Here is a 60,948-nt window from a genome sequence, read left to right on the forward strand (position 1 = left end):
GTGACTAGTCAGGACAGGTCAAAAATAAAGGACCCACTAAATAACTATCATACATCTAGATCAAAGGTTTTCAAAGCATTTTTAACCTTAGGCCACTGACAAATAAATTTATGTAACATATTATCAGTTTTGAACTGACCATCACTAAGGTTTATATATATATATATATATAATCTTGACTGTCACAGTTTACCTTCCCTGACACGGGTAAACCACCTCCCACAATTGCTTTGTCGATATCTATCTCGGGGAAGATTTTGGGTTTTTGCTCGGACCACCCGGGAGTCCATGGTCAATAGTGTTATGAGCTTTTGTTCCTGAGCTGGACATCTTACCAGGAACCGGGCGGTAACCGACCCCCACAGACTCGAAAGTTTTGTTTACTTACATTTCACCTCATGTTTAGCCTATTGCTCCTGCACTTTTCAGTCTTACTCAGGTATTCTACATCACGATAGGAGAGGAGTAGCAAACGCAATGTTGGAATGCACAATATATTGACAAGAAACACCAATAATCAAACATTAGCAATCGCCACACTCATACAACAGTTACATAAATATAAAACAATACCCTAACAATAACCCGAATCCTACCACATAGAAATGTACATAAATATTACAAACTTACATTACATCCTAAGCCAGAGTAACACAATTTGCTGTCAACCACAATCGGCTCCATACCCTCGCCCGTCTCAGATGCTATGCCCTCCTCCCAGTGCTGCCGTAATTCCTAATTCCGACTGTGTTTTACCGAACGCTCTAATTGGTTATCTTCCTCACGCTGTGACTGGCTACGAGACCATGACGCCATAAAAACGTTTTCCTTGTTAAATGTGATACATATATAGGATGTCAGTAACAATTCATTTACTTTTTACTATTATTATGTTTATATATAGTTTGAAATACTGCATAATAGATTCTTTAAACAACTTTAAAATCAGGTGGAGCAGTACAGTATTATGTTGAATAAAAGAAATAAACGAGTTCAAGAAGTAGAAAGTGGAGTGATACCACGGGTGAATATCATAGAAAATGCACTGTTAAAAAGGATAACTATTATAAAATATATAATTTTAAAATGTCTGATGAAATAACAAAAAAAAGCTAACAGTAAGGGACTCACCGAAACTCGATGTATAACGGCGTGTTGATGCCTTTGACAAAGGCTCTACACTATAGAGCCTTTGTCAAAGGCTTTCACTTTAGAGTCTACAGTGAAAATCATACGAAAGGCACTGAACTCGAGGCGGATCCAGAGGCCCCCCCCCCTTTTTATCAGAAACTCCAATACTTTTCCTTATTGCAGTATTGTACTCAGGCATTTTTGTATAGTAAACATTAATTACTATTAACCTCAGAATATCCCGTAATATCAAGTGTACATGGCTTCAAATGGCCTCAAAATGCCCATGATATTGGTCAGATTTAAAACAAAAATTCTGGGGTCTTACAGCGACCTCCCCCCAGATGGATGGGCTCGCTTTGCTGGCCAGGTTCCCCCACCCAAACTTCTTGGACCCGCCCCCTTTTGATATTCCTTGATCCGCCCCTAGAACTCAAACATGGAACAGGACGAATTGACTATCTTTGTGTCCCTAGTAGAAGTCATCCTCTCATGCCAACTCATCATAAAGCAGTATTGCTAAACTATCAAATATAGAATGAAGGAAATAAAATAAAATACCTTCATAATTATTTAATATCATTTTTATTTTGCCATTGACCCCAAAAGGCCTAATTAACAATTTCGGTATTTTTCCGAGCAGGCCACCGGGGCTGGTACAGTGACGTCACGGTCGACCAACTACGTAGAACGAATTTTTTGTTACCGTCTAGCAGACGAATTTCCGTCAAATGGCAGCAATGCCTCCTCCCTCGTGCACCACTTCCTTACAACTCCGTTCGAAATCTGAACAACACAGATACGGAGCTCCGGAGAGCCTAACCATGAGCCCAAGCTGTGGGCCATCCAATATATCCATGATCCATGATTCAAGGTCCGGAACCTCGAGTCGGGAGATCGATAACGGGGGTGGAGCAGTGGTCGTGCAAGCAGCCAAACACGGGTCGATGGTCAGGTACCAGTCGGGTTCTCAAGCATATTCTATATCAAGCTTCGTAATAATGGTAATACCAAGGTGCACAACCCTGAGACCCATATAATATGTGTATAAGGTTTCAGGTCTCTAACTGCTTCCATTTTGGAGCTATGACTGACAAACAGACATATCCTTTCATTATTATATATAATACTTAGCTCCTATTGGGAATCACGAAGGGAGAATAACGAGAAGAAGGGGGGAAACAACAGGACACAAAATGGTAAAGCTACTTGCTGTGTACAACATTGTCGATATTAGACTGCTACACATATCAGGCGGCAGTTAACACATACAGTAGATGACCACACCGGGTGAAATAGTTACATACATCTGATTCCCTGGTCGTCAGCAACTGAGTATTATGCCCGAGGCTCGTGACGTGTTGAGTCTGTAGTGGAAACTGTACCGTGGTGGTGTATTACGGTACTGTACTTTGGTGGTGGTGTATTATGGTGCTGTACTGTACCTTGGTGGTATACCATGGTGGTGTACCTTGGTGATATAACATGGTAGTATATCATTGGTGGTGTACCGTTGTGGTGTATCATGGTGGTGTATATTTGTGCTGTACCTTGGAGCTATACCCTGGTGGTGTTCCATGGTGGTGTAACTTAGTAGTCGTGTACCTTGATTGTGTACCTTGGTGGTGTAACTTCGTGTTTGTGAACCTGGGTGGTGTACCTTGGTGGTGGTATACCTTGGTAGTGGTGTACCTTGGGGGTGGTGTACCTTGGTAGTAGTCTACATTAGTTGTGTATCTTGGTAACATACTATGCTGATGTACCATGGTACCTTTGTGGAATACAATGCTGGTCGTATACCTTGGTGATGATATACTGTGGTGGTGTACCTTGCTGATGTACCTTGGTGGTGGTGTAACGTAGTAGGGTGTGTCATAGGAGGGAAGATCAGCTAAAACTAATACCCATCACTTTTTTGGTAGATTTTAGTGTATATAAACAGAAAATAATTTAGAAAATAATTTCAGTTTCAATATTTTTAACCTTTTGCTAGGTAAATTTTAGCGTGAAATTTATCGAAAATCTAACGTACAGCTGCATTAGTGCATTACAGAATTAAATAGTGAACATTGCCTGACTTCATTCTTTAACAACCCAACTAACAATATTTTTTCTGTTTCAGATTCTGATGCATTTTATAAGTTGATAATATTTTGCGATGGCTGCTTGTGTGTCAGGACGAGGAACCAAAAATCAACCATCTCATTCACTATCTTGGGTCTGGGAGAGAGCTCCTCAAGTCAGGTTGCCTGCCTACATTGAGAGATGCTTTGAGATACGGTGTTTTAATCAGAGCAAATCAGTGAAAAAGAACCAAGAGACTTACACAAACAAAGACATTGCCAGTGATATGACCAAAGCTGTCTTGGCACAGTACACTCTAGCTGCTGCTCAGTTCAAGCCTCAGTCATAACAAGTCAGAAAGAAGATTAGTGAAGACTGCTAGCCAGTTGAGGAAAAGAGCCAAGATATCTCTCTTGGGAGAAAACTTGCAGTTAAGGACAGCTTTGCCAAACAACTGGACCAGTTATTTGACATATAATTACTTGCAAGTGCCCAATTGTTCTCTGTGCTGAGTTTGGATGCGATCGTGACTGTAAATCGAGGCCCACATCTCCTGTATTTGCAAGCGTGAACTGAAGATTCCTGTGATCGAACTGGCATTTGTCAAAGCACAGAGAGAAGACTGGCAGTATAAAGGGCTCTCATTATTTCTAGCCAAGATATTCCGGAGTCAAGAGACAGGAGGGAGGCTGCCACAGAGAGACAGAAGAGGAGAAGAGTTGCCGAGGAAAGAGGGCTTGAGAAGGCTCAGGGTGAGGAGTAAAAGGCCGATGATTGGAGTCAAGCTGATTCAGAGAGTTTAATAGCTTCCCATGGCTGATCCGGTACTGACCAGGAGAATGGTGACTTTGTCCTAACCCAGAAAATAATGATCCCAAACAGCCTTCCAGGCACCAAGATTCGAAATAGGAAAAGATATCGGCGAGCATAGCTCTGGCCAGCATGCGACACCACACTGGTCTCAGAGGAAACTGCAGAGATAGCAACTTAGCTGCCTGGGGTTTGACTGTAGTTTGATAACACCTGATGATGATGTTCACCTGGTGATTGTCATAACCAAGTAAGGAGGAAGAGCTCAGGAGAAACTTGTCCAGTAACCTAGAAGGGAGTTTGATAAGGGGATAAGAGAAAATGGAATCAATTGTTTGTTCTTTGATGGGAGAGGATGACACTAAAGTGTTCATGAAAGTTGGAGATTCTGACAAGTTGTTCCTGCCATGGTGAGAAGGAGGAACACTACTCCTGCTGCAGTGAACCAGGAGAGGAAGTATTTGTGGCATTTCACTCCAGAAAAGATGACATCAAGGAAAAACCAGCTGAGATAGTGGCAGATAACATTGTGAACTAGCAGAAACCAGAGAGAGAGAGAGAGCGTAGACCAGACCCTGCAGGCCATTGGAGGACAGCACCAACTCGAACACAGGGTGGCGAGGGGGTCATACAGTGGATAAACTGGCGGAAGATTGGGAGGAAGCTGGCCTGGATTGTTTGTGACCTCCACACCAGCGAGTTGCCACTCAGACATCTGATCAGGAAGGCTGGATGGCAAGACTCTTTCAAAACAACAGATGGTCTGGTCCTCTTGGCAGATGCTGGACTGCCACTGAGTTAGAAATAAATCGAGCTTTGAAAAAATCACAGTTGGCCTCCACTATGGATTTACATGATTTGCAGTGCCATCTAAAGCTGGGGTCATGCCTGATGAACTTGCTTACCTGCAGATAGGTCCAATCTCACATTCTAGGTGGCTCACAACGGCTCTCAGGTTCTGCAGAATTTGGTAGCTCATCATAAACTGAAGGGAACCAGCTTCACAACCTGAGACTTATTGTCCAATTCATCGTGAGTGTCTACTTGCCAAATTGGTTCAACACTAAGGTCAAGTCATCGTTCTCCGAAGGTCCGAGGCATGTTCTCTTCCAGCTTGAGCTCCTGAGGAGTCAGCCAAGGAAGGTTGTTCAGATTGTGAAGCAGACTGTGAGGAGATCTTCCTGGTATACTCATCCCGAGGCAGTTCTGCAGACAATGCTCTGCAGTAAGGATGAGGAGGAGAGAAGAGTGGCAGTCAAAAAGATCTTTGATATCAGACTTATGAGAGGATCTGGGCATGACGAATCAGTTGGTGACGATTCCTTCAGGGCCAGGAAGACTCCTGAAGTCAATCTAGGTGCCAAGACCCTCACTGATCTCATAGATCTGGATAACATCCAGGCTGGCAGTGAGCCCCCTCTTACCTGCAGCCTCACCAATGTTCAAGTCAGAGCTTTCCTGGACAACCCCATGCATGTCCCTGCCTGGCCCTCGCACACCCAGAGTATAGGGCGTTGTGTACAGCAAGTGAGCGAGGCCAGCAGTCACGCGGTACAGCCAGGAGAGAGGGAAGGCTATATCCCGAGCTCAGGTGGTCAGCAGGGAGATGATGAGTAGAAACAGAAGCAAGAAAGACATGTTCTCTATGGTGTGCAGCAACACCGGGTCGTAGTAGTAAAACCGGTTTTTGTATTCGATGATTTTGTTTTCTAAAGGAATATTAAATTTAATAAATGTGTCAAGATCATTCGTTTCACTATTCTGGATCATTTTCATCCTAATAAATTAACCTGATACATTTACTTTACTTTAAATAAGCTATTTAGTGGTGTTGGTAAAAGGGTGGGAATACTGAATTTTCATAAGATTTCAAGTTAAAATTTACCTAGCAAAAAATGAAAACTTTTCAAATCTGAAGATATCACATGATTCTGCACATAGAACTACATCATTAATACCATGGGCCGAGTTTTCAAACTCAAAAAAAAAAAATTCACCTCCGTATGACACACCCTAGTAACGTAGTAGTGTACAGTGCAATAATACTTTTGTGGTGTACCTTGGTAATGTACCTTAGTGGCGTACCTTGTTGGTATACCTAGTTGTGTGTGACTTAGTGGTGTACCTTGGTGATGGCGCAGCAGCGAGATCCCGCGGTATTTGCCAGTCTGACCGGTCTCCTATGTTCTTATAAATATTTACGATGGAGGCCTTCCTGCTTTATACACCTCGGCTGGGATTCCACCAGGCCCTGTTGCAACCTCGTCCAGGGATGGAGGATAGCTGAGGTGGGTCAGCTCTGGGTGCTGAAGAATCTGCTGGGTAGTCAGGACTTCCACATCTGTGTTTCGGTTGAGCAGCGAATGGTAGTGCTTTTTCCAGCACTGAAGGATGCCTTCTTCGTCTATAATTGGGTAGTTACCGTCGGATGAGCGGAAGGGGGCAGTGCCATGAGAAGTTGGCCCATACATTATTTTAGTGGAAATGGAAAATGCACGCATTTTTAGTTGACCAGCAAATTTTTGCGTTTCACACACTTTATTTTTTTACTAATTGTCCTTTAGATAGAGAAGTTTGTACTTGGTCGTTGCATTCTTCTGGCGGAATGTATCAGCTTTGGTCCAAGACTGAGGGCTATTATGCCAGTCAGTGAAAGCAGCACGTTTCTCATTAACGAGTATGTCGATTTCCTGGTTATTTTCATCAAACCAATCCTGGTGTATTCTTTCGATCTGACCGAGGGTCTCGCTGCAGGTTTTTGTGATGACAGCGTCGGAGATACCTCATTCGTCACTCAGATATGGGTTGTTTCTTGTTGGGTTGTTTATCAGCCCATCGTCGAGCTGCTCCCTGAAAGAATGCTTTACCGCTTGATGCTCCAGTCACTTGGTGTGAAACCTCTTCTGGAATCTTGTTACATTCGCCATTTTGGAGCTACGTGAAGAGAGCGTTTGGCTCTGATGAGCCGATGATCAGTATCACAGTGGTCTGAGCCACGCAAAGCTCGGGTAATGAGGACATTTCGACGATATCTTTCTCTCACAATAATGTAGTCAATGAGAGGCCAATGTTTGGATCGTGGATGTTGCCAAGAACTCTTAAACTTGTCGGCTTACCTAGTGAGGTTGTGTTCAGCACACTTGTCGAAGAGGATAAGGCTGTTAGGATTATACTTGCTCACTACGTTTCTCCCCATGGTTCCCTGCCATAAGCCAGCATTTCTGACAACTCTGGCATTAAGTCACCTAGAAGCACAGCCTTATCATTTCTGGGGAAAGAAGTTAGCACTCTTTCAAGGTCAGCATAAAAGGCCTCCTTGAAGTCATCAACTGCATCCAGTGTCAGGGCATATGCCCTGATGTAAAAGGCATGTCTTGAGTAATGCAGTGGGAATCTGGGCAGCATAAGGTGCTTATTGACCCCAACAGGCATTTCAATTTGCATATGTAGGATGGACTCCAAATGGTAAAGCCAACTCTTCATAAATGCGGTTTCTCTCCTCAGCAGGTTTACCCTTCCAAAAGAGGTATAGCCAGACCCTTGTTCTTTGAGTCGACCCTCGTCTGGGACCCGGGACTCACTAACGGCTGCTATGTCGATGTTATAACTAGACAGCTCTTTTGCCACAAGGGCGGTTCTTCTTTCATGACCCTCATTTGTGCCAGTATCCAGAAGGGTTCTGATATTCCATGCAGTGACCATAAGAGGTTGTATAATTTGTTTTTGCTTTGATCTGTGATTATGGTTATGTTTTCCTCAGTAACGTTTTACCAAATCCGGCTTCGAAACACGAGGTTCTATATATATTTCATTAGCCCATAAAGCGCGCAGACTTCTACATATAATCAACAACGTTACTCTGATCACCTAAGAGGCACGGGTAGTCCCCAATTTGAGGTTCACGGCGCCATAAGCTCGATGAACAGACTTTGTGTGAAATATAACAAAGTCTAGGACTGCTTTTAGTGTCCTGGTGGTCTAGAGGTAAAGTTACCTGGTCACACATGTAAGATCGTGGGTTCGACTCCTGGCGGGGTGAGGTTGTTGAATATATATATATATATATATATATATATATATATATATATATATATATATATATATATATATTGTTACGAACCACGCCATCAATTGTCATGATCTACCTATCCAGCACTAGGCACCACGCCAACTATTGTCCTGATCTACCTACCCAGCACCACGAGCAACGCCATCTAGGGACGAAACCCTAGTATGACTAGTCTTAGTTACCACTCCGGGGTTTCCCTTCTCCATATCCTGGTTGTTGCGTCACCTCCTCCAAGTCTTCCTCATCAGCTCCAGATCGAGGAAAGTTCAGTTCACTCTGGGAAGTGACCACACTATCACCTATCCTGGAAACCTACGGCACAGTGACTACCTACCATCATCTTCAATACTCAGCGTTACTCGTCAGACATCTCAGCTCCACACTTAAGTATTTGTTATCCTATATTGCCTCCCCCACCTCCACTTGCTTCAAATTGTTGTATGTTGTATAAATTTGTATATACTGTTAAGCCAATGTTGCGTATGTTTAGGTTAAGTATGGTTAAGGGTAAATTATAGAAAGCTGAATAATTTGTTAAGGAATTTATGGTACTTTATTATACACAACAAAAACTCGCATCCTTTATCTACCCTTTTATAGTCCGATTGTCTTTGTTTTTTTATTGTTGTTGCCTGTTGGGATCTGGGTAGACTTTTAGCTATATTCTAAATCCCCAACTCCTAACAAATGGCGACCGTGACAGGACACGACCTTAAGTGCCATATTTCTTCCCCCCTTGTTACTCCTTGTTAATTATTCCTCCCAGTCACTTCTGTTCACAATTGCTTTACGGTAGTTTAAAGTTTCCTTCATATGTGTGTGCATATATTGGTATTATCGTACAGTAAGAGTGACAGACGTAGGATATTAGGTTCCAAGTGTCATAAGGCTTACCTGTTATTACACGTGGCAGTCGTGTAGTAAGTCTTATCGAGTGTAGGGAAGAATCCGGATCTGTTTAATGCCGTACCCTCCCTCCAGAGTAGGCTGTTCCATAGTCACTAGTTTAGGGTGAAGTGATATCTTAGGACGCCCCGCTCTACCAGGACCCCATAATTATAAAGCCTCAATTATTGTTCTTCTCATTATCTCATTCGGGGTCAATAATAAAGTAACTCAAGGGTTATTAATCAGGATCTTTATATTAATGCCGTAATACGCCCTTCCTGTTTCAAGTATCTAAGGGTTTTTAATCATTATCTTCTTTTAATGCCGTAATACGCCCTTCCTCTTTCAAGTCTCTTATCCTTATTTAAGGATCTTATCAGAAGAACAATATTCATAAGTGTAATTTCCCTAGGTATAACTTGGGTAGTTTCCTGGACTTTCTGGTTATCCACTGCCTTGATATTTTCTAGGGTTATCCACTTATCTTATCTTTTTGACCATTAATTAATTTATCTCGTTTTTCTTAACAATGGCCACCTCAGGTTTTGATCTCCAGGATTTTATTGAAAATCCTCACCTCTTGTGCTATCACGCCAGATGGATACCGGCAGAAGTTTCGTAAACTAACCAAAACATTTTCACACACCTTTGTTGAGTTTGCTCAAGAAAAGCTTAGGTTTTTCAAGACGTGGTTAGAGGCTACAGAGACCTCCACATTTCAGGATTTTTTAAACTTGGTAGTCCTGGAGGAGTGGAAGAGCAAGATACCATTTCACATCTTGAAGCATGTGGAGGAGCGTGGAGAAGTTAATTTAGGGCGTGCGGCTGAGCTGGCTGATGCGTACGCCTTGCTGGTGGAGTCACTGGGCAGTAGGGAACGTGGTACTTTTCGGCATGTTAGGTCCTCCTCTGATGATAACCTTGGGGGCGTGAGTGGTAGGTCGAAAGGTCCCACAACTACCCCCCACCCTGATGCAACCAAGTTTTATTGTTCTTACTGTAAAAAACCAGGTCATACGATCCAGTCTTGTAAACACCCAAAGTGTCGGACTTCTAAATGTAGTTCCCTGGCTCCCAAATTCAAACCAATAGCAACCACCAATGTGGAAAGGCCCCATCAGGATCTCTTCTCTTCATTCACCTATGAGGGAAAAATTTCAATCATAGAGGGGTCTCGTTCTTTCCCTATTCGTATACTACGTGATACGGGCGCAGCACAACCTATCCTCCTGTTTAACGTCATTCCTGATATATCTACCACATTTACTAATGAGTGTTCTAATTTCAGATCTCTCATCCCATTCTTCCTATCCCTTAGCTAAAGTGCACCTGCAATGTCCCTTGATTACTGGGGAAGTGCAAGTAGCCATTAGGAAAGATCCAATGCCTGTAAGCGGCATTCATTTATTATTGGGTAATGACTTGGTAGGAGATCTAGTGGTTCCCAACATAAAGACAGTCGACTCTCCCTTACCTGTCAATTCCACCACTGACCTTGAAGAAACTACTCCTCACTTTTTCCCATCTTGTGCTGTCACCCGGTCACAGAGTGTGCGAAATGGGCTCTCTTTATCTAAAACCACCTCCAATATCTTCCTACCCACAGAAGATCTGTACAATAATAATAATAATAATAATAATTAACGGTTTATTGAAAGAGCTTGGCAGCCAGAAGGCTGAAAATATACAGTTACATATTTGGGGAATGGGTTTCGAATTACAAATAATATACAAGTAACATAAGTGACACAAATAAGACATATAATAACTAGATGGGGAAAAGCTCAAACTACAGTTCATTTCAACATAGTGACAGTGCAAGAGTAGTGTTTACTGGGAGTGAATACACTGGTTTATTACAAGTTATTGATAATTTTTACAATGGTTGGGACTGGGCTGTTCTTATAGCGATCAGTTCGTGCACATATGGGCTGGATGCGCTTGTGGTGTCGAACAGCAATTCTCGGACTAGGGATCTCAGGTGGTAGTAGGAGCCGGTGTCGAGGATGGTGTAGAAGCTTCTTACCAAATTTGCAGATGAGGTCGTGGTGATGGTCAGTGAGAGTTGAAAGGGTCAGTGTGTTGAGCGCTTCTTGATATGTGGAGTAGGAAGGGGAGAGAATAATCTTGCATGCCCTCTTTTGCACTTTTTCTAGGTGTTTACGTTGTGTGGCATTTAGGGAGGAAGACCAGGTGGGGAGGCATAGGTGAGCTTGGGAAGTATGAATGTTGTGTAAACACTGAGGAGCTCGTGTGCAGGAACTCCGAGGGACTTGAGTCGGCGGAGGTGGAGACGGAAACTGGAGGATTTGACAACTTCACTGACGTGTGGTTTCCAATTTAGTTTGTTGTCTATGGTGACGCCGAGGAGCTTCGTGGAATCTACAACCTGGAGTGTGTTCGGACCTAGAGTAATGGAAGGAGGTGGGACAATGTCGGAGGAGAGGTTGATGTGCATAACCATGGTCTTGGTATGGTTGATGGTGACATAGGTTGTTGGTGGCCCAGTTTTGGAGACTGTTCAATAAATCCTGAAGGGCGGTATAGTTGGGAGCAGAATTGTTGACGCTGATCCCAATGGTGGAGTCGTCGACATATTTCCAGCGAGCAGGGGTTTCTCTTAGGGCATCATTGATGAGCATAAGGAAGCAGAGTGGTCCCATCTTGGTGCCTTGGGGGACGCCACAGGTGAGTGACTGAAAGGTGGAGACAGCCCCTCGGAAGCGTACAGCTGAGAGTCTGTAAGCCATGGTATAGACTTCTCCGAAGCCCGAGGTCAATAGCTTTGTTGATGATTATATTGTGGTCGACTAGGTCGGGCTTTAGTGAAATCAATGAAGGCGACAGCTACAGACGTTTTCGTTTCTCGAGATGGCGGTATATGTAATCGAGAAAGCTGACAAGACAGTGAGTGGTGGAGGAAGTTTTCATGTTGCCAAATTGCTGAGGGTCTACGACTCCTGCAATATCAGCATAAGCCCAGTCGAACACAAAACTTTCACAGATAAGGCTGGGTATTGGGGTGATTGCAATAGGTCGTAGCTGATTTAAGGATTGTGGGCTGGTTGACTTGGGCACTGGTGATACATAAGAGGTCTTCCAGTCAGCTGGGCATCTGGCTTGACTGAGAGAAGCATTGATGATGGAGCATAGGGGTTTAGCAAGCTCTGGGGAGAACTCCTTGAAGAGTTTCATTGGTAAGTCAATGGGGGTGGTAGAGCGTTTTAATTTTAGTTTGTCCAGGCGTTTTGCTACTTCAAATTCTTCTACTAAGTCAGTGGGAAGGGGGGCTGGTAGGTAAGCAGGGAGAGTGGTTGTGTCAAGCCCGGGGAGCGTCTGGCATATAGTAGCGAAATGGTTATTTGTTTGCTCAGCTGCGTCAACATTAGTGAGATGGCTAAGGAAGGGGAGGGGGTGTGTCTTATTGTTTAGTCCACAGAGTTCTTTAAGCTTACCATACCATTGACTGATGTTGGTCTGCTTCAGGTGTTGTAATTTGGTTGGGTAGTGGGACTTCTTTGCAGTGCGTATTTCGCGGATGACTCGGTTGCGAAGGGACCTGTAGCGGATGTGGTCATTGAGATGAAAGGCTCTGTCTCTCTGTTGCATAAGTCTTTTGATCCGAGGTGTGATCCAGGGCAAGTCACCTGGGTGAGATCTGACGGACTTCTCGGGGAAGAAGTGGTGGTGAGCTTCCGTGGTGATGTTGGTATAATTTATCCATTTGGTTTCCACGTCATCCACGCTAAGTACTTCAGTCCACGGATGGTGAACTATCCACTGCCCGAAGAGGCGCACTGCAGAGTCAGTAATCGGCCTGTAGGTCATGATGTAGGGTCTCTGTACTTGAGTGGGAGTGGCAGCTGGGGACCAGAGCACTGATAAGTGTGTGCTACACCCGATAGGAGGCATTGGTTGAGGTGGTTGGTACTGGTCCGCTAAGTCAGTTAAGATAAGGTCAAGGGTATTTTGACCGTGTGTGGAGAAGGTCACAACTTGTGATAGTGATAGCTGGTCCTGGATATCAGTGGTGTCAATTTCATTAAAATCCCCACATAATACTAACTTGGCAATAAGACCATTAGTAAGGATGAGCTCATTAAAGCCCAACAATCTGATCCATCTTTGAATAAACTTCATCATGCAGCAGTTGAGGGTAAAGATTTTAACACCCTTCCGTGTTTTTATTATCAGGAAGGGGTTTTGATAAGGGCCTATAGACCCCCTGAGCTTACCCATCTAGACACGTGGTCTGAAATACATCAAGTGGTAATTCCCTCCTCAGTCAGACCAGCATTAATTGCCCTTGCCCATGATGGTATTTCAGGACATTTGGGAATCCTGAAAACATATAAAAAGCTCCTCCAACACTATTACTGGCCTGGACTTAGGAAGGATGTGTCAAAGTACCTAAAATCTTGTCATATTTGTCAAATGGTAGGAAAACCAAATGAAAGTATACCAGCAGCTCCCATTAAGCCCATCCCAGTATTTTCTACACCATTTGAAAAGATTGTTGTGGATTGTGTGGGCCCATTACCAAAGACTAAGAAGGGAAATCAATTCCTGCTCACAGTTATGGGTACCAGTACACGTTATCCTGAGGCTTTTCCCCTTAAAAGCATCACTTCAAAAAATGTAATCAAACCTCTTTTGCACCTTTTCACTTCAGAGGGCATTCCTAAAGAGATCCAATCCGATCAGGGCACCAATTTTACGAGCAATCTTTTCAAACAGGTGATGAAAGACCTCAGTGTGGACCATTGTACATCTTCGGCTTATCACCCACCATCCCAAGGTTGCTTGGAACGGTTCCATCAAACTTTCAAATCAATGCTAAAAAAAATACTATATAGTCCATACTCCTGATCGCAGAAAAGATTCACAACTTGTTCACAATAATCTCATGAAACTTTACCATTCCAGGCAGTCAGAGGAAGACATCCCAGAGGTTATAAGCCTACCTGTATTGCATACGGTTTTGTCAGGGCCGGAGCCGGAGACAGATGACATGGACCTATTGGAGAATTTAGACTTCCCTCTACCTAAAGAAAACCCTGCTAACAGTCACATACTCAACAACTTGGATGAGTATATTTCTGTTCTGAATCTATCTCAAGCAAAAGATCTCACTAAGTTATTATCAACATTTCCTAAAGTCACGTCAGACCTCCCAGGGTTTTGCAATACACTTAAACATGATATTAAGCTAATCTCAGATGATGTACAACCCATTAGGCAATCAGCATATCGACTAAATCCACAAAAAAGAGAGATTATGAAAAAGGAGGTAGATTTTTTGTTAAAACATAACTTAGCTGAGCCTAGTACCTCCCCCTGGGCTTCACCTTGCCTTCTCATTCCAAAACCCGATAGCACTTTTCGTTTCTGTACCGATATCGTAAAGTGAACCAGGTCACTGTCTCAGACTCCTACCCTTTACCTTTGATTGAAGATATAATAGACAGCATAGGCTGTGCAAAATTTATATTTACGATGGTCATGTTGAAAGGATATTATCAAGTGGGACTCGCGGATAGGGCAAAAATAATCTCAGCATTTATAACTCCATTTGGTCTTTTTCAATATTTGGTTATGGCGTTTGGCTTTTCTAATGCTCCGGCCACATTCCAGAGGTCAATCAATTACCTGATTCAGGACCTAGGTGGGACGTTCGCCTACCTGGATGACCTGGTGGTGGTGTCGGACGGCTGGGACGAACATCTGGTGCGTTTGGAGATACTGTTCGCACGACTGCAAGAGACTGGATTCACCATAAACCTGGCTAAATCTTCTTTTGGCCGGGCCTCACCCACTTACCTGGGACATATCGTTGGGCATGGTATGATGAGACCCAAGGACGCAAACGTTAAAGCCATCCTGTCCTTCCCCACACCAAGGACGAGGAAGGAACTCATGCGCTTCCTGGGGATGTGCGGCTACTACCGTCGGTTCTGCAGTAACTTCTCCAGCGTGGCCGGACCCCTCACAGACCTTACCAGTTCTGCGGTCCCTTACATCTGGAACCAGAGGTGCGACCAGTCTTTCCACCGCTTCAAAGCCTTCCTTGCCTCCAAGCCGGTAGTCCACCCCCTGACTACACCTTGCCCTTCCATCTGCAAATCGACGCTAGTGGTGTCAGAGTGGGGGCTGGGCTCCTACAACCCGACCCAACCACTGATGTCCTTCACCCTGTGGCATACTACTCCGCCAAGTTAAAAAAAACATCAGACCAACTACTCGACCATAGAGAAGGAAGCCCTGGCTCTGGTGTTGGCAATAAAGAAGTTTGAATGTTCCCTCCAATCTCGCCCACAAACAACCCTAGTCTTCACTGACCATAACCCACTCACGTTCATCCAAACCAACAAGACCTCCAACCAGCGAATCCTCCGCTGGGCTCTCCTCACCCAACCCTATAATGTACAAGTCCGGCACATAAAGGGGGTGGACAACCTGATTGCGGACTCCTTATCCAGAGCTCCAGTGGAAATGCAGCAGCTACTCTCCAGACGCACCAGGTGATCACCTCCCTCGCGCCCGCGCTACGGAGGTCTTTGGAGGGGGGGGGGGTGTGTTACAAACCGCGCCATCAATTGTCATGATCTACCTACCCAGCACTACGAACCACGCTATCTATTGTCCTGATCTACCTACCCAGCCCCACGACCAACGCCATCTAGGGACGAAACCCAAGTATGACTAGTCTTAGTTACCACTCCGGGGTTTCCCTTCTCCATATCCTGGTTGTTGCGTCACCTCCTCCAAGTCTTCCTCATCAGCTCCAGATCGAGGAAAGTTCAGTTCACTCTGGGAAGTGACCACACTATCACCTATCCTGGAAACCTATGGCACAGTGACTACCTACCATCGTCTTCAATACTCAGACTTACTCGTCAGACATCTCAGCTCCGCACTTAAGTATTTGTTATCCTATATTGCCTCCCCCACCTCCACTTGCTTCAAATTGTTGTATGTTGTATAAATTTGTATATACTGTTAAGCCAATGTTGCGTATGTTTAGGTTAAGTATGGTTAAGGGTAAATTATAGAAAGCTGAATATTTTGTTAAGGAATTTATGGTACTTTATTTTACACAACAAAAACTCGCATCCTTTGTCTACCCTTTTATAGTCCGATTGTCTTTGTTTTTTTATTGTTGTTGCCTGTTGGGATCTGGGTAGACTTTTAACTATATTCTAAATCCCCAACTCGTAACAATATATATACACGACAGTTTCTCACTAAAGAAATAAACGTAAATAATTTCAATCTTAAACTATAAGAGAAACAAATACTAAAGTAAGTTGTATTTTTTATTAGTTTACTGTGTATAGTATTACATTTTCTGTATTGTCAAAAAGAAAATGGTTTTATGATGTCAAATGGTAACTAATCAGCACATGCAGAAAAGCAAGGTACGGATAAACGGTAGCCCTGCCTGTCCAGAGTCAGTTACTGAGTATAGGATGTGAAGCAAGGAATATTACAAGGAAGCATTCCATTATATTTTGGTAGGATAGTGACGGTGCTGCCATCTCTTGGAAGGCTTCAGTCACAGAAAATGGGTTTACGTTTCCAAGGAAAATTATAAAATGTTCTAGGCTAACTAATATGTTTGCTGCTTTCATCTGAATTCAGTAGTATTGTATTTCTTATTTAATTTGTTTTCATCAGTGGATTTCACAGTTTATAAGTTTTTGTTTGACTTATATGTAACATACAAGTCCTTATGAAATTATGATAAGAATGATAAGTAAAATCAAGTATATATATTTCTATGTTTTATTGCCATAACTATTTTCAATCATAAAGAACATAACAATACAAAGAAACAAAGACAATACATAGAGAAGACAAACAAGTACTGTACAGCAACATAAATATTTAGAAAGTTTAAAAGGGTAACAATTGTGATAAATAGAATAGATAGACTCATCAGAGTGAACCTATCCTCCCTAGAATGCAAAAGTCTGCATAGGGACTCAATTGAAATAAGTCTCATAACTGAAATACATGAGCAGGAGCTCAAAAAATGTTTAAGCTACCGGTAACAGAAGTAACATTAGAGGAATTTATTTAGCTTGGGTAATAAACAAATGAAATCTTATCCCCAAACAGGTAAAGGAAGTAAAGTCTGTGTATTCATTTAAATTCCTTAGATAAGCACTGGATAAGAATTAAATTTGGGCACCAAGTTGGTAGTAGGTAATAAGTAGCTATCAAACAGGGAGGTACTACCGCCTGGAAAGATATTGGAAGCATAATGTGTTGTCTAATGGTAGACCCTGCTGCCATGTGGCATCACAAAAATTGTGACCAAGTCCCTGGTAGCTGATTTGACTTTCTGCATCATTTACACACAATTGCAGGGTCTCAATTTTTTCTCTTACCTTTGACAACACAACATACATATATCGTTTCTCACTTTCGATCTTTTTTTTAATTTTCGTATTTCTTTATGGTTCTTTATTATTATTATTATTATTATTATTATTATTATTATTATTATTATTATTATTATTATTATTATTATTATTATTATTATTGTTATTGTTATTGTTATTGTTATTGTTATTATTGTTGTTGTTGTTGTTGTTGTTGTTGTTGTTGTTGTTGTTGTTGTTGTTGTTGTTGTTGTTGTTGTTGTTGTTGTTGTTGTTGTTGTTGTTGTTGTTGTTGTTGTTGTTGTTGTTGTTGTTGTTGTTGCTTGTTGTTGTTGTGTTGTTGCTTGTTGTTGTTGTTGTTGTTGTTGTTGCTGTTGTTGCTTGTGTTGTTGTTGTTGTTGTTGTTGGTTGGTTGTTGTTGGTTGTTGCTTGTTGTTGTGTTGTTGTTGTTGTTGTTGTTGTTGTTGTTGTTGTTGTTGTTGTTGTCATTGCCCTTTGTTGTTGTTGTTGTTGTTGTTGTTGTTGTTGTTCCACAGGCCCCGATGTGGGTCTGTGACCTGTCTCCGGGTGTGCTAATTCCAGTAAAAAAATATATATATAAGAAAAATAGACCTTTAGGCCTAACCCTCAGGCCGAAAGTAAGCTGTAAGTTTAACTGCAAGTATACTTAGCATCAGCAATGATAAGAAATCACAAAACACAATATTTAAACAAAAATATATACATGGAACATTTCATAGGTACAATATGAAAAACAATGGGCTTAATGTGTTTAGATTTCACAAATTTCAATGTCGACATACAATTGTCCATTTATGTCAGTAACACTAAATGGTCAATTTATTAAACTTTTTATTTTTCATCCTTGGTCCCTTTTCTTCTTGACACTTTCTATTTCTGAAATTAATATAGATATTATTTTTTTTATATACATAGCTATAAATTTTGAGGTGGAGTTTTCACTGCACAACTTCAATCTTGTTATTTGAGAAGATAGCAGATTAACATTTTTTTTACATACATTATTCCCTATCTATTTATCAATATTTTCATTGAAAATAGTCTCAATTTCTTTCAAAACTGTGAGTATTTCTTCTGTGGCCATAGTCAGACCTCCAAAAAAGGACTTGTCGCTCTCATTTTCAGCCTTGAAATGAGAAAATATCTTCCCATCATCATTGAACTCACAGTCTCCATATACAAGAATTTCTGTACATATATCACACTCATGATGCTTTAAGAACTTCGTACAAGCATACCCAGCCACATAGGTAACTGCATTCACCTCCGCTACACCTGATTGTGATTCCTCCAAATTTATACAATCATATTCAACTTCATTGTGAGGGCCTATATCCAGTTCTACAATAGGGTGAGTGTTTGACATGGATACATACTGTAAGAATGGTGTAATATCATTATGACACTTGCCTGAAGTTGGGGGTTGCAGTAAATCGTTTGGAATTGTTTTTTTAAGGGCAAGCCTAAAGTTTCTGGCAGTGGTGTGGTCACAATTACCAGATTTATTACGGATGATACCAAAGAGATTTTCTAAGCAGTCATGCGTTAGTCGCCTTGTCTTTTAATATTGTATGTTGAAAATCTGTAAATCATTCCAGAGGTTCTTCAGCGATCTCCGGTTTGATAGCCACCCATTCAAACAATATATATGCACACGTCCTGGTGTTTTAAAAGTCCAACTCTTTATATCCTCACACATTTCATCAATGAACATCATGTGCCTCAAAGAGAGCTCAGGTTCTCAACTGGCTCAGCCATGTCAATATTGTTATCATTATCCACTCTGTATCTGTATTTTTCTGGCTAAATAAACTGTTACAATTCAATTCAAAGAATTTTTAGATATTGTACCCCGGATCTCTTTATAGTGTTTATTGGCACAGCTGTTAAAACAGTCAAATAATTTGTCTGCTTCATGAATATATTGCGCTGTGTGCACAGCATGTTGTGGAAGCAATTCTAAGGTAGCATGAGTGAAGATCCCAGCTGCTACTGTTCTGTTGAATATTTGAGCTCCTTATTTCACTCTCATGTCTGAGAAGCCTTGTTTAACAATATATGTTGAAGTGTTAATTTAGTGGCTAGCCTGATATTCTGCTCCTGATCTTTCTTATAGAAATTTGCTACATCTTCACAGGATATTGTTTTAGTTCCAGTTTGAAGATCATACTTTCGTAAATTATTTCGTAAGCTCTCCAATATATGAGGAGCATCATAGAAAAAGTGGACCAATTCATTATTGACATAAAACAGTGTTTCTCAATCGTCATTCCTATTGCCTTATAAACGGACCTGTTCACTGAATCCTGATCACATGTAACAAATTTAATATGAAATCCTGTATCTTGCACTTTTTGTCTACCTTTTTCAATCATTGACTTTAAAATCTGTTGCTTGACAGCCCCTTTGTAAAAAAAAAAAATTGCTTCCAATTCTTCACTATTCCCTTCAACATAAAAACCATGACTTAATCTGCAATATTAGTACTTTTCCCAAATTCCCCCAAGTCCTCCCATCCCTCTATAAAGTGCAGTCCATCTGCTGATTATAAAATTCACTCTTGTGGAGATGCATGGCATCAAAAACAAGTCCACATAAATTTTCTTGTGTTGTCATATATTTAGATTTCTGAGCAAGCATGGTCAGTGTTGCTGTGTTCCATCCCACATTTAAACTAATTTTCCTGAGCCACACATGTAAAGTTCGTATTGATGGTAATGCAAAAATATCTTATTAAAATCTGTAAGCCTTGGAGCTCTGATAATAGGTAGCCAAGGCAAACTTTTTTTTTTGTGAATCATATCTCCTCCCTTTCTTGGTGATGGGACAACATTTGGCCCTTGATTTGAGAAAAGGCAATATTTTTGGGTCAAGATACAGTACCTGGAAGCATTTTCTATTAGCTCTCCTGGTGTGTTGCAGATCTTTGATCTCAGGATTGTATATGTGTTTTTAGATTGCAAATCCTTGAACGGAGTTTACTATAAGCATGATGATAGGGAAAATTTTCTCTGTTGTTGAAACTGAAAGAATAACACATTAGCATTCTCGAAAAGCAAAATAATAATTAATGAATAGGTCCTGCAAGCACATAACATAATTTCATATTTGTAAGGTGAGCAAATGATTGTTGTTAAGTTAGAAGCTAGTTAGACAAATATACAAGTATTATTTCCCAAGTCTACTGTTAAAGCATATTATACTCAATATAGCAAACAAGAAACAAGAAATCTGGGTTCCCATACTTTATAATAATCAAACACATATGTGTGTGTGTGTGTGTGTGTGTGTGTGTGTTTAGGTCCTTTAACCGTTGATTCCGTCTGGGTTAATGAGGCTGGAATATGTATATTATATAGGGTTTTAGTAGCGAAACCCAATTGTCTGTTATCTATTTATTGAGAAACTATCTCAGATACAGTTCCAAGTGTATATCACCGTAACTTAATCACTGTAGCTATGAGTGTTAAGAGGAGGACGGAGGCTCTATTAAAGAGCTCTTCTAAATACATCTGGTTGGTGTGAGGTGTTGAGTGAAAATGCTGCAGGCAACCGTCTTTTAAATGCTGACCTTAACAGTCTTAGAGCCGCGCCTCAAGGAACCTACCCATCACGTGATGTGACCATGTCACCTCATAGCCAGTGGAAAGTTACAGGGGGTGATATGATTATATAAATCCAATGTACTGCCCTGACATTTATATAAAGACTAAGGGGCTAATACATCGCTCGGTCACCACCTTACAAGCTTCCACGAGGAATAAACTAATTGCATAGAATACATCCTATACATGAATCTAACCGTGTTACAAACATATGTGTAGGCACTAAGCTGGGGACTCTAGAACCGTAGGCTCATCAACTACTTGGGTCCTAGACTTAAGTGTCTTACGGGCTTGTATGTTATGTACAATGTTCAACTTGGGAGACACTGACTTATAATAGCAAAACAAAAATATCACTGCCAGAATTAACACTATAGTGGGAATGGTTAAACTCGGTATTGCAAATCCCGTGCAAAATAAAATGGCAGATGATCATCTAAATCAGCAAACTGCAACTCTTTCAAGTTAGAAATAACTTTCAACTTCTCTGAAACAAAATTAAGTTCACCAATTGTTTAGTTAAGGACTTGAAACAAAGGAATTAAATCTGAAGTAAGATTTAAATTCAATGCAAAATGCTGATGAGAAGGCAAGGTCTTCAATGAACTACAAGTTATCTCACAGTAATCCGGAGCCTTATAATAACCTTTCACAACTAACTGCTTACCACCATCGTGGCATTTTAAAATGACGTTAGTTTCATCAGGAAAGAAAAAATATTGCACATTATGCAGATGCAAATAAAACACAGCTTTTCTAGTAATTGGCTTGTAACTACATTGTGTTAGCGCTGTGCATACGTTAGTTTGTATGACTCCCAATTCACATATACCTTCTGCAGCAGGAATAAATATGAATACATAGGCTGGACATACGTGTAAATGAAAATATGACGATTTACAACGTGCTAATACTCTAGGATCATCCAATGCTAGCAAGGTATATTCTTCATCTATTAGCAGAAGTTCGTTTGACCTATCCACAGTACATAGTGTGTCATTAACATACCAAGGGAAGGGTTCCAAATGCCATGCACTAAATTTATGTTGCCCTAGCATAGGTATGTGGATAAGAATAGCATTGTGCGTGAGAGTTGACTCCATCAGAGGGTAATAATATTCTACCTCATGATCTGTGAAAACTGGGGTGAAATGGTACGTCAACTTGGCTATTTGTAATGCTTCAAGAAGAGTCTTCACAGGCACAAGCCTTGTATCCACTCGTCCTAACCCTGCATCCACGATGCTTACGATTAGTTCATTTTTATTAGTAATTATATTTTGAACAGAATCTACCTCTGCATGCAAATACTCAGAAAAATAAAGGAGCCACTCCAACGTAGGGACTGAATTCATCAACTTATAAACAACCCTCGATAAGAGGTTAGACTCAGAAATGATCGCATTAACTTTCGATTATAAGGCACAAATTGCATGAAAAGTTTGAGTAATAACACGATTTTGTTTAGAAACAGCTTGATCGACAATGTTCATGCGGTCTCCTAATTTAGCTACATCCTCGGCAGTCGCTGTGCCAAATAGAGTGCTTTGTATAAGACCCACAAAATTAAACAATCCTCGCTTTCTTCGTGTTTGGGAACGCATTTTCTTTGCAAGATCACTCTGAGACGCTGGAATATTGTTTCCGACAGTGACAAGAATCTTGTGAAGGGTTCTGAGACGAAGCAGCTGTTTGTGAAACCATCGTCAAAATGTTTGAAGTTGTAAAGAGATCATCAAGAACAGTCAAAGCTGTCTGCAGTTGAGCGTCAATAGTTTCCATCTGGTGGGGAAGCTTGAGCAGTCCATGCAACTCATATTTTATGTTCACTACGTCCTCAACAACGAGAACGCGTCCAAGGGGTGCAACAAGCGCACCTGGCTTAAGGACATCTGTAGACATATCCGTCAACACAACGGTGCCACAAAGCAGTAGGAGCAGTACACTGATGATCCAAGCCATTCTGTAAAAGTTTTAACGTATTTTAATATTTGCTTGCAGAACGAAGTTTCAAACGATACTCATTAGGCACACTCTGCTTCTGTACTGTTTGAAAAGATGTGTCTATGACATCATTACCATCTTTGGGTAGTAAATCCTTATGGCCCTTTTTAAGAAGATCCACATGCACTACATCTGCGGTCTGTGCATTAGGCTTCTAAATTGTAAACTTGTTGCCTTCTTCTTTGGTGATAATGCGGAATGGACCAGAAAATTTGCCCCTTAGAGTTCCTTTCAGGTTCTCTCACCATAACAGCATCGCCTATTTCTAGCACGACAGGCTTAGCTTGTTTATGTTGCTTAAAATTCATTTCAGCGCGTGACGCTGCTAAATGTTTCCGTTGATCTGTTTTGTCGCGAAATCATCCATATTATAAAGAGGGCATGGCTTGTCAGTAAGTACATCATAAGGCAGACGTCTGTCTATGCCATAGACAATGTAGTAGGTGTGATTTGCCGGTAGAGCTAACTAATCCTCCCATGTGTATTGCATATCACACACAAAGGGGCGAAGTATCTCTAGGATCTTGAGATTGGCTCTCTTGACAAGGCCATTAGCCTGTGGATGATAGGCTGTAACAAAACTTTGTTGTATTCCATATTGGGCACAAATTTGTGCTACTAGCTGATTCTTGAACTCTAATCCACTGTCGGAGAGAAGAACCTTGGGTGTAGTAAAAGCACTAGCGTAGCTAGGGGGGGGCGGTCCGCCCCGGGCGGCACTTTTGGGTCTGCTCATCACCCATATCTGCAGCTACTGGAGACGTTAATCCATCCCTTTGTATCGGCGGCAAGTTAATCCTTGTCGTGTCTGACCTAACACCTGACCCACATCATCACGGCCACGTCATGAGCTACACCCTTGCTATGCGGCCCCCCGCCACACACACAACCTGTAACCTGTTGAGGATTAAGGAAACAACTTCAAACAAGTACGCCAGTGAGCTCATGTGGTGTGGGTCAGGTGTTAGGTCAGACACGACGAGGATTAACTTGCCGCCGATACAAAGGGAAGGATTAACGTCTCCAGTAGCTGCAAAACCATGCAGTCTCGGGTCAACATAAGAACATAAGAATGGAGGAAACTGCAGCGGGCCTATTGGCCCATACTGGGCAGTCCCATTTACACCTAACCCCTATTGCTCATATGAGCATCCAACCTATGTTTGAAGCAATTCAGCGTATTCGAGTTAATGATGATATTTGGTAACTTGTTCCATTCATCCACTACTCTGTTTCCAAACCAGTGTTTACCTATTTCACGCCTAAATCTAAATTTGTCTAATTTAAAACCATTGTTACGAGTTCGCTCCTGGTTGGATAGTTTGAGTACCTTTGTAATGTCCCCTTTGTTTAGCCCTGCCTTCCACTTATACACCTCTATCAGGTCGCCCTCGCTCTACGTCTCTCAAGGGAGTGCAAATTAAGATGCTTTAACCTGTCTCTATACTCAAGGTTCCTAATGCCCGGGATTAGTCTTGTCATTCTCCTCTGAATTTTTTCCAAGGATTCTATATCCATTCTGTAATACGGTGACCAGAACTGAACTGCGTAATCCAGGTGTGGTCTCACAAGAGCAAGATACAGTTTTAGGATGACCTCGCTAGTCTTGTAACTCACACTCCTTTGTATGAACCCAAGTACTTTATTAGCCTTGTTACGAGCAAAAACACATTGTTTACTTGGCTTAAGGTTCCTACTTATCATTACTCCTAAATCTCTCTCGCAGTCGGATTTCTCTATGGCATCGTTGTTCATCTGGCATTTGGTTTCCCTGTTTACATCTTCTATACTGAGTACTTTACATTTGTCGACATTGAATTTCATCTGCCATTTTTCAGACCATTCGAAAAATTTGTTTAGATCTTCCTGTAGTTTTGCCGAGTCCTCGTCAGATTTGATAACACGTCCTATTTTAGTGTCATCAGCAAATTTACTTATGTTGCTGTCTATGCCGATATCTATGTCGTTTATGTATATAATAAATAATAATGGTCCAAGTACTGAGCCTTGGGGAACTCCACTTGTGACGTTGCTCCAATGGGACTTAGTGCCGTTAATGCTCACTCTCTGTTTCCTGTCCTGTAACCACGCCCTAATCCATTTAAGGATGTCACCTTTGATGCCATGAGCTTCTACCTTCTAATTAGTCTTTCGTGGGGGACTCTGTCGAAGGCTTTGCTAAAGTCGAGATATACCACATCATAATTGTGCCCCTCGTCCACCGATTCGAAAACTGATGAAAAGAATGTTAATAGATTAGTTAGGCAAGAACGTCCGCTTGTGAAGCCATGCTGGGAATCATTGATCAATCTGTGCTTCTCCAGGTGATTTCGAATAGAGTTTGAAATGATTACTTCCAGTAATTTGCCTACTATTGATGTTAGACTGATTGGGCGGTAGTCAGAGGCTAGTGATCTATCCCCCTTCTTGAAAATCGGTATTACATTCGCTATCCTCCAGGATTCTGGTACTACACCTGTTTTTAATGACATGTTAAAGAACAATGCTTAGGGCATACTAAGCTCTTCCTTACATTCCTTTAATACTCTGGCAAATATCTCATCGGGACCAGGTGACTTATTAGGCTTTAGTTTGTCTATTTGCTTACTAACATCGTTACTAGTCACTACTATCTCACTTAACTTGTTTTCTTCACTATCTCTGAATAGAGTCGGGTCATATCAGTTCATGTACAGCCGACCAATCCACTTCAGTTCTGCACAAGTCTCCATCGTGACAAGACGAGGGGAGGCTAGACGACTTTTATGTTCTCTTGTGTTTTCGATCCAGTTATTTACTTCGTTGGAAGACATAATACTATAAGGTAAGAAATATTAAAGTATTGGTTAAAAAATATTGATGTGACTTTTGCTGCGGTACTGAGATTAAATATTAAGATTTTGTTTCACAGCATTGCGATTTTATACTAAGACACTATCCTCACTGGGGTACAGACAAAAGCCCCCCCGACAAAAGCCACCCAGACAAAAGCCCCCCAGACGAAAGCCACCCAGACAAAGGCCCCCTACTTTGATCGGGGTCACCCCGACGGGGTTGCTTTTGTCTGACAACAGTAAGGGCTTTCAAAAGTTACGGACATAATTAAATAGTTGAGGGAAAAATATACTGTTCTTCTCTGTGGTTAATTATTGGTTAGGTTAGGGCAATGATCTGGGAATAGTCATGGAGCGTCAGCGTCGACCCAAAAAGAAGAAACAAATGTTTGGTGAAGGATCACGAGATGCTGAATTGCCATACGACATTGAATTGAGGAGAGAAATGTTTTCTTCGCTGGACAGAGTGATCCAAGAAATAACTTTGAGATTTCAACAGCTTCATGAACTTTCTGAGAAATATGCCTTCCTTACCCCATTGAATCTTTTGGATGATAAATATGAGTGTCAAATAGATCACGATCACGACGACATTGATAAAGAGGAGTTCCTCGTTGAGAGAAAAAGACTTCAGCATTTTGTTGCGGTTGCTGCTATAACTATTAAAGACAGAATACAGACGTGGAAAGAAGGCCCCCTTGAACTTTTGCAGTTTATTCAAAAGTATAACCTTGGGAACTCGGTTCCAAATATAGTAATAATGCTGAGGATTTTCCTCACAATTGCTGTTAGTGTTGCTACCTGTGAGAGGAGTTTTTCGAAACTAAAACTGATCAAGAATTACTTAAGATCTACTATGAGCACCTTGCGGTTGAGAAATCTTGCCATACTGTCTATAGAGCGACAATTGACAGATGAAATAGTTTTTGACAATGTCATTGAAGAATTTGCCAACAAAAAAACAAGAAAAGTTACTTTGTAGAAAGTTGTAGTTTTCATTTCAGAAATAAAGATGGTCCTAATTTTTTACACTTTTTTACTTTTTTCCCTATCCTATATGTCGTTTTTGCTTTTTGTTTAACTGTTACTTATAAAGTTTAAGTATGTTTGGTGTGTATTTAAAGCATACTATATTTGAGTATGTGAAAGTACAGTAATATTATAATGGTACACAAACTATTTAATATATATATATATATATATATATATATATATATATATATATATATATATATATATATATATATATATATATATATATATATATATAAGAGTGAGTCACTGTGCAATATGTATTTTTTGTGGGGGCACGGGGGGGGGGCGGCAAACTCAAGGGCCGCCCCGGGCGGCACACACTCTAGCATAGGCCACAGATTCGCCTGTTTTATCCTTCAATGGGACTAAAATCACAAATCTAGAAAAATGATCCACACACACTAGGACGTGCGAGGATCCCTGATGACTCCTCAGAAGTTGTAACAAATCTATCGCGACTGTGTCAAACGGACGTTCTGGTATAGGACATTGTAGAATTGGAGCCGGTGACCTTGTAGTACCCTTATGTTGAGCACATGACAAACACTGTCTTTCTTCATAGTTTTCCAAAAAAAAAAAATTCTAATTTCCACAAGGCACATGTCACGTCCTTGGTGACCTGCTTGAGTATCATCATGGAACAACGTTATAATCGTTTCACACAATGTGTCAGGTACGACTATTTGTGTAAGTATACCCTCAGACGTCTTCTTGTACCGATGGAGTATGTTATGTCGTAATTCAAACTGACTGAGTGGAAGAATCAATTTAGGAAGCTTAACTTCCCCTCCCGACTCTAAAGCAAAAATGACTGTAGACCACAAAGGATCGCGTCGTTGTTCATCCTCTAAATGTGAAAGAGTGAACGTAGACACAGGCATCACTGGTGCAATATTTCTAGACAAAGCCTCGACGACCACATTCGCTCTTCCCGGTAAATACCTAAACTCGGGATCGAATTCCTGAATTGTCAGATACCAGCATACTAATCTGCCTGATAGATTTCTGCCGCATGATCCGTAAAAACAGTTATTTTATAACCAAAGATGATGTCTTTAATTTTTCAGTGCCCAAACAACAGCTAACGTCTCAAGTGCGTTACTGAATAACGTGTTTCGGCATCATTAAATATACGACTTGCAAAAGCAATCACTCTAAACTTTCCTCTTGAGTCCAACTGCATGAGTAAAGCTCCGATTCCTAGTCCAGAAGCGTCGGTAATCAGGAAATGCTAAAACAGGGGCATTGGTAAGTGCCGTCATCAATGCAACAAAACTATTTTCGTGTTCAGCATTCCATACAAAAATTGCATTTTTCTTCAGTAACTTAGTTAAGGGTGACGCCAATATCGCATAGTTATTATTAAAAGAATGATAATATCCACATAAACCAAGAAAACTACGCACCTTATCAACCGATGTACTGTAGAACGTGGAAACTGAGCTACAGCTTTAGCTTTATCAACAACTGTATGAATGCCGTCACCGTCAACTACATGACCAATGAAATGGATTCTGGATTTTAAAAACTCACATTTAGAAAGTTTAATTTTAAGACCTGCTGTGGAAAGTTTTTGTAACACTTCACGCAGTTTGACAAGATGAGTATCGACATCCTTACTGACTACTATGAGGTCATCCAAGTAAGCACTGACAGTGGTACCTATCAATCCGGCAAACAGGGTGTTGATCATCCTTTGAAACGTCAGTGCGGCATTTCCGAGACCAAAAGGCATTCGCAGAAATTCAAAATGGCCCAAAGGAGTACTAAAAACAGTAACCTCTCGGGATTTCTCATCGAGTGGTATTTGCCAATATCAGCTAAGCAAATCTAAATTGCTAAACACGGCGTTATCATTGCCTAAGGACTGTAAAATATCACTCAAGACAGGCATAGGGTACCTATCTGGGACCTTTTTTTCATTGACGTACCTAAAGTCAATAGCTGGGCACCAACCGCCATCCTTCTTTGGGACTAAGAACAAAGGGCTATTGAAAGGAGATTTAGAATGTGTGATAACATTCTCATCCAACATATCCTGAACCATATCCTAAACCACAGCGTGCTGGCTGTGTGGTAGTCGGTAAGCTGGTATGTAGATTGGATTCGTACCCTATTTTAAGGATATGCGACATGATGTTAAATCTGTGTGCCCCAACTGTTCCCCTGGTAAAGCTACAATGTTTCTGTAGTCGGAAAGCAGCTCTAAGAGTCCTGTCTTGCCTTGAGGATGATCAATCACCTTCACATGTGGTGATATTTGATCTATTCTCTCCTGCCTAGTTTGTTGAGATTGAGAAAAAATACTACCAATTGGGAATTGCGTAGGCTGTGATACAACATTGTTATGATAAACCCGAAAATCACACAATTGCTATAAATTGTCGACTGGAAAAACATTGTGCAAGCAATGGTTGGGCATTCATTGATAGCTGGCAACGATTCTATGGCAACGACTACCTGTACAGTCGTGACGGAGTACACTTGTCTCGTGCTGGGGTAAAGACGTTGTCTGCATCCCTGGAGCGTAAAGTTGTCACTCCAAAGGGGGGTTTCGCAGGTAGAGAGAGGTCGGGGAAAGTGGGAGTAAAAAAACAAGCAGGTCCAGGGAAGTAAAATTAGTTATACAGGACAAGGGGTAAAACAGGACCAGGGAAGGGTAGGTTTAAATGTCTGCTATACAAACAGTAGGAGCGTTAGAAATAAAATAGACTTGCTGAGAGCGGTTGTATGTACCGAGAATGTAGACGTCATAGCAATCACCGAAACTTGGATGAATCTGGCAAGCAAAAATTTTTTATCAGAGTACCACATAGAAGGGTACAACCTTTTTCACAAGGACAGGGAAGGTAGGAAGGGGGGAGGGGTCGCACTCTTCTTCAAGGATACATTAAAATGTTGTATTAATAATTCAATAAAGGGTGAAATAGGAACCGAGTCTGTATGGGTAGAAATCACGGAAGGAAGAGAAAAACTAATTATGGTAGTGATTTACAGGCCCCCAAGTCTTGGGAAAGTAGCAGCTCAGCCTATATGCCAGGAAATGAATAGGGCAGCAAAATATAACAACATGTGCATTATGGGAGATTTCAACTTCAGAAATATTGACTGGGACAACATTGTAGGTGACTATGAATCTGAAGACTTCCTAGACGCAGTACAGGACAATTTTTTGAAACAACTAATTACAGAACCTACTATAGGTGACAATATATTAGACCTAGTATAAACAAATAAAGAAAATATTATCAGAGCTATCACAGTGGGGGAAGAACTAGGTAACATTGATCACAGAGAAATCAGGTTCACCCTAAATTGGGAAACAAAAAACAATAACAATATGGTCAGAGTCCCAAACTTTCGGTTGGCGGATTATCAGGGGCTAAGAAGGTACCTAGGTGAGGTCACCTGGGAACAATCATGTCAGTCCCCAGCAGGAAGGGGTGAGGTCATAGATGACACAACAATTGATCATGACTATAATATATTCACAAGTATACTACATAAAGCACAAGAACAAAATATACCATACAGAAAAATTAGGTCAAATTAGAATGAGCCAAGGTGGATGACCAGAAAACTTAAACAGGACATAAGAATAAAGAAAGGAATTTATAAGAAATTAAAGGGAGGGGAGGAGCAGCTCAGAAACAGGTATAATGAACTATCTAGGAATGTTAAGAAAAATGTAAGAAAAGCAAAGAGACTATGAAATCAAAATAGCAAGTGAATCCAAGGCGAATCCCAAGGGATTTTTCCAGGTATATAGAACAAAAGTCAAGGACAAAGTTGGGCCTTTAAAGTCAGGGAGGGGAGATGTGATAAATGGCAGTGCAGAAATAAGCAAAGCATTGAACAACTACTTCTTATCAGTTTTCACAGAAGAAATTCGCCAGGAAATTCCAGAGGTGGAACTGATATTTAGGGGAAAGTTCATGATCCACCTGAACATATCTCAAAGAGTTACCACATTTCACTAAATATGTCCTAGATCCACATACCTTGTCAATGACACCAGTTATCCACTTTGCATGTACAGTACCATAACCTTTAGCCATATTCCTAACTCTCACCCTATCATTTACCTTGAACACTCTTTCACTGGAACTCTTATCATGATACATTTTTTGTTGAGCTTGTTTCCTCTCTACAACTTCAAACAGACTTGGCTTAACTAAACTTAATCTTGTTCTCAACTGTCTCTTCACCATTAACTCTGCAGGAGTACATCCTGTCACACTATGTGGCGTGGTTCTGTATCTGAGTAAGAAATTTGCTAGTCTGTGTTTCATTGATTTTCCTACAGTTCCTTGAATTACCTGCTTGGAAAGTGCTTCCTTTACAATTCTAACTGATCTCTCAGCTGCACCATTAGAGGCAGGATGATAGGGTGGGGTCAGTACATGCTTTATACCGTTGAATCTCATGAAGTTTTTAAACTCTGATGATTGGAATGGATGACCATTGTCAGAAACTACCTCTTCTGGTATTCCATGTTCGGCAAATATTAATCTTAATTCATCAATGGTGCTACCAGCATTAGTACTGTACATGTGCTTAACATCAATCTACTTTGAATGACTATCAATTAATACAAGAAATTTGTCTGTTCCCTTATCACAGAAGTCAATGTGTACTCTTTGGAAGGGACGGGTAGGCCATTTCCAGGTTTTCAAAGGTGTGCTGGGAGGCATACTCCTAACATTCTGACAAACAGAGCACTCACGTACCATCATTTCTATTTCACCATCCAGTTTAGGCCACCACACAAAACTTCTGGCCAGTGCTTTCATAGCACATATACCTGGATGTTCAAAATGCAGTTCATTCAAAATTTGCCCTCTAAAACACTGGGGAATTAACACTCTCATACCCCACAACACACATCCCTGTTCTACTGATAATTGACATCTCCTTAAATGATACTGTTGAAAGTCTAAGGATGGACAAATCTCTGGCCGTCCATTTAGTGTATGCTCCAGGACTCTTACTAATACAACATCTTTCCCTAGTTTCATGAACGTCATTCGGAAGTGAAAAATGTATCAAAGCCCATCTCTGCATTCTTGCTGCAGCAAGTGTAGGAACAGGTGATTTGGGACCCAAAATTGCCAAGAGAAGCTTGTGATCAGTTATTAAAACAAAATTCCTCCCATATAGATACTGGTGAAATTTCTTTACTCCAAATATGATAGACAAAGCCTCTTTCTCTATTTGTGCATAATTTTTCTCGCTTTGAGTAAGAGTTCTCGAGGCATATGCAATGGGTCTTTCTTCACCGTTATCCATTATGTGACTTATGACAGCACCTAATCCATAGCCAGCATCTAATCCATAGCCCGATGCATCACAAGCAAGCTTTAGTGTTCTACTGGTATCATAGCGGACCAAAACATCAGTACTAGACAGAGCAGCTTTACAATCTTCAAATGACTTCTGAGTTGCACTGTTCCATTTCCATGGTATCCCTTTCTTTAATAATTCATGCAGAGGGGCTAAGACTGATGAAAGTCCACTCAAGAACCTTGAATAATACTGTATCATACCTAGGAAAGCTTTCAATTCACTGACATTTTTTGGAGCAGGTAAATTTACTATGGCTCCTACTTTATCTTCTACAGGTCTCAGCCCTTCTGCATTCATTTTGTAGCCAAGATAAGTTACTTCTTTAGCTAGGAATGAACATTTGCTCTTGTTGAGCCTGACATTGTGTGCCAACAATCTTTCGAATACTGTGGCTAGGGTTTTGACATGATTTTGGATGTCACTGTCAACAATAAGGACATCATCCTGAAAACATAACACATTGGGAAGACCCACAAGAATTTTGTCCATGATGCACTGAAATAACTTTGGTGCACTTTTAACACCATAAGGCAACCTTTTGAACTTATACAATCCTTTATGAGTGTTGATGGTAAGGTACTGTTGACTTTCAGCATCAACAGAGACCTGAGCATATGCTTGGAACAAGTCTAACTTTGTGAAAATGGTTCCACCTGTTAGTGCAGCAAACAAATCTTGAGATGTGGGTAAGGGATATTGCTCATCCTCAACAGCTTGGTTAATGGTAACTTTATAATCACCATATAGTCGAACAGATTTATCAGCTTTAGGTACAATTACTATTGGAGCAGCCCAATTGCTCTTGGCGGTTTTCACAATAATTCCCTCACTCACAAGTCTGTCAAATTCCTTCTCAACCTCACCTTTCAATGCATAAGGAACAGGTCTGGACTTAGCATATATGGGTGTAACATCTTTGTCAATGGTGATATGAGCTTCATAACCCTTTATACCATCCTGTCCCTTTACAAATAAAATCTTGTATTTTTCAAGCAATTTCTCAAGACCTGGAATACTGTTACACATTCTAACACTAAATATCTCCTTCCAGTCCATCTCAAGTTCACACAACCAGTTCTTTCCTAACAACGTTGGTCTATTCACATAACTAGCTATAATTAATGACAACTTTAAATTCTGATTTTTGTACTTTACCTCAAACTCTAATTTACCTTCTGTGTTCAAAATCTCTCCAGTATAAGTTCTCAACTTGACACCTGAGTCTTCTAAAGGCACATGCGCAAATAGTTTCTCATACATATCTTTACTCATTATGGAGAAATCAGCTGCAGTATCCTTTTCCATGGTTACAGGTGTGTCATTAATACACAAGTCCACATTATACCTATGTTTAACTTTCTCTTCACGACTGGTGTAAATAGTAAACACATGGGCACTCTCATCATTATCAGATCCAAAATTACTAACACTCTCATGAATACTGTTTTTCATTTCCTTCTCTTCACCATCAACGGCATATACTCTACCTTTATCACTTTTACAGGCAGGAGCAATATGTCCAATACGTTGACAATTGTAACATTTTGAATTCTTGAACTTACACTGAAAGCTTTCATGTTTCCCTCGGCACCTCTTACATTTTAAATCAGCATGTGTTCCTTTTTTGTGATATATTTATTCCTTTTAGCTACAGTTACTTTACACACTGAGCCACTACTGCTAACTGTTTCGCTACCAGCATTGGGAACAAATTCTCTGGTGTTTTTCTCGGCCAATTCCATGCTTGTAGCTATCTGACATGCACTTTCAAAAGTTAAGTTAGTAGTGTTCATTAACTTATTCTGTATTTTTTCATAATTCAGGCCTATTACAAACCTGTCTCTTAGAGCTCCGTTCAAGAACTGTCCAAAGTTACAGTGAATGGATAACTTCTTCAAAGCTACTATGTAATTACTTACTGATTCATCTTTACCCCTATTTCTGGTGCCAAATCTGTAACTTTCAGCGATGTCAAGTGGAGTAGGAACAAAATGTTGCTTCAGAATCTTGGTAATCTGAATCGGTGAGGAGTCTTTGGGTTTGTCTGGGGTAAGCAGATTGACCAGAGTAGAATAAACATTAGCTCCTACCTCTGTCAAAAAGATTGCTTTCCTTTTCTCTTCAAGGACTTTTTTTCTTCTCGGCATCACCACCGTCGTCCATTAATTCATTTTCTAGAAAGAAGAGGTCCATTCTCTCACAATATGATGTGAAATCTTCCTTGTCTGCATCATACTCCCCCACCCATCTGATGTATCCACTGACGCCAGCCATGGTTGCTCTCTTCACTTAAATTCTCCAGGTTCAGAGTAGCCTTCCCTTCAGTGGTCACTATCCTCTCTTCAAGGACTTCACCAACACTTTGTGAATCCCATCCTTGTCGCCAGTGTAGTATCTTGCGTTATTTAATGGGAGAAAGACAAGTCACATGGTGTGTCTGGCTTGGGCATTTATTCTCTGTTCTTGGTTACAACGTGCCTAACACATTTCGTGTTTACACAAGTCTAAACACTTTCTGACTTTGGTAAGAAGTAACATAATATATATTATATATATTTAATAAAGGCAGCATATAAACATACATATATATATAACAACCCCCTGTCTGGCAACAAGGCGTGACGGCGAGGAATTCACGAGGTCAGCATTCAGCATCCTGTGCTCGGATCTTACAGTGTTACCACATACCTATGAGCTTCGAGGTTTTGCAACACGTGGACCTTACACCATTGTTTAAACAGAGTGTTTTGGCTGCTAGTAACTGCAGTGTTTACTCCCCGTGTGTCCCCAGCAAGTCCTATATATACAGGGCTTCCGAAGATTTGACACACAGAAGGAGCAGCATCTGGTCAGTGGTGGACGTATCCTGCGACCTCACTACCAGCAGTCACCAATTTTGGTGGATAGTGGACTCCCCGTTGTTGAAGTGGACTCTCCCGTCGCCATTTTGAAGCATCATTCAGTTGCTACACAACGAAGATAAGCACCTGACAGGGCAGCGGCCATTGGCCACTCATCTCGACCTTGAATCAGCAGTGTCAGTGAGAGGGACGTTAAGGGTTCAGACAATGTGCTAGCCGATCTGTTATGTAGACCCACAGAATGAACACTTATGTCATATCAAAATTTGTGCAAGCAAAATTTTATTTTATGGGGGGAAGTGTTACGACCGTGTCGTATTTTTCTATTTTTTTTATATAACATGCTTCCATGTTGTTCCATATTATTCCTGTAATGATGTGTTATATTTACTATTATATAATCTAGTCATCTTACCCTGTGCTGTTAAGGTTTTAACTGTTATTATTTGTTCAAGCCCATCTTATTTCTTCATTTAGTATTGTAACAAGCATTCCTTGTTTCTCTAACGACCATCTGCATCGTTAAACGACCCATGTTTCACCCGCGGGTCGCATTGGTGCCAAAGCCGACCCTATATAAAGTAGTCCACCTGTAGAGGGAGTTCAGTCCAGTCCTCTCGTCATTCAGTTCACGTTCTTTTGAGTGACACTTGTCACCTGTTACTTATACTTCATTTTATTTCTGTGTTGTTCCTGTCACCACCAATGTGGTATATCTATGTGAGTACCAATTTATGTCTCTTGTGTCCATCAGTGCTTGCTTAGTTACATATAAGTAATTTAGTGTTGTTTCACGATAGTTAATTTCAGTGTTCGTTATTTATATGTTTATGCAGTGTTAAGGTAATCCAATGCTTTATTTTTATTTTATATGTTTAAGCAGTTCTGTTGAAGTTTCGATGTTTTAGTATCGTTTGTGTCTTAAGGGTTTCGATAGTGAATCAACTTGTTGTGACAGCCTAGGAGGCTCTTTATTATTGTTATTATTTAATTTAATTAATTTCTTAAAGGTTTACTTTATTTATTTTTATAACCCTTTTGATTTACTTCACTTTTTTTTGGTTGGTTACGCCTAGAACCTTGGATATTAAAGTAAATTAAGAGACGGCGTAACAATATATATATATATATATATATATATATATATATATATATATATATATATATATATATATATATATATATATATATATATATGTTGTTACGATACAAAGCGAGTTTTTTAACCTGGACTTCCCATAACAAATTCTTCAACCTGTTTAATAAGGAAAATTACCTTAAAATATCAAACTTACAATTTATTTACAAAAGTAATTAAAGCTGATGACGAAATGATGTTATATGTAATGATGATGGATGTTGTTATATGTAGTGATGATGGATGTTGTTATATGTAGTGATGATGGGTGGTGTTATATGTAGTGATGATGGGTGGTGTTATATGTAGTGATGATCTATATCTATGTAAAACAAAGAAGTCTGTCTGTTTGTCTGTGTGTCCGCACTAGAATCTCGGAAACTACTTTACCGATTTGCAGTGATGATGGATGATGTTATATATAGTGATGATGGATGGTTTTATATGTAGTGATGAAGGATGATGTTATATGTAGTGATGATGGATGTTGTTATATGTAGTGATAATGGGTGGTGGTGTTATAGGTAGTGATGATGGATGGTGTTATATGTAGTGATGATGGATGGTGTTATATGTATTGGTGGTGGTGACGGTGGTAGTGACAGTGGTAGTGGTGGTGATGGTAATAGCGGCATGTTTGTGGTGATAGTGGTGGTGGTAGAGACTGGTTGATAGTAGTGGTAATGATGGTGGTGGTAATGATGGTGGTGGTTGTGATGATGGTGGTAGTAGTGGTGGTAGTGATGATGGTGGTAGTAGTGATGGTAGTGATGGTGGTACTATATGTAGTGATGATGGATGGTGCTATATGTAGTGATGATGGATGGTGTTATATGTAGTCATGATGGATGTTGATATATGTAGTGATGATGGGTGGTGTTATATGTAGTGATGATGGTTGGTGTTATATGTAGTGATGATGGATGGTGTTATATGTAGTGATGATGGATGATGTTCTATGTAGTGATGAGGGGTGGTGTTATATGTAGTGATGATTAGACAATAAAATAATAACCGTTTAATGCTAAAAAAATATACTTTGCTGTACCGTTGTATTGAAAAACATGTTCGAACTTACATACACCGTTAATGAACTATTGATGAAAGAAGAAATTTGGTGACTGAATAGTGAGACAATGTGGAGCCCCCCAGAGGGTGGCGTCTTACCGTGGCCTAGCGGATTAGCCGCGGGGAGGGCGGCGATTCTGCTAGTAATAATAATAATAATAACTACTACTACTACTATTATTACTACTAATGATACTACTTTTTTTCTACTACGTAGCCTCCAGCCTCCCCCAATAGCCACACCTTCGCCGCCATTTTGTTACCTTAATATTAAATATCCTAATACATAAGTAGCTATCCTATCTGTGTTGAATTAGTTTAGCCACAGATCTATGCAGCATTCAGTGACTGTAGCCTCATAATCAATATCAGCAGCACTTGTCGGCATTGGGGCAGAAGCTCTCGTTCCCCTGAGGCAGAGCAAAGTCGACCGAAGGAGAGAGAAAGACAGTCAACATCTCATCCAGGCTGTAACATAACTTCTGGGCTGCTGCTTCTGTTCGGAGGTCACCTCCGCGAGTCTGGCGTAGAAACATCTTACACTTGGTCCCATCCCTCCAGAGGTTTTGAACACTAGAGGAGTGAAGCTGCCTTTATCAACCTTTTTAATTCTCTCCCCATATGCCCTTATCTTGTCGTTCTCGTTCCTCCTGTGTGCAACATCGAGAGCTAGGTTATGGTGACAAGCAGCCATGGGATCAAAAATCCTGATGTCGAAGAAAGCTCGCTGTTCCCGCGTCCAGAATCCTCGAGCACTGAAGTCAACACGGGCTTCGTTAGATGTGTTTGAAGTCCTATGTTGGAAGATCTCACCATCCAAAGGAAGGAGGGTTGGTTCTACCATGACATCCCGGCAGATTTCCTTCAACATATTTGCTGTGAGGTCCCTTACTTCGTCATGCCTCATGCATATGAAGCCCCCTTTCTTGCACACCATGGCGTGATCGACGTCATAGGAAGAGCCCCACACGCATTGGGAGGGCAAACCTTCTACTGGCCGACCGTATCTTAGAGCAATGGCATCTGTAAATTCTTGTTTATTGAGACTGAAACCATTTGCCCTTATCGGTAACGTAGTTAACCAGTTCGAGGCGCCCACCTCCTGCACTACAGCTACTTTTTTTTTAAATTTTCTGGTACCTGCAGCAACAGTTGCTGCAGTTTATCATTTTGACAGAGTTGTCGTTCTGTCGTAATGGACCTACGAATCTTGTTTACTTCACTGGTATCCACCTCCCCTGTTGCGTTCTGAGCTATTATGTGGTCCGTGAAGGCTGCCGTGAGCTTAAGAGAATTTTGATGTTCGGTGGCTGCATGATATTTATATATATATATATATATATATATATATATATATATATATATATATATATATATATATATATATATATATATATATATATATATATATATATATATATATATATATATATGCAAGTAAATCACTCTAGGTGCGCGTGATCCAGGTATATGCTGATAACCACAAGGAAAAAAGAAAACACGAAGTTCCCAAGCGCTTTCGTGTAATTCACATCTTAAGGGGTGAGTACAAACTAAGGAGAAATACTTAACAAGGCATATATATACAGTAGAGGAGGGTGAGATCAAGTCCCAAGGGAACAGTGAGTGTCCACAATGGTCCGGTCACTAGGTAGTGACTCTACTAATCTTCATAAGCACCGCAGCAGCAGTCGGTAGTCAGGTCAGAGGGTAAGGTGACCCAACCTTCTCTCCTGCTTACAAATCTTCTTAATTACGAAATTATCCATTTTGTACATACCATTACTCAAATTCATGTTGACGGATTCGGTATGCTTAATGAGACTGGATTCTATAATGTTCCTACTGTCAATTGAATTACAAGGTAATATTGAGGAGGCATTATCCCAGTGAATGCAATGCTTATTATCCCTCAAATGAACCAACAGAGCATTGGATTCCTGGCCTGTCCTAACACTATATTTATGTTGTTTAAGTCTAGTAACAAGATCTTTACCTGTCTGGCCTAAGTAAAAACATATTAAATTCCTTGCAAGGAACCTTGTAAATGCAGCCGCCTGCATTGTTGGCGGAGTTCTTGATTAACATTTGTTTTTAGTTGTAAAGGAATTTCAGCGAAATTTTTGTGAAATGGTAATAATAAGAGGTTCTTATGGTAATGGGTGGGCTTGGGATCGGTTCTATAAAAAGATTTCTTAGTAATGTTAAGGCATTTGTCTATAAAAGATCTAGGGTACTTAAGGTTCAAGCCAATATTATAGATATAATTATATTCTTCATCAATGAATTCCGAACTGCAAATTCTCAAAGCACGTAAAAACATTGATGAAAATACTGACTGTTTGACTCCATTATGGTGGGCAGAATAATAATGAATGTATGAACACACATTAGTTGGTTTCCTATAAATACTGAACTTAAAGGTGTTACCTATTCTGTGGATCAGACAGTCTAGGAATGGCATGACTGTAATGTTAATACGCCCAGCGACGAGACTCTGCCTGTTGGAAGGGATCGGAGAGTGAATCTAATGGTAGGCCGTAATTTAGTGCGAAGCCCAACAGGGGGAGTGTTATCGCCGCACGCAATTGTGCGCACCGGCCACATGTTAAGTGAAGAAACTGTTTACAACTCAGAATAGCTTACTAAGCGAGATGGAGCTGGTAGCAGCTGTGTGACTGCCTGAGGGACAGTCTATCGCCTTCTACTGTAAAGGCAGCATCTTGATTCTCGTCAGACAATATCTTTCTGCATGACCGAATTATACTCATCGCATCAATGAAATGGGTCTTATTGTCCTGCACAAACCAAAATCGCTCCTATGAGTGATTATAGTCAAAACGTGGGTCCTACAGTCTGCCGATACAGTCTACTGAGAACTGGCGAGTGACGTCGACGGACCTTCAGTGGGGCCTTTCCCTCCAGCACCCGACACACCCCGCAGCTACGTAGTAGGAGAGCCGCCCCGGCCCTTTGTGTGAATTTGTGAATCATCGACTAAAGTGTGATGCCTATAATATAGTAACAGTTAACCCCAGCGAAAAGGGGGTTGTGGGTTGAATACGTGTATAGCACGTGCATAGCACTCGTATATGTATGTAGAGAAACGTGACGCCTCTGTAGGTGGGTCCAGTGTCAGCCAGTGTCTGAAAGAACTGGTCTTGGTGCCAAAATTGTTCGTATGGGCGCGCGGGAGTGTTATCGTTCATTCCGGACAGGCACACCGCCTGCCGCAGGACCGCGTGTCAGGAAAGAGTGGGCTGTGTGTCAATAATCTTCGTGCTAACACGCGGGAGACATAGTGATCAAAGTGTACAGCCAAACTATGTCGCCAAGTTTAAGAAGGCTGGTGTGTGTGTGTGTAAATATGAAATAAAGGGTTGTGACAACTAGGTAATGTTGTGTAAGTAAGTAAGGGCGCTGCAGTAGTGTTTGTGACATCAGTTGTGTAATGAGTCCCTACATTGATTGTGGGGTGTCTGTGGTCGTGTTAAGTGTGACATCACTCGTGCATATGGCACGTCACGTATTTGAGGGATATCACTCGTGCTTATGGCACGCGCTTGTGTGACGTCACTCGTGCATATGGCACTGTTTGTGTGAAGTCACTCATGCCTATGGCACTGTTTGTGTGACGTCATTTGTGTGTATGGCACTGCGTGACGTCACTCGTGCGTACGGCACACGTGAGTGTGTCACTCGTGCGTATGGCACTGTTTGTGTGACGTCACTCGTGCGTATGGCACTGTGTGACGTCACTCGTGCGTATGGCACGCGTCAGTGTGACATCTCCAATTGTGTGATATCAGCGATCGTGGGACGTCACCATGAGTAGTAGCTGATACTAAGCTTTACTGCATACATTTATCGAGCAAGACAGATCACGCTCGTTGTTCTGGCAGTCATGGACATAGAAGGGAATGAGTCAAAAATGAGGCACTGTTGCATCACATCCACCCCGCCAAGGCAGAGTGAGATAAAGCTGTCTCCCGAAAAGAGAAAGAACCACCAGACGGAGGGATTGAGGGGCAATTATGTGAGCAATACCAACAGACGCAGCAGATGTTCACTCACATGACAGCGATGATGCAGAACATCACCGAAGGTATGAATCGACTACAAAGTAAGGGCAGCACAGAACTAAGTGATAGCAAAGCCAACCTCCAGAAGGAGGACCTCAAAAGAATAACTTAGGAATCCATAGCCACTGAGACACCGGCTGATGCAGCATCATACTTCACAGACTGCTCGGTGGACCCAAAACATCATAGATCCGGAGCGGCCTTCTACACCCAAGATCAGACCCTCCTATGGAGACTTTCTAATGACTGCTCCACCCTACAAACAGAATTAGTAGCACTCTCAAAGGCCCAAACAAACCACATTCACTACCTTCTCCGGGTCATCACACGATACCCACCACCCAGATAGCTTAGGAAGTATCCTCCCCGGCAAGTGCGGACCCCAGTTCGGGGGGCGCGCCACTCCGAAACTGACCACGTCCAAGAGTGGGGGTTGGTGGTAAGTGTTCACTGACCGAGGGTCCGCTTACACTTGCAAAACTGCAGTATCCTTTCATATCTGCAGGTAGGATAACCTCCATCCCAATACCAAATCCAGCCTGGCTGCTCCAAGAGCTCCAGACGGAACCTCCAAACAGACCACCTACAGGCAAAGGCCTGTGTCGGACTACGGTCCGACAATCTCAACAACAACGAAAACAGAAGAACGCGGAAAGGTGATATCACTACCAGAGACACGACCTTCCTGAAACCAAAACTGATGAAGAAACGCTATATACTCCAAGAGGACTCCCGGCGCTCACCTTAACCGCGGAGCAAGGAACATTTCACCAGGGGGAGCGCGGAAGTACAGTACTTCCGAGCATCAATCTCGCTCACCGAAACCACTTTAAGTTGATGAAGGACCAAAAGGACGACCCGCCGAGGTCCGAGGGCTGGGTGAGAAAACTGTTAGAAATTATAAGGTTCTCCTAAAGGTCGACGCCGAAGTTCAGCAGAGGAACTTGCGATGAATACTGGGAGTTCTAGGGACCCTTCCAGCGACACGTTGGGATGCCGCAGATACTTGATGCTTTGAAATTAGAGACACTTTTCGTCGCCTACGCCAACTCCGCTAAGGACCCTTTGCGAGGATGCCTGCGAATACAAGATCCCAAAACATGGTACTTGGAAGCTTTGGACATATTAGAGAAACGTCACGGCAACAAGCACACTTACGTCTGTCAACTAATAAGGTCCAACTGTGAGACTAAATGACGCGAAAGGCCCCCAACAGTTCTCAGACGAACTGGAGAATTGCATGAGTAACTTGAAGGTTCTGGGAAAACTACATCAGATTGACAAGTATGGATCAATACATACGTTAGCTGAGAGATTCAAGGGAAAGATAAGGGACGACTATGTGGATAAGGTGCATAAATACAAAAGGAAGCAAGGGAAGCCTCCTGGGATCGAGTGGATGTTGGAATTCACTATGGATATGGTCGACAAGGCGGAGGAGGCCCCAAAGGGAATATATGCAGACTCACCCTCACACCAATCCTAGTCAAGGAAGAAACTTGTGGGTCTGGTGTCATCAGGAATAAAGACAACCAGGGAAACGGACGATGAACGCTGCTCATTATGCCGCGGAGATCGCCTTCTTCAGATGTGCCGGACATTCCTCAGCATGTCCACAGGGAAGCAAACTTCCCTCGAAAAGGAAGAACGTCGTTGCTTCGCCTGCCTGGGTCATAATCACCGGATAACAGAGTGCAGCCAGAAGAAGGTATGTGGTATAGATGGTTGCTCTGGAGTACACTCGAGGCTTCTGCACTTCACAGGAGTTCTGACGAGCAGTGGTAAGGCGCAAAGGGGCAAAGTTGAAAGAGGAGAACACCAGACCAGTTTCCAAAGGGTGAAGAGAGCAATCACTGGGGGCACTTACCAAATAGACATATCACCTGACCACAAGCGACCTAGAATGAGTCAACTTAAGGCCATTATGCCACCACCGGAATCGGCAACTAGTGGAGCTAAATCATGGAAGACCGAAGCCGGTACAAGCTCCATGTGGAAAAGGACTGGGAGTACACAAAGCATGCTGGTGACCACGAATAGAGGAAATCCGCATAGATGGGTCAGGGAAACCATAACCAACATCGGAATTGATGATCGGCGTGAAGAACCCAATGATTACGAGTTGTGATTACAAGAGTCCAGCAGTGTCACACTTCCAATAGTGAAAGTCAGGATGGAGGAGGAGAACCAAGAGGCGAAGGAGCAGTGGTCACCGGAGCTCTCTTGGTTAGGTTAGTCTAGCTAACCGGCTGCAAGCAGAGGGAAGGCCAGTTTTTTCCCTCTCCATTGGCACGATCATGAAAGAAAGAAGTAGTGCAAACACCGAAGAGATCAGTGTTAAGGTGGTTAGCGTAGGAGAAAGAAAGAGCCGATCCATCACTATCCCCAAGAACATTGTTGTTGAGAATCTACAGTCTTCTCTGAGAGTTTTCGGTCGAAAACACCCAAGACGTCACCATGTGGGAACACCTCCGACGTACTGCACTATGCCAAGCACCGAAAAGAGTGGATCTCCTGATAGGTCTGGATGTACCACAAGTATTAGTGCCATTAGAAGTAAGGACCAGGAAGGACGGAGAGCCGTTTGCAACACGCACCCTTCTGGGCTGGACTATAAATGGATCGCTTGGAGTGGTGAGCCGTGATTATGCTGTGAGCAACCACTTTGTCACAATGGCAACATTAAATTCGGAGACAAATCTGGAAAAACAAGTCAGGAACTTCTGGGAATGCGACTCCGCCTACAGTAACGATGATCCAGTTGATTACAGGAGAGTTCTGTTGCAGTGGTCAATGTCAATTACTCAAGTGGATGGACACTACAAACTTCCCATCCCGTTTCACCAGGAAGAACCGGAACTCCCAGACAATAAGAAGCTTGCCGAACAGCGATTGGTGGGACTGAGAAAAAGCCTCCTAAAGAACCCAGGGCTCTCTCAGAGGTATCAAGAAGAGAGGAGATGTCTAGTCGATGAGGGACATGCTGACCTAGTCCCACGTCAAGTACTCAGTGTTGCACCCGGGAAGACCTGGTATCAACAACACACCACCCCGTGTTGATTCCCAACAAGCCAGAAAAGGTGAGAATAGTTTTTTGATTGTGCAGCCGAATATGAGTCGATGTCATTGAACAGACAGGTGATGTAAGGGCCACACCTTAACAACAATTTGATGGGAGTCCTCATCAGATTCAGACAAGGAAAGGTGGCACTCATGGCTGATATAGAGGCAATGTTCCACTAAGTGCGAATAGTACGCGAACATCGAGACGCCTTACGATTCTTATGTTGAGTGTACGACCAGCTGCCAGGGCACCCACCACTTACCGAATGACAGTACGGCAGTTCTTCAGTACATACGAAACACCTAAAGACGCTTCCATTCCTTCTTGACCAATCGAGTGGCAATGATACACGAGGACTCCAATGCAGAGCAATGCGCCACGTGAAGTCGGCACTGAACCCAGCCGATGATGCTAGTCATGGACTACATGGAGCAGAGCTCAACGAGGAGGGCAAGTGGATTCTGAGACCTGCTTTCCTCTTTTTGGAAGAAGACAGTTGGCCAAAGAGTCCAATGAGGATTATAGACCTCACAGCCAGACACCCTGGAGAAGAAGAAAACCACCGTGCTGACGACGAACGCTGACCAGGGGGAGGGAATCCTCGATAAGCTATGGGCCAGGTACTCCTCTTGGCATCGATTTCTGAATAGCATAGTGTGGATTAGAAGGTTTATATAATGGCGGCTGGGGAAGCGAAAGAACAAACATCACCGAAAACATCAACTGAAGGTCAGCGTATTGGAAGATGTGAAGTTAGTCGTCTTAAGATTTATGTAAAGAAAAGGATTCCCTCGAGAACTCGGAATGTTACAACAGGGACAACCAGTGGGAGGTGGCGACGTGAGTCGACTGGAACCTCATCTAGACACGCACGGTTTGATCAGAGTAGGCGGCCGACTGAAACATACTGCTCTCCACCCAGACCAGAAGAATCCCATATTGTTGCCGAAGGACAACAGGATCACGGGGCTCATTGTGAGAGAGGTACACTCGACTAGAGCTGGACACTCAGGACGAGAACACACTCTTGCCATGATACGTGGGACATACTGGATACCTAAGTGCCGCAACTTACTCGACAGCGCAATACAGACGCGTGTGACTTGTCGGAGAAGCAACTTTGGGCCTACCCACTAACGCCAAGCCGACCTGCCAGAAGATGGAAGCATGCCCAATCGTGGACCAAATTTGGAAGAGGTGGTTAAAGGAATATCTCCCGACACTACGTCAGTGACAAAGATTCTTCAAAACTCGCCGTAATCTCCACGCTGGGAATATCGTGATCATCTCGGGACAACCCTTCCCCAGGAGTCAGTGAATGCTAGCGAGAGTACTGGAGGGACTACCTAGCGCAGATGGCCTGGTGCGAAGTGTTAAAATGAAGACAAAGGACTCAATGTTAATGCACCGTAATATAGTGCGAAGCCCGACAGGGGAAGTGTTATCGCCACACGCAATTGTGCGCGCCGGCCACATGTTAAGTGAAGAAACTGTTTACAACTCAGAATAGCTTACTAAGCGAGATGGAGCTGGTAGCAGCTGTGACTGCCTGAGGGACAGTCTATCGTCTTCTACTGTAAAGGCAGCATCTTGATTCTCGTCAGACAATATCTTTCTGCATGACATTAGATTTGTTCTTGTTGGTCTAACCCTAGACCCCAAAACGTGATTGTGATTGTGAACTGTTGAATCCTCTGAGAACTCTAAATAACTTTAATAGGTGTTATTATGTACTGGATATTGATCGTATTATTCAAACTGTGTCCTTATGTACCAGCAGTTGTTATATGTGAATTGTATTCAACAGGTTTTGACCGAATTATACTCATCGCATCAATGACATGGGTCTTATTATCCTGCACAAACTAAAATCGCTCCTATGAGCGTGCTTTATGGACTAATGAAATATATATATATATATATATATATATATATATATATATATATATATATATATATATATATATATATATATATATATATATATATATATAATTAAATCACTATGGTGCTCGTCATCCAGGTATGCTAATAACCACAAGGAAAGAAACACAAAGTTCCCAAGCGCTTTTGTGTAATTCACATCTCTCAGGTGAGTAGACTAAGGAGAAGTACAAAAGAGGTATATTTATATATATATATATATATATATATATATATATATATATATATATATATATATATATATATATATATATATATAAATATACCTTCTTTTGTTCCTTAGTCACTCACCTGAATGTGATACACAACGCTGGTCTTTCCTTGTGGTTATCAATATACCTATCACGCACCTACAGTGAACTACTTTATATATATATATATATATATATATATATATATATATATATATATATATATATATATATATATATATATATATATATATATACAGAGGAGGGTAGATTAAGTGGCAAATGGCAAATGAAATTCAACACCAGCAAGTGCAGCATACTTAATATTGGAAGAACAAATACTGTCAATGTATACAGCCTTAACAACATCAACCTAGAGAAGTCGACTTGTGAAAGAGACCTAGGGGTATGGCCGGACCTACGGCCTAAAAACAGTGCGTTAATGTTCGAAATAAGGCAAACAGAGTATTGGGTTTTATATCTAGAAGTGTAAGTAATAAGAGTGCAGAGGTCTTATTGCAACTATATCTTGCGCTAGTCAGGCCGCACCTCGATTATGCGGTTCTTTTCTGGTGCCCTTATTATAGAATGGATATCAATTCGCTGGAGTCGGTGCAGCGAAGAATGACGAAAATGATTCCGGACTTTGAAACCTTCCATATCAGGATAGGTTAAAAACTAAACTTGCATTCCTAGAAAGACGAAGAGTGCGGGGGATATGACAGAAGTATTCAAGTGGTGAAAGGAATCAATAAAGGTGATATAGATAAAGTTCTTATAATATCCGAGCAGGATAGGACTCGGAACAACGGATTTAAGTTGGATAAGTTTAGGTTTAGGAGGAGATAGGAAGGAACTGGTTTACAAATAGGCTGGTGGACGGGTGGAACAAGCTTAGCAACTTTGTAGTAAGTGCTGGAACGCTGGAAAGTTTCAAAAGGGAGGCTGGATAGATTCATGGATGATAGAGAGTGGTAGTAACTCTCGACAGGAGCTGCCATGCACAGGCCAACCGGCCTATTGCAGACTCCTTATTTTCTTATGTTCTTATGTTAAGTCCACAATGGTCAGGTATTAGGGAATGACCCTACTAATCTTCAAAAAGCACAGCAGCAGTCGGTAGTCAGGTTCAGAGGTAAGCTGACCCAACCTTCTCACCAAAAAGAAGATTTGTAACCAGATTAGTAGGGTCATTACCTAATACCTGACCATTGTGAACTTGATCTCACCTCCTCTGTATATACAGTATATACCTTGTTTTTACTTCTCCTTAGTCTGTATTCACCCTGAAGATGTGAATTACACGAAAGCGCTTAGAGACTTCGTTGTTTTTCGATTATCAGCATATATATATATATATATATATATATATATATATATATATATATATATATATATATATATATATATATATATATATATATATATATATATATATATATATATATATATATATATATATATATATATATATATATATATTATATATATTATATATACATATATATATATATATATATATATATATATATATATATATATATATATATATATATATATATATATATATATATATATATATATATATATATATATATATATATATATTACTGTTGTCTTTTGAGGTAGGATTTGGCGACACACACATCGTCACAGGTCTGCCAGCAGCAGGGACACACACACACACACACACACACACACACACACACACACTGGTCACCCAATTAAAGATCGCCTCGGCAATGACCGGAACTGAGTCAAGAGGAAATCATGGGGGCGAAAACGGTCAGAGAACCTCGAAATTTTCTTTCGTCCAGGGTGTACAACACTAAAAACGGAGACAAAGAACTTAAATTTGGATTTCAGTGTAAAGGTTTGATTTAACTCTGGCGGGTAAAGTAGGTGAGCGACGGAAATTATCGTGAACACTCAAAAGCTCACATGGTTTTTACCGAAATTTTAGTACAAAGTTAAAAATATATATTTAATTATTGGCCGATAATTCCCATGGAACAAAGTTGAGCTCACATCGCAGTTAATTATAAGTTTCTAACCACGCTGACGTATTATGACGAAAAGGGAGACAATGACTTAGAGGTAGATGATCATGTCATGGTCACGTTGACTGCTAGTCTATTTAACTAATGATTCTTATTAAACTCCACGACCCCAAAACATGAGTGGGTTAGCGACCCCCGAGAAGACGTGTTTTTCGCCATCGACGCTACACATAAGAACATAACATAAGAAAGTGGGATTCTGCAGGAGGCCGACTGGCCCATGCAGGGCAGATCCCTTTCACACCCATCCCAGCACTTCCATGTGCCTATCCAACTTCGTCTTGAAGCTCCCTTGCGTCCCCGATCCTACTATAGCACTCGGTAGCCTATTCCACATATCCACAACTCTATTACCAAACCAGTGCTTGCCTATATCCTTTCTGAATCGGAATTATTCACTCTTAAAGCCATTTGTTCTAGTTATTTCTGTTATTACTGAGCTCAGAACATCTTCCATTTTACCCTTTTGTTAATCCCACTTACCCAATTTGTACACCCTCATCATATCTCCTCAACCTACGCCTCTAACAATGTAAGCCTAAGCCAGTCTTTTCTTCATATGGAAGGTTTCTAATATTATGGATCATTTTTGTCATTCTTCTTGTACTCTCTCTCAAAGAATCTATGTCCATTCTATAATAAGGACACCAGAACCGGAACCGCATAATCCATGTGTGGCCTCACTAATGCTAGGTAAAGTTTTCAAGATAACGTCAGCAGTTCTGTTACTCAATAAGACCCAGATATGAACCCAAGAATCCTGTTTGCCTTGTTGCGAACGCTAATACATTGTTTTCAGTAGGTTTCCAAGTCGTTAACAACACACCCAGATCTTTTTCACAAACTGAGTTTTCTATTTCCGTTAATGGCTTATACTTAACGTTTGTATTCGTCTTCCTACTGTAGTACCTGTATTTATCATTAAAATTCATTTGCCAGTTTACTGACCACTCATGGCGGTATCTAGATCTCTTTGAAGGTGTTCAAAGTCACTGTTCGAATTTATCACTTCCCCATTTTGGTATCATCTGCAAATTTAATAATCTCATTAGTTATACTAAATCAAGATCATTAATGAAGATAACAAATACAGAGGCCTACTACAGAGATCCCTGGGGAACTCCGCTTTTGACCGCACCCCAGTCTGACTTCTTAATCCATTTATGCTGACTCTTTGTTTCCTTCCTGCTAACCATGACCTAATCCATTTTAATACCGATCCACCTATTCCAGTGCTTCTACCTTCCTTATCAATCTCATGAGGGGACTCTCATCGAATGCTTTACTGAAATCTAAATAAATTATATCATATGGCTTATCATTATCTACCGCTTCAAATACTTCTGAGAAAAAGCTAAGCAAATTTGTGAGACAAGAACGTCCCTGGGTGAACCCGTGCTGAGAAGAATGAATTAAGTTGAATGTTTCAAGGTGGCTTCTGATTTTTGTAGCAATAATTGACTCTAGCAACTTGCCTATGATTGACGTGAGACTAATGGGACGGTAATTTGATGCTATTGATTTATCACCCTTTTGAAAATCGGAACTACATTTGCAAGTTTCCAAGCTTCTGGCACTAGGCCCGATTCTAATGACTTATTAAATAAAACTGCTAATGGATTACTCAACTCATCTCTACATTCTTTTAATATTCTAGCATATACCTCGTCTGGACCAGGCGATTTATGAGGCTTCAGTTTGTTAATTACTTTAAGCACATCGTTACTAGTAATATTGATATTCATCAACATATTTTCTATACTGTCGTTATATACCTTATGAACTTCTGGAAACTGTGCTAGGTTTTCATTTGTGAATACGAGCGAAAATGACTATTTAACGTACTACATTTCTAACTCATCATCAGTCATTTCTCCTGTCGTAGTTTTAAGGGGACCTATTGTATCTCTAACCTTTGATTTATACAGTTGATAAAAAGCTTTGGGGTTATTTTTCGATTCGTTTGCTACCTTGATTTCATAATTTCTCTTTGCTTTCCTAATTTCTGTTTTTACCTGTCTTGTTAGGTTCTGATAGTAACCAAGTAAGTGATTTTCGCCTTTCTTAACTTTTCTATATACCTTTCTTTTTCCCTAGAAGATCTAAGAGTCTATTATTCATCCATTTTGGTTGGTTCCGTATCGATCTGAATTTTCTTTTAGGGATGTGTTTATTTTGGGCATTATTGATTGTCGCAATAAATTGTTCATAAGTAGCTGCTAAATTAAATTCGGGGTTATCCCGTCCTAAGTTGACAGTTTCCGAGGTGTGGGGGGGATTAATCTTTTGACCATAGGGTCATCCCTTAGGTCTCTCCTTAAGCTACCGTAATTAGCCTTCCTAAAATCCGGGATCAAGGCCGAATTTTCCTTCTTCCTGCCATCCCATATTATGTTAAAATATATGGCTTTATGATCACTGTTTCCTAGTTCGTCTCCAATCCCAACATCTTTTACTAGATTTTCATTATTACTGAGAACTAAATCGAGGATATTATTTCCTCTAGTGGGCGAGTTTATGAATTGATATAAAAAACTATCTTGTACTACTTCTAGAAAATCTTCAGATTCATTATCGCTAAGTTGATTTTTCCAATCTATGCCTGAAAAGTTGAAATCGCCTAGAATACATACATACATACACTTGTTCCCTCCCAGAGTCCCGCTTTTGTGAAGACAGTTATCAATGCGTTGTTTATTCCACTCTCTCCTGGGAGGCTCAATCTTGAATTAGTCAGTGTATATCAACTCAAGTAATTCGCCAGACCTTTGTCAACTGAGGGTCATCTTTGAATGAGTAACAGTTAGTTTGTTTGTGATTATTGTCATTGGTTGAGTAGCAATCACTGGCAACTCAGGGATATATATACCCGTGCATCTCGCAGGGAGAGCATCCCCTGACGCAGCCCCAACGTTGAATTGTCATTCACCCAGTGTAAGAAGTACTATAACGTAAATATGTCTGTCGTCTAAACAAGAGATTTGTTTGTGTGTTCATGCTTCCCAGTCCGTCCCCTGACGCCGCCCCAACGTTTGTTCCAGATCCCATTGTGATCCTTGCATCGCTCAACAACTGCCCCGGATGTAGTAGATACCCAGCAGGGACCATATATGAAACGATGGCACGGATGCGGCCTGATTAATGTGCCCCACTGCCTCGTTGGGCCAAACCCCAGACTCGCCATGTGTCTGGCTACCACGCACAATAACAACGGTCGTAAACCCCAGTGTTCCACCTTGAGACCCTCCCTGGAAGTATATGTCAACAGAGGGCGTTGTAATATGTATGTTAGGGATAATTAGTTGGAAATAATTATCCCATGTTGGGTGGTGGACCCCATGTATCGGCGGGTTTCATTATTAACGTGTATGTTGAGTAAGGCCTTGTAACAGTACTGAGAAGTACCACTTGGATGTTGAGTAAAGTAATCTACAATGAGTGCCATGTACTATGTATTGTGAGTAGGGCCAAGGAACTGGTCCTGCTATGCCATGTACTGTAACACCAGTTAGGCTGTGTGCAGTAAGAGTGTAAGATCTGAGCAATTACTGTTGAGTAAAGGAATAAGAAAATAAGTAAATAAGAAAATAAGTAAAGAAGAAAGTACTGAGTCTGCAATAAGCCCAGGAGTTGAGCCTGGTAGTTATATGATTAATAATATATATTTTTCCCTTTCATTTCATATTAATAAATTTGTTTTTAGAGTACTTTAGGTGTATTCATTTCTCCCACAGTATTTTACCTTTATTTCCGTCCAAGTGACTTGATACCAGAATTACCATACCCATGTGCCTAGACCCTCAACCATGCTACCAAAAGAATGTCCATGCTACCAAAAGAATAGGTGACAGAACCGAGTAAGCGTAAGAACTAACATAAGAGAAGTAAGTAAGATGAGGGTGGTGTAGAGGTGTTGTTGGGAAAACACGCGCCCTCACATTCACATAGAGGTAAATGATAACATAGAGGTAGATGATAACGTAAGAGGTAGATGGCGACATCGGAGTAGACGATGATGTAGAGATAGATGATCACATAGCGGTAGATAATGATGTAGTGGTAGATGATCACATAAATATAAATGATAGCAAAGAGGCTACTGTAGTTGATGACATAGGGATAGACGATGACGTAGAGGTAAATTTTGTCGTAGGGGTAGATGATGACGTAGAGATAGATGATGACGTAGAGGGAGATGAAGACATTGGGGTAGATAGTGAAATTGAGGCAGATGATGAAGTAGGGGTAGATGATGATGCACAGTAGATGAAGACAGAGAGGTAGATTATGACGTATGGGTAGATGATCATGTAGTGGTAGATGATGACGTTGAGATGGATGATGACTTAGGGGTAGATGATGACGTAATGGTTTGTTGATGACATAAAGGCAGATGATTATACAGAGGTAGATGATGATATAGAGGTAAATGGTAACATAAGAGTAGATATTGATGTAGATGTAGATGCTGACGTAGGGGTAGATGATGATGTGGAGGTAAATGGTGACATAGGGGAAAATGGTGACGTTGAGGTAGATGATGACATAGGGGTAGATGATGACGTTGAGGTAGATGATAACGTAGAGGTAGATGATGATGTAGAGGAAGATGATGAAATAGGGGTAGATGATGACGTTAAGGTAGATGATGTATTAGGGGTAAATGATGACGTTAAGGTAGATGATGTCTTAGAGGTAGATGATGACATTGGGGTAGATGATGACGTTGAGGTAGATGAAAACGTAGGGAGAGATGATGACGTAGAGGTAGATGATAATGTAGAGGTAGATGATGTCTTAGGGGTAGATGATGACATAGGGGTAGATGATGACGTTAAGGTAGATGATGACGTAGAGGTAGATGATAACGTAGAGGTAGATGATGTCTTAGGGGTAGATGATGACATAGGGGTAGATGATGACGTTAAGGTAGATGATGTATTAGGGTAAAATGATGACGTTAAGGTAGATGAGTCTTAGAGGTAGATGATGACATAGGGGTAGATGATGACGTTGAGGTAGATGAAAACGTAGGAGATGATGACGTAGAGGTAGATGATAATGTAGAGGTAGATGATGTCTTAGGGTAGATAGATGACATAGGGGTAGATGATGACGTTAAGGTAGATGATGACGTAGAGGTAGATGATAACGTAGAGCTAGATGATGTCTTAGGGTAGATGATGACATAGGGGTAGATGATGACGTTAAGGTAGATGATGACGAGAGGTAGATGAGGTCTTAGGTAGATGATGACATAGGGGTAGATGATGACGTTAAGGTAGATGATAACGTAGAGTAGATGATAACGTAGAGCAGATGATGTCTAGGGTAGATGATGACGTTAAGGTAGATGATGACGTAGAGGTAGATGATAACGTAGAGGTAGATGATGTCTTAGGGGTAGATGATGACATAGGGGTAGATGATGACGTTAAGGTAGATGATGACGTAGAGGTAGATGATAACGTAGAGGTAGATGATGTCTTAGGGGTAGATGATGACGTTAAGGTAGATGATGACGTAGAGGGAGATGATGACGTTAAGGTAGATGATGTCTTAGGGGTAGATGATGACGTCGAGGTAGATGATGTCTTAGGGGTAGATGATGACGTTAAGGTAGATGATGTCTTAGGGGTAGATGATGACGTTAAGGTAGATGATGTCTTAGGGGTAGATGATGACGTTAAGGTAGATGATGTCTTAGGGGTAGATGATGACGTCGAGGTAGATGATATCTTAAGGGTAGATGATGACGTTGAGGTAGATGATGAAATAGAGGTAGATGATGACGTAGATTTAGATGATGAAGTAAGGGTAGATGTTGACGTAGAGGTAGATGAAGACATAGCGGTAGGTGATGATGTATAGGTAGATGATGACGTAGAGGTAGATGAAGACAGTGGTAGATGGTGATGTAGATGTAGATGATGACGTAGAGGTAGATGAAGACAGCGGTAGATGATGATAGAGAGGTAGATGATTATATAGATGTAGTTAATGAAATAAGGGTAGATGATGACGTAGTGGTAAATGGTGACGAAGGGGTAGATGATGACTTACAGGTAGATGAGGACGTAAAGGTAGAGCAATGACATAGACGAAAATGATGAAGTAGTGGTAAATGGTGACGTAGAGACAGATGAGGACGTAGAGGTAGAAGATGACGTAGGGGTAGATGATAATGTAGAGGTAGATGACGCCAAAGTAACAAGTGGTCGAGCTAGACTTGAATCATATTTTCGATGTAGTTTGAGCTTTTCCCCATCTAGTTATTATATGTCTTATTTGTGTCACTTATGTTACTTGTATATTATTTGTAATTCGAAACCCATTCCCCAAATATGTAACTGTATATTTTCAGCCTTCTGGCTGCCAAGCTCTTTCAATAAACCGTTAATTATTATTTATTACATGTGTTGATTTGTCATGTATAGCTGTACTATGTACAGCTGGGCCATATATAGCCGTGACATGTATACCTTTGTCATGTACAGACGTGGCATATATAGCTGTGTCATGTTTAGCTGTATCATGCCTATCTGTGCCATGTATAGCTGTGTCATGTAAAGAATGATAAGTGCTCAGTGCCTTCCCCAATAGACAGACAGACAGACAGATGCGTAAAACGAGACAGACAGACAGACAGAAAGAACAGACCCTTCTAATGTTAATGGATAAAGCCTTATATATAAAATCCATACATGATATCAATCTCTTAAACTATTAATTGACGAAGGATTGAAAGTATATATTATTTTTCTATTCAATTTTAAGCCCTTGACTAATGAGGGAAGGATGGATAATAACAAACCACAACACTGTTCAATCTTATTCCGCTTTATTTAAAGAAAAAATAGTTGAATGAGATATTTTGATAAAAACAAGACCCAGTGATACAACGCAGAGAAAAACCACAACCCAAGTGTATTATCATTTATTTTAGGTTAGCACATTTACTGAAATTGTCACAGTTAATATTTTAAATGATTATTTCGGCCTGTATTTAGTTTCATGGAGCACGAGTTAACATAAAGATGTTATTTCAATTTGTGTGAGGAATAGTGGCTTCACTATAGACCCAAATGGGTTCTTCCTGAATATATGAGTTATGATATGAGTAATATTTGAACGTATGTAAGGTCGGTGGTTATAGAAAAATATTTAGGTTGGGTTTATAGGTGACATAACATACTGTATGTCTTAATATAAAGTGGAGGGTTGTAGTGTGGGATTATGCATGCTATATATGGTTTGAAGAAGTTAACAGTAATGAAACTTCGTCAAGGATTACATTCGTATGTTTAGTAATTGATATATTAGGTTTGGTAGGGTTTAACTTTACTGGACATATTATATTTTGCAATTGATTTCTCAGGTTGAAACATTTTAAATAAATATTGCGACAAACTCTGAGTTTCCATTTTGACCTTCATATACCAAGGATAGAATTATTATATAAACCACAACCCAAAGATAGAATGAATGAAAAAAAACGCAACCCAAGGATGGAATGAAGATGAAAACAACAACCCCGAGAACGGAATGAAGAAAAAACACAGCCCAAGGATTGAATGAAGAAAACCACAACCCAAGAATGGAATGAAGAAAAACCACAACGCAAGGATAGAATGATGAAAAACCAAAACCCAAGAATAGAATGAAGAAAAACCACAAACTAAGAACAGAATAAATCTAAGAACCACGACCTCAGTTCATACGTGATGATGTTGGGTTCACCTGAGGGGGGATGATTGATATTGCAATGAAGTAATTATTCCCAGGATTGAATTAATCTTTTTTTCGGATTATATTTTCCCCGAGTTGAAGTAGCTACTCGAGGCCTGATGACGAGGGTGAAGAGAGAGAGAGAGAGAGAGAGAGAGAGAGAGAGAGAGAGGCGCTCGGAATACTAAGACATAAAAGAAGAAACTGACAGACAATAATAGATACTGTAAGAGAGTGAGATACAATGTTGAAAAAGAAAAAAACAAAGGAAGAAAGACCGAGATATATAAAGAAAATCGGTGAGACAGAGAGACATTAAGAGAACAGGAAAGATGCGATGAGAAACAAATACGTTTAGAGAATCAAAGAGGCAAAAAAAGAGACAGACTGAGAGAAAAAGAATCGGTGAGACAGAAACACACTGAAGGGGAGAGAGAAAGGCAGGCAGACAGACAGACACGGAGGGAAAGTGAGAAATAGAGGGGAAACTGCGAAATATATAAAGGCACTGAGAATCACTGGCCGAGAGAGAAAAAACCGTGGGGTACACTGGTGGCCAGAGGAGCGCTACACGGCACAATATTAACTCTTCCAGGAAGCTGAATAAAAAAGCCGCTTAAAAACGTCTCCCTAAACACTTTTGCCATTTCATATTCTACATATACTGAAGATCACCTTTAACTGTCTTGTCTTAGTGTAAAGTTTTATATGTGGTGCGAGGGTGGTCAGGTCAGATGGTCAGGTGACCCGGCCTTCTCACCTGGTCACAAATCTTCTTAATTACAAAATTGTCCAACTTGTACATGCCGTTACTCAAATTCATGTTGAATGCTTCGGTATGTTTAATATGACTAGATTCTAAGATGTTCCTACTATCAATTGAATTACATGGTAATATTGAGGAGGCATTATCCCAGTCAATGCAATGCTTGTTATCCCTCAAATGAACAAACAGAGCATTGGATTCCTGGCCTGTCCTAACACTGTATTTGTGTTGTTTAATTCTAGTTGCAAGATCTTTACCTGTCTGGCCTAAGTAAAACATATTACATTCCTTGCAAGTGAACTTTATAAATGCAACCCTAATTTGTGTTGTTGGGGGAGTTCTTGGATTAACATTTTGTTTTAACAGTGCATTGCACAAGCTGGACAATTTTGTAATTAAGAAGATTTGTGACCAGGTGAGAAGGCCGGGTCACCTGACCATCTGACCTGACCACCAACCGTTGTGTGCTATTTAAAGATTAGTAGGGTCATTACCTAATACCTGACCATTGTGGACCTGGTCTCACCCTTCTCTGTATATATACACCATGATTTGTATTTCTCTCTCTAGTCTGTACTCACCCTGAAGATGTAACACGAAATAATATATATATATATATATATATATATATATATATATATATATATATATATATATATATATATAATTACATATATATATATATATATATATATATATATATATATATATATATATATATATATATATATATATATATATATATATATATATATATATATATATATATATAGAACATAGGGAACTTGTGTTTTCTTCCTTGTATTATCAGCATATACCTAGATCACACCTTTTATTTACTTATATATATATATATATATATATATATATATATATATATATATATATATATATATATATATATATATATATATATATATATATATATATATATATATATATATATATATATATATATATATATATATATATATATATATATATATATATATATATATATATATACTATCCACCCGGGGGTCCGTGGTCAATAGTAATGCCATGGTGCACAATTTTAGGACTAAAGGTCTCGAATGGACGAGATAGTAGGCAAATTACTGGAAGCAATCATTTCAAACTCTATTCGAAATCACCTGGAGAAGCACAGATTGATCAATGATTCCCAGCATGGCTTCACAAGCGGACGTTCTTGCCTAACTAATCTATTAACATTCTTTTCATCAGTTTTCGAATCGGTGGACGAGGGGCACAATTATGATGTGGTATATCTCGACTTTAGCAAAGCCTTCGACAGAGTCCCCCACGAAAGACTAATTAGAAAGGTAGAAGCTCATGGTATCAAAGGTGACATCCTTAAATGGATTAGGGCGTGGTTACAGGACAGGAAACAGCGAGTGAGCATTAACGGCACTAAGTCCCATTGGAGCAACGTCACAAGTGGAGTTCCCCAAGGCTCAGTACATGGACCATTATTATTTATTATATACATAAACGACGTAGATATCGGCATTGACAGCAACATAAGTAAATTTGCCGATGACACTAAAATAGGACGTGTTATCAAATCTGACGAGGACTCGGCAAAACTACAGGAAGATCTAAACAAATTTTTCGAATGGTCTGAAAAATGGCAGATGAAATTCAACGTCGACAAATGTAAAGTACTCAGTATAGGAGATGTAAACAGGGAAACCAGATACCAGATGAACAACGATGCCATAGAGAAATCCGACTGTGAGAGAGATTTAGGAGTAATGATAAGTAGGAACCTTAAGCCAAGTAAACAATGTGTTTTTGCTCGTAACAAGGCTAATAAAGTACTTGGGTTCATACAAAGGAGTGTTAGTTACAAGACTAGCGAGGTCATCCTAAAACTGTATCTTGCTCTTGTGAGACCACACCTGGATTACGCAGTTCAGTTCTGGTCACCGTATTACAGAATGGATATAGAATCCTTGGAATGAATTCAGAGGAGAATGACAAGACTAATCCCGGGCATTAGGAACCTTGAGTATAGAGACAGGTTAAAGCATCTTAATTTGCACTCCCTTGAGAGACGTAGAGCGAGGGGCGACCTGATAGAGGTGTATAAGTGGAAGGCAGGGCTAAACAAAGGGGACATTACAAAGGTACTCAAACTATCCAACCAGGAGCGAACTCGTAACAATGGTTTTAAATTAGACAAATTTAGATTTAGGCGTGAAATAGGTAAACACTGGTTTGGAAACAGAGTAGTGGATGAATGGAACAAGTTACCAAATATCATCATTAACTCGAATACGCTGAATTGCTTCAAACATAGGTTGGATGCTCATATGAGCAATAGGGGTTGGGTGTAAACGGGACTGCCCAGTATGGGCCAATAGGCCCGCTGCAGTTTCCTCCATTCTTATGTTCTTATGTCCGTCGGAATTGTTTCGTAAGATGTCAGGTCAATCGGTAAAGAAAACGCTCAAATTCATTATGGTAAAGATATTCTTAAATAAATTGGGCCAAAAGTGTCAAAAAAAATAAGGATTAAAGTAGCTAAAAATTCTCGTGACTGAGAAGAGCTCTGTGATTGGTTGTGATGTCACAGGTTGGCTGGAGCCGACGAGCAGGAGCCTGGAGGCAGCCAGCTGTGGCGTATGTGTTGTTACCAGCAGAATTACAGGACTTGTGGCCATATGCAATGTTGATATAAACAGGCATACTTTATTTTTCGGTTAAAATAAAGTGCTGCCCAAGTATCATCATGTGTATTTACTTGCTGCGTGCGAAAATGATACAAAAGACCGATAACTCAAACATGGAAGTTTTCATCACTGTTCTCTATTTCATGTCTTGAAAATATAAGTTTTCGTCACTGATGTCTATATTTAATGTTGTGGAAGGACTAGGGACGACCATGGCCAGGGAATGGGCTTGAGAGGATCAGGTTAGGCTATGATAAGTTATAAGTTATAAGATTAGCTTAACATACACCGGTAAGGGGGGTAGTAACTCAAAATTGGTGATTTCCGATGGAAATGAATGTCAAAATCGTTCATAACACATCGCAAACCATCAGAAAAAAAAACATAGTCTGCATGTCTAAGTGCAGGTGATGACCAAAACTTAAAATTTACCCAATATAGCCTATCTCGAATCTAAGCATCCAAATACTTATGATAGTTAAAGTATAATTTTACCCATTACAGTAATTAATATAAACGATGATATATCCCAGTGGTTCATAAGTGAATCATCAAAACAATAACAGCACTATGTTGTCATATTTACCTAGCATCAGGCATTCTCAAAACAAAGTCCAGACAATGTCATTACTTCTAAATTGACTTGTATCTGAACCTTGTACTGATATACTCTGTAAATGCGCTGGAAAACAAATCTACCAGGTAAGAATACATGACAGCTGAGCTGGTGTAAACTTGAGATTTTTTTATGTTCATAAGCTGCTCTTCCTGGCACATTTCTTCACTTACGAAATGTCCATGACTTAGACCATAGAACAAAAACACCCTTAAAACTTACCTGAACGTGGTTTTTGGGGTCTGTAGAGGCCATCCTTTCTACTACCTCCGACTGCAGCGGTGAGTTTGTTGGAGAACGTCATCTGCGGGGAAGATGGTGACGTCATTGCAAATGGCGGCCGTTTTTCTAAAGAAATAAACTTATCTCGACTATTATAGCAGGAATTTAAACTTTTATTACAAATTATATATACCGTATCACTCTACGAACGTGGCAGAGTGTATTTCTTGAGTTTACTCAGAATCGACAACTCGTCCCTGCTTTCGTTTTGGATCTATGGTTGGATCATTAATGTTTAAGCTCAATTATGTACTTATGTGTCTTGACGCTTTGAATATA

General features: G+C 40.6%; 1 protein-coding gene across 1 annotated transcript; it reads right to left on the reverse strand.

Moving 5' to 3' along the window:
- Positions 1-52,999: 52,999 nt before the first annotated feature.
- LOC121873052 (uncharacterized protein DDB_G0271670-like) lies at positions 53,000-60,715 on the reverse strand. The gene is made up of 3 exons (XM_042376367.1): positions 60,610-60,715; positions 53,896-54,660; positions 53,000-53,577 (listed from the first exon to the last, which is right to left on the reverse strand). The coding sequence occupies exons 1-3, from the start codon at positions 60,713-60,715 to the stop codon at positions 53,000-53,002; spliced, it is 1,449 nt and encodes a 482-aa protein (XP_042232301.1).
- Between the last annotated feature and the right edge of the window lie 233 nt (positions 60,716-60,948).

Source organism: Homarus americanus, unplaced genomic scaffold (genome assembly GCF_018991925.1).
Source record: "Homarus americanus isolate GMGI-L3 unplaced genomic scaffold, GMGI_Hamer_2.0 scaffold11022, whole genome shotgun sequence".
Lineage (NCBI taxonomy): Eukaryota > Metazoa > Arthropoda > Malacostraca > Decapoda > Nephropidae > Homarus > Homarus americanus.

Excerpts from the sequence above, each read along its gene's own strand:
- LOC121873052 (XM_042376367.1), bottom strand. The coding sequence starts at position 60,715 with ATGACGTCACCATCTTCCCCGCAGATGACGTTCTCCAACAAACTCACC. Across the intron at positions 54,661-60,609 it reads ACCCCAAAAACCACGTTCAG|TCATCATCTACCCCTTCGTC; the intron begins GTAAGTTTTAAG and ends TCTACCTGTAAG. Across the intron at positions 53,578-53,895 it reads TACGTTATCATCTACTCTAC|ACTCATCTACCTTAACGTCA; the intron begins GTTATCATCTAC and ends TCTACCTCTAAG.